The following is a 72089-nucleotide window of genomic DNA, read 5'->3' on the forward strand; positions in this document are numbered from 1 at the left end:
TCCACATATGAAGAACAGGGCCCTGATCTAATCATATGGAGTGAACAACATGGCGTACTGTGGAGAAAGGTTATGTTTACAAGGTTAGATTTTTATTTATTTGCGTTATTACAAATGTCAGTCAGATTTTAAATGACGTTTTCTTATTTTTTTAAAAGAACTTGGAAATTCAGGTTTCACTGCGGCTCCCAGATACTATGAAGATTTGAGTAATGTGACCTTATTTGATAACTCCAATGGTGTTGTGGTGTTCAAAACCTTAAGGAATTCTAATTCCATTCATACTGCACCAGACCTTTCTTCAATGATTTTCAGTCTAATGGTGTAGTCACCTGGCCAGTTTTGGCACTCCCTCTGCAGAAATGTATTTCCCCTTTATCCTTGGGAAGTGAAAAGTGGTGCTTTGGCAGTACTCCGTGTTAGTGCTTAGAGAGGTGAGCCTTGACATGGATCCCCAGCTGCTTTCTGTCCAGATCCACTTTGCAAACTCTCATCAAACAAGCTAAATTGATACTGAGGGTGGAGAGAGAAGGTCAGAGGAGGAAAGAGAGGGGAAGCGGGGGGAGGTGGGGGGAGGCAGCGACAAATGAGATGGGGAGGAGAGAGAAAACCAGAGAGGAGTGCAGTCTTAAGAATGGAGTAAAAAAAATGAAAGGCGCAGGGAAAGAGCGAGAAAAATTCTAAAGACTGACAGATAGAAAAGAGTGCGGTTCTCCATTAAGTCCTGTCCTGGAGCGCTGCAGAGAACAGAGTGCGACAGCTCATTAACTTCCATCATGCCTCGCTGTTTCCTGCTTATAAGAAGAGACCGTGAACCCGTAACTGCTTTCAAGACGCTGCACTTTCTTTTGCTAGTTGTTGCTGTTATTTTCTGATATGAGTGCTGTGGCTTTAGAGAATCTGACTGATGTAATAACACAGACAGAAAGACAGAGAGAGAAGGATGAAGAGAGAGATGCATCATTATCTGAACTCCAAACTATGGACTCTGTAATTTCTACACTCTTCTACTGAGTCCTCAGAATGAACAGTCATATTTGCCTTGCAAGGAAGACATCAGCACTGACACCTGCTCTGTTGGTTTCTGGCGTGAAAGAGAGGCAGGGGGGAGTTTCTAACAAACTAACGCCAGACTGGACTGGACAATCTGTACAGAAGGAGGGAACAAAATGCTCTGTTTCCATTGCCACCACATGCTGCTGATAGACGTTCAGTTAGACTGCGAGTGAACAGTTGTAGGACTTAACAGAGAGCCAGCTTGGTAGATCAGGACTGTGACAGCTGGTCATTCATACTCAGTGCTGGAGGGGTTTGGGAGTGCAGGGAGTAAAAAAAAGGCCTGTTTAGAATAAATGCCTGTTTAGGTTTTTTTTTTTGCATAAAATTATATCTGTGTACTGTTTGTATAAAAGTTGTATGATACAAGTTACTATGGAGAGCTTCCTTCTCACAATCTTGAAATCAGGTGATGATGATTCTCCTTGTGTTTGTGAGAGAGTGATACAAAACACTTTCCATCAAATTTTGACAGGTCCAAGTCAGATCGTGCCACCTCACTGTTAGTCCTGCTTTACTGTTAAACTCTAGTAACCTCAACGTCATCAAACCAGATCCTTCTATGTCACCGTGTCTCGTCCCTGCCCTCCAACAATGAGGGTCGAACAGGGCTACACCTTTGTTCTTCAGTGAACATTCAAAATGTGATGCAAGGTAGCTCAATGAATCCTTGACAATGAATGCAAAGTATATGGTGGGACAAAAAACCTAAAATAGACAAAAGGTGAAAGGTAAAAGTAAAAGTATGCAGTTATATGGGAGGAAAAGATTTTAAAAAATGTGAATGAACACTATCTACATGTGTAAAAGTACAAGTGAAGACATTTAATTTAGGAAACCTGGTAAAAAAATAAAAAGTTTAAAAACATGAATGAACACTATTTATAAGTGTAAAAGCACATGAGAATGCATTTAAGTTTGGAAACATGGGGGGAAGAAATAAAAAGTTCAGTAAACCCAATCTATAACTGTAAACTAGAAACACAGAAGAGAGAAAACACTAGTGAAGTTGTTTAATTTAAGAAACCTGGTAAAGAATAAAAAGTTGAGTGAAAAAATTGTAAAAATATCCCCAACAAAGTTTAAAAACATGAATGCACACTACCTACAAATGTGAAAGCACAAGAGAAGGTGTTAAATTGTGGAAATATGGGAAGAAAAATTTAAAGTTAGATAATAGATAACAAATGTTTAAAAATATGTACGAAGTGAATTAATCAAGATTAATGATGTGTGTGATGTGATGTGCAAACATTTTTAATGAAGAATATGGAGAAGAAGAAAAAAAGAAAGATTAGAAGTTTTATCTGTAAGAATAAGTAACAATAAAAATGAAATCAAGAATAAACCTATACAACAAACTCATTAAAAAATTCTCATAAACAACACAAATTAAATATTACATGTTTGAAAAGGAGTAGGAAGAAGTATACACAGTGCAGTGCCTGTTCAAAACGTGCCTGGTTGGAACAGGCTGATTACTTGGCCTCCAGCCACTACTTCAGTGCATAGAGAAGTTAATGCAATTGATGTAAGGTGTGAATGAGTATATACACCAACAAGATGAAAGAACCTAACATTCTATTATACAAGTACTCTAATAGTAAATGTTTTTTGCTCATTTCAAGTAAAATAAGGACTTTATTTAAAAATAAAATAATGTGCATCCTAAAATAAAGTGGATCAATCATATTGGGCTCTTAGATCGTTCCTATTTTCTGTTCCTTCAGTTTGGATTTGAGTGGGTATGTTTGCTACAAAGAATTGTGCTTTGTCTGTAGTGGCGCTTCACAATCGCTGCCGTCTCAGAGTGTATGAGACAAACTGGTTTTGTACTGCCTCTGGGAAGTATTTCCTTTGTTTTATGCATGTAACTACAGTCATTGTGTATTGGGCTCTGAGTGCTTGTACCTGAACACCTCCTGTGTAGTGCTGATCTGCTAAGCGTGCTGCTAACGCTCCACTTTCTGTCTAGACATGGGGTAAGGGTGTCCATTCTTGATTAAAAGCTCTGTTTTAGCTGTCTAATTTCTCTTTTCAGAGCACTGTTCTCTGACTCTAACACGCCTCGTCTCTGCTCTCTCTGACATACTGCAGTCTGTCTGCAGAGCCCTGAAGTTCCGCCCTTCCCCTGCACAGAGCGGAGCGACTCATTGAGTGCTGGTCTATTCAAAGTTTATCAATATTAAATGTATCACGTGGCCTCTGTTAGAGCCTTCAGGTAAACGGAGCGATGATGTCCTTGTCCTGGCTGGAGTTGATGTTCATCAGTCCAAAAGTGACTCCAGTATACGTCTGCGTCTGTAGGGACTGAATAATAGCTGGACAGCCCATCACACCCATCTGTCTCCAGATCCTCATCCCGATGTTCCATCCTGGCACAGAGCTGGAACGCGGGGACACTGTACGTCTGGATGAAGAAGAGTTTGCGTCTGCCAGCCAGCATGGGGCATGCATCTGCAGTGAAAAGATGTCTGACCATGTCAAGACGTAGACCTGCAGTGTATGAGTCTGTAGCCAGGAGATGACTGGCTGTGCCGCGGATAATTATGCAACAGATGAAGCCATCGCTTCCATGGTTCTCTCTCTGTCTAAAAATCCCTCTAAGAGTTGAAAGAGTGTCATCCACACTCAGCGATTTGCGGAGGACCACACTGAAGTGAAGAGTCTTAAATGTATGTTCCAACATCTCTGAGTGAGTAAGGAAAGATGAAACCATGCATTCAAGTTTTACATTGGTGATAAGTCACTAAAAAAGCACATCAGACTAGGGCTGTCTGTTTAACAATTTCTTGAAATTGCTTTTTGCCCAACCAACAGTCCAAACCCCCAATATTCAGTTTACTATCATATGACACAAAGAACAGCTTCAAATCCTTACAAATGAGAAGCTGGAACCAGGGAAAGTTTATCATTTTTTCTTTGATAAATGACTAAAATGATAAATAAACTGTCAAAATAGCTGCAGATTAATTTTATATCAGTAAACTCATTGATTCATGGACTGGTTGTTTCAGCTCTAATTCATATCAAACATAATTTTTTAGTGGTATAGTCTGACTGTGGCTCTTACTTCCATCATTACCCCACACAGTCTATGATAACACATACTCCTCTGAGATCAGTGTTAAATTTGTACCAATCTAATGGACTTGGCAACACAAAAGAGCAAGAAGAGATGTTTCATTAATGCACTTAAATAATTATACATGTTGAAAAATACAACAAAGAACAAAGTTATCGGCACAAACCTTACCTGACAGTTCTGCTCTCTGTATGCAGGCGCTTGGATGTTTTCTGTGGCTGAAATGAAAGTAATAATATGAAGGTGAATATCAAAGTGAATATCACAGTGAAATACAATGACTGAACTGGGGCTTTCCAACTCTACTGTGGCTGTGGCTCAGGAGGTAGAGCAGGTCGTCCACTAAACAGAAGGTTGGAGGTTCGATTCCCGGCTCCTCCAGTCCATATGCTGATGTGTCCTTGGGCAAGATACTTAACTGAAAATTGCTCCTGATAGCTGTACTGTCAGTGTATGAATGGTTAGTTTTCTCTGATGGGCAGGTTGGGACCTTGAATGGTAGCCGCTGTACCCATTCAGCATATGAATGTGTGTGAATGGGTTAATGTGATTCATAGTGTAAAAGCGCTTTGAGTGGTTGGAAGACTAGAAAGGCGCTATACAAGTACAGTCCATTTACCATTTACTGGGTAGATATTAAATAATAGTTGCCAACAGGATTTGTATTGTATTTTGACTTACATCTCTGGTAAGAACATTGGTTGTTATAATTTGCTAATATCATGCCTGTCTTGCCAATGTGGAGGGACTGTCCCAGTCTTGTTTGCTGTGGAGAACGGGAGCTATTTGGGGTGGGGGATGGAAACTAAAGAGCAGATGTTTTTCAGAAGTATTAAATTTATGAGAGAAAAAAATAACAAGCATGAACTGTTATATACTGTCTCACTCACAGGAACTCTGCACCTTTGCTGTTGACACGAACGTTGTTCAGATGTTACAACTAGGAAAGGAGTAAATGGAGAGACATACAAGTAAATATAAGTAATAAAGTATAATTTCAAGTACTTGGTTAATTGTTCTACTTTTATTTGTTCGTATCAATCACTTTTGTTGCAAATAGAAGTATAGGTTGGTTAATGAGTTGACTTTCATATAAGCTTTTGGGATGCTTTAGGATCACTGTACATGTGAAGTTACAGTGTTTGGTTGGGATCAGATCATATGTTTCCTGTGCCAAGTATTCTACTTTATTCTTCTTTATCAGTTTCCTTCTCTGCATTTTTCCTGTCTAAATAATATGTAAAAATGTTATACTTCACATTCGCTTTACTCAGTAGGTGATTTGTTCATTTTTAACAGAGGGGGGAGCTCAGTGGGAGGGTTAAAGTTAATTGTGATTATAATTTCAATATAATAGAACTGCTATTAGGCTAAATACATATTTTGTGTAGGCCTATTCTTTTACTGGATGTGGACACTGAACATTTGAATAATGCTAATTTTCAAAACACACCATAGTCTTCATGTTATGAACTTCACCTTGAATTATGTAACTGTAGCAGCTGAGTGTGGTGTGGTCAGTGCAGGTTAATTTCTTCAATCACATTACCTGCTCCACTCCTAGGTTACATCTATAGTTAAAACTATATCTGTAGTCATGTCTTCCCTAAAATATTTAGTTACAGAGGTGGCTTGGTTTGGGGGTGTGTTTTCAGCACCACAGACGCTACTGAATGATCATAGAAATATCACAGGAATATTATAGGAATACTACAGGCAGCAGTATGTCTCTATGATCCTCTCTCTCTCTTCCATTGCTACGTTGCAACTTGTCACTTTGATCATGAAGGTGACACTACTCTATAGACTATATAGGCTACAATATAGTATAGAATTAAGTCTTTGTACAATATAGTTTAGAGAATATTACAGATCCAACTCAAAATTGATAGAAGGGTGGGAATGAGAGAAAAAGGCGCAATTACAAGTCTGTCTGCTACTTCAGCACCAAAGACAGCATCGTAGATTTATCAATACACAGCACAGTTAGGCTACTGATATTTCAGAACCATGGTCTGGGCCATAGATTCTAACTTGCGCAAACCTCAGTCAGATGAAGGATCAATGAGTCAGGCAGACTAGACAAAAATATTCAACTAAACTACTTGCACTCTCTCTGCAGGTTAACAAGGAGGATGCATTTTGGTCATTTTGCTAACAAGGGGATGGCATCCCTCCTCATCTCCCCTCACATTGCCTACTGACTTTACTGTATGTATAAATGTTACAAACAGCTCACCACCCTCAAACATTACTTTCATTTCACATTTTGTCAAGGAGCATTTTATTGCTTAACTCTATAAATAAAATATTAAAAGGCAAAAGTAAAATACACTACCTGATGTCTTGTACATATTCACTTTTTTGGCTAGATCAACCCTGCCAGTGTTTCTTAAGCATTCCTCTACTAAGTGCAGCCTTTTAGATGAAATTTTATCCAGCTTCTCTGGCTCAGTAATTACATCCAAAAAATTCTGTCACAGCATGTCAAAGAAGCAAAGTAAAATTGCTGTGCAAAATTAATGTAGTTTGTTAAAATAATTACATGCAAAAAGGAAAAAAGGTTTTGACATTTTTTTGTGTCAAGTGACAACACCAAAACTCCCCACCCACACAGTAACCAGTATACACTCATTCTTTCACCATTGAATGGTCCATCTTTTCACAAGGTAACGTGCTACCTAACAAGGATTTCACACTGTTCAGATCTTTATTTCTTTTATTTATATTATCACTTATATTAGCCATAAGTACTCTGCAGTGAGGGAAACAATGATCATTCAAAAGAACTACATGTATGTTAACTTGGATTGTTGAAATATGTATGATTCATCAGATATCTCAAAGCAGGGGTTCTCAACCATTTGTAACCCAAGGCCCATTTCTGATTGTTAAAAAATTTCCAAGGACCACCTTCCCAAATAAAAGAGAAAAAAACGTAACATGACAAAAAAAAAAGGAGAAACAGTAAACTGTGCTGCAAATATGTGTTTTGCCACTGTCAGCTGTAATGACCAAAATAAATATTCTGCTTACCCTCAGTGAGACACTCGGGCTTGCTTTTGGGAAATAATTAGATCAAGTCATCAAGTGAGAGGCTGACATGCAGAGTAGCACATATGCACAGCGCTAGGCAAAATCAGCTCCTCTGTAACCGTAAAGGGTTTCTTGCTATGAGCTACATGAGCAGCAACCATATAGCTAGCTTTCAAAGTGGCTTTTGACTGAGTTGTTGATGTTGTGATGACTTTCTGTTGTGCCTGAAGCCCGTTCCTTTTCCTTAAGAAATATTAGTTTGGCTTCCCAACACATCCTAGGTGCTTTGTGTTTAAGTGTCACTGGAGCTTCGATGGTTTTAGCGCCTGATTGGACAGGATTTCACCATTCATTATGGATCCGAATTTAATGTATTCAGGATCATATTTCCTCACCACCATTTTGGAACTTTTATGGGTGCAGGTTCTCTCCCACATCACTTTTTCGTTTCAAAAACCGATCCATTTTGTGTCACTGCGTACGATGGAACGTTAGCTAGCTAAAAGGGGCGACACACGTTTGTCTCTACCTGATGATGTGGTGATATTCAAACATAACTGGTCAATGAAATTATGCATTTTAATTTGATGTTTTTTATTTATTTGAGTTTTTGAGCACATTTAGATACAAAAATAACTAGCTTTGTAAATGATCAAAAAAATAATAATAATAATTTTAATCTAACCATTTGGCAGTACCACTGCCTCCGAGGCCAACTAGATGGTGCTCAGAGGCAGAGAATGGATGTCTTAAAGCATATCTCTCCTCAATCTTGGCAGAAACTCCCTGTGCTTCAGAATCCTCTCCACCTCATCTCAGCTGGTTCTGACCACCTTCCTCAGGATATCATAATGCCTCAATTGCAGCACGAGCTCTGCCAGAAACAGACAAGCCACATTATTGTTATAAGTTTCACACAAGTGGAAGAGCCTCTTGTGTTCACCACTGCTGAGAGACTCAGCTATTAGATTAATAACCTGAAGTAGATGTTTGTCGGGAAGAGCCATTGATGCAGGAAGATGATGACTGATGATGTTTAACAGCAATGAAGACAGATATGATGATTAACAAATAGGAACTTTCACGTTGGATCGATATGCCTAGAAACCGGATCAGATTAAATACAAACACTGCACAATGCTGGTGCAGCACCAGAAAATACGAATGCAGGTTTTTTTTTTTAACTTTTCAATTGAAGACTAATTTATATCAGACTTAGGCTACAGTGTGTGTGAGTGCATGCATACAGCAACACACACACTGAGAAATAAAGGTGGGGCTAGAGAGGGAGTGAGAGTGAAAGAGAAAGAGAGAGAGAGAGAGAGAGAAGGTAAATCAGAGAAGTTTCTGTGTGTGTGTGTGTGTGTTTGTGTGTGTTCTTTTTAGTATTTTTTTTTTCTCAATTTAGACATGCACCTGCAAAGATATAGAAATAATTTTTTCCCATTGTTTTTATAATTAAAAAATCCTTGTCATGTATACTTCATTAAAACAAAATAAACAAACAAAATAAACCATCAGGATATTATATAATAATAATTATAATACTACTACTACTAGTAGTAGTAGTAATAATAATAATAATAATAATAATACAGATTTTTTTTTCAAGATAACACAAATTATTAAAGACATATTTTAATGTTTGTCTTGAGGACATGCAGACCCAAGATGAACAGTGAAATGATGACTCCCTGAAAGTTCTCAGATAGGGTGTTAGCATAACAAAGAGTCTGAGCCTACCCACAGATCACCCCCATAGTTAGCCTGATCCTGTTCACCTTCCACTACCTTTCATCTTTCACCACCTTAAGTCTATGGTTTTCACACTTCCCATCCTATATTGTACGGTTTTCCCAATTACCTTTTACTCCCATTATGAAGTCATCCTCTTGTCTGTGTGCGTGTGTGTGTGCATACAGCAACAGAAACTGAGAAAAAAAAAGCCAGAGCTAGAGAAGGAGAGAGAAGATCATTATAATCAGGCAATTATGCAGGCAGAATTAGAAACCCTATTTTCTCTTGTGGCAGGCTGAGTGTGAAGTAGACTAATCCAAGGATGTGACTGACTATCCTTTGTTAATATGGAGCATCTGTAGACATGTATGACAACTAAGATTTGGAAGTGAAAGCCTGTGATTTTGGCCTCTGGAGAACTCGTGAGTCAAGCAAGGCTCCTCAGGTTCTAATTTGCATTGATGAGGATTTTTTTTCTCTTTCTTTCCTTCTCTTTTCACTCAGTGGTAGTGAGTAAGAGATCAGGGCAGTTGTACACTCCAACAACCCAAGACTATGGCTGCACACAATCAGTGTCTTCCAGTTAGTGGTGTATAATTGTACTGCATGTTTTGAGACATTTAATTCAATTTCATATAGTCTGAGCATTGCTGCCGGTTTTTGATATTGTTGTTAATGTCACGGACTGTGAGTGTGTGTGAAAGAGGGCATGAATGTATAGTATGTGTATGCTTTATCCCTGAAAAAAAGTATACATTTGTAAACTTTATTATAAAATAGAATATCTTAAAAACATTGAAATAATCTAAAAATGTTTTGTGGTTAAAAATAATAGGTGGACAGTCTCTGGACCTTCCCACATAGCACCCCATGGCTAGCCTGCTTCCAATTAATTCTGGTTAACCTTTCACCTTTCACTACCTTTGTCTATTGTTTTTGTTTTTTTTCCATCCTATGATTGGAAGTTTTCCCCATTATATTTTGTTAACCTCTCAGTACATTAAGTCTACTGAATTCAGTATTTTGCCCACATATACTCTGCAATAGCTGTCAAGGATTCAATGAACTACCTTGCATTACATCATGAATGTTCAATGTTGGGCATCCTTGTCCCCCAAACGTCATTGAAATGGTTCAGGTTAATCCAGCCATTCATACGTACTGTGTTATTGGTAACACCACCCTCTCCTCTCTCATTGGTTAGGGTTAGTACCACCCACATCCTCTCATTGGTCAGAGGCAAGAGCCACTGATGTAAAACGATCTAATTGGATGACGTTGGGGTTACTATAGTTCAATAGGAAGGTTACTATAGTTGGCACAATCTTATTGGGACCTGTCAAATTTTGATGGAAAGTGTTTTATATCACTCTTTTTTGTGCACAGAAGTGGGTTGTTCATCAAGGTATGTATACCTTTAATTCCGTGACGAACTGTAATCATTGGTCTAGGTGTCTGTATGCTTCAACCACCAATCAACCACGTCTAAAGGCAAAAGTATTTATACCTGTTGGAACAGTCACGCTGAAAGGCAGGATGAAAAACCTGCCGACACAGCGTGAGATGTGATGAATCGGATAAAAGTGCTGGAAAGTTTGTGCTGTTATCCAGTCTTCCCTTAAGGGATTCATGGTGTCTCAGTGTATAGAAGACAAGTTTGGGAGCAGTTGTGTGAGAAATGAAAGAAGTTCAAACCCAGCATCCTTTCACACCTCTGCACACCTGGCCAGTTGCTGTATAAAATGGCAACTTCACCGTTGAAAAGGTGTTTTAAGCATTTTGTTTGAAGCATACTGAGACCTTAGTCAGCTGTTCTGATCCAATAAACTTTTTTTTCAAATTCAGCAAATATCTCCTCACAGTCCGCTAGCTGGCCCTTCTGTGTGTGCGCTGAAAAAAAATCGACTGTCCATACACAGCACTGGCTCTGTAAATTGGCACGTAAACACAGTGGCTTGGAGCAAGCCACACAACAATACTCCAGCCAATCAGCAGCAGGAGGCGTTCCTGCTCACGCACAGGACAGGAGGAAGTCATCAGAGCAGCAGTCTGTGTGAGGAGATGACAGTCTCCAGTCTCCAGCACCCATTGAATGGTGGGAGGACTGGCGAACTGGAGAAAGAGAGGCTGTGACCTATTCACATGACTATGAATATATGACTAGTTGGCAAATCAAGTAAAACCAAATATAACACGTATGATGCAAGTAATTCAATTGTATTTATAGAACCCAAAATCACAAATCACAGTTTTGCCTCAAAGGATTTTAGCAATCTGTACAGCATAGTGAAAGCAGCACAGCATCAGAGCAGCAGCAGCAACTTCAGTCCTCCATCTGGGTTCACAAGGGATGTGTTTAGGCATTGTATTAAGTGTAGGTCACCTGCATTTTGCAGCACTTTTAGCCCAACACACAACACTGTAGTTGAGCAATGTAAACAGATGAAAATTGAGTTGAAGCGCAAAAAAGCAGCAACAGAAATCAACACGCACATAATGACAGATTACAGTGGGTATGTCACTCCTTACTGTGCTAAGTAGCAAGGATTCTCAGCAATAGAGCAATTGCTCTTGCAGTTATCTTATTGTCCACTGTTGTCCTTCATTATCATTTTGATGGAAATGTCTTTGAGATCTTAATTATCTGCACCAAATAAGGCAGTTTAGGCATTGGTCTTCAATTGTTTGATCAAAATTCAACATGCTAGCAACAACATTCCCTCTTTCCTCACTGGTAGCAGCATAAGGTCTTCTGGTTTAAGGAAATCATTGCTATTTTGTCAACAAAAAAGCACTCCAGAATGTTGCTTTGCTTAGTTGTATCAGCGAGGCCAATCACACAGCTCATTTTCCTCAGTTCAGTGGTGGAATGCAACAAACTACATTTACTCTCAAGTATTGTGCTTAAGTACAATTTTAAGGTACTTGTACTTTAAGTATTTCCATTTTATGCTACTTTGGAGGCACTACATTTCAGTGGAAATATTGTACTTTTTACTACACTACATATATTTGATAGCTTTAGTTACTAGTTACTTTTCTGAACAGTATTTTATATGTAAAACATATGGTCAGTTTATAAAATAAGCATTCTTATTAATTTAGTACCCAACAGTGTTGTTAACATTAGATTTACCTTGACAGTATTACAACATTAAAATGCTTACTACATTTACAGTATATGTCAATGAATGAATATTAAAATTCCAAAAATATATATGATAAATATAACACTAAACAGGGCCATTTTGCATAAAGAATACATTTACTTTTGATATTGTAAGTACATTTTGCTGTTAATACTTCTGTAATTTTACTTAAGTAAGATTTTAAATGCTTTTACTTGTAATGGAGTAATTGCTAATACATTTCAGTTCTTCCACCACTTATAACTCTTTCCCGATAGAATGGGACAGTGGTATTTCCTTCTTTTCTGTGCTTGATTTTTCCAAAACAGACATACTGCAGTGGTGTAAAAAGGTTTGATTTATTAGAATTTAATGACAAATATTTGCAAATATAAATAGATACAAAATGAGAAGTAATATTATTCAGAAATTGTGTTTTTGACTGAGAGAGTCCTGATGCTTCCCCAGATTTTCATGGTGAGAGCATTTTATTTTTGTTAAAGAGCTCGTCATGTGCTGCAACCAGCTTGGTGTTTGAGAAGAAACCAGCAGCCAGGACATTTGGTGGAGAGATTATGTGTGTGTGTGTGTGTGTGTGTGTGTATGCGCGTGTGTTTATGTAAGACGCTAAGTTTCAGTTCTCGCCAGCATGCATACTTGATTTTTGGCAAGGGGATTTTTTGGCAAACATTCATACATACAATTTCTCATTGTCTCTATTTCTCTTTTATTTACACAGACGCTCTAATTCTATTTCACTGCTAAGGTCAGATTTATAAACCGGCGTAGCTTATTCAACAGCTGGCACAACGTCAAGCCTTCATGTGTTGAATTTCAATGCAGGAAAATATAGCAGTGTTCTGGAAATGTCTTATTTCTCCTAAACTATCTACAAAATGAGTTTCTTAATACATTTAAGGTAAAGTATAGAGCAGGCAGAGAAAAACATGGCACTGTATGATAACTCATACCTGCAGAGCATCATGCTAGTGGGTTTAATTTATCGCTAACATGTTGTCAGCATGCTGGTTAGCTTAACATAATATGGTGATGTGGTCAAGCATGTTAATTTGGTTGTTTCTTTGGTTGGGACTTTTTTTTTATTGGACAGCTGTGTATGTGCACCTGCTCTCTATCTCTCTTTTCTCTTTCATACGCATCCGTTAGAGCTGGACTGCAAAAATGTGACTTTAAATATGTATTTGCTGATAAAACTTAACCGAAACAGGCAAGAGATATTTTACATTTTATTAATTGATGTAAATCTGAGAACATTAATATTAAAAAATGACATGATAGATTTTCACGATAACTGTTAATAAACATATAGTATAATATTCTGTAGTTAATGTGCTCTGTTTAAAGCAACTATCTGCTGTAAACCATTTGCAAACCTCACATGAGATTCTGTAGCCTTGTGCTTCATTCAGTTTGTTGTTCGATATCTTTAAAAACCTGTTCTTGTATTATTTTTCATTCAGCTCCTGAACTTATGGCCAGATCTTATAAAATGACATAAAAGCTCACCTGAGAGGCTGCAGCACACCTGTCTGTGTGTCTCTGTGTTGCAGGCTGCTGCTGAAAGGATTTTCATAATGAAATGATGCAACATCTTCACAAACAAATCAGTAGGACAAGCTGTGGCTTATTTACCATACCATATCAAGTATTCCCCCCCCCCCCCCCCCCCCCCCCCCCCCCACACACACACACACACACACACACACACACTTTTCACACAAACCTGGTAGATAAAATGGCAAAGATTGTTTGAGATCAATAAAAATCTGTGTTGGGACAATTCAGCAACACCGTGACAATGGTGCCAATTTAGGTCTGCTGCCAAAGTCAGTGAACATCTCTTTGGACACCAACTGAACCATTGGGCCATGACTCTGTTCCTCACCTTGCAGAAGCTGACTATTACTGAGTCATCTGCAAACTTCAGAACATACCTGTCTTTATAAAAAAAGTCTGACAGTTGTTTGTGTACAAGACAAATAAAAGAGGAGGAAGGATGCAGCCCTGAGGAGACCCTGTGGAAGATGAGCACTAGACAGAGATCCATTCACTCCAACTCTCTGGTCTCTGTCAAAAAATCAATCAAACAGCAAATACTCTATGTTAAAATTTGACTGCAACCTATGTGCAAGGACATCGGGCTGAATAAAATTAAACCTTGAGGAGAAATCAATGAAAAGCAGTCTTGCACGTTTTTTGCTCCCTTCCGCATGCCTCAAAACAGCATCCTCCACCCTCCTCCTGCCCTTGAATGCAAACTGGAGGGGTCCATTCTGTCCAGAATCATGGCTAAAACCTTGTTTTCAAAGGTTTTCATTACAAGGGAGGTATGCCTGCAGGGAGACAATTATTTAATGATTTTGGTGATGTGAGTTTAGCTTCTGCAACCACAACAAAGTCCTTCCAAAGTCTACTTTCTGGTGTTCCAAAGAAGACTGAAAGATATATGAAAAAATGTCAGTTGTCAGGCACAGCTTTTCAGGAGTTTATCCACAATTTGGACCAAGACCAGGACTTTTCCTTTCCTAAATAAGAATGAAAGATTTACACACTCTGACTTCATCTATCTGTATCTTAAAGCCTCAACCATGTCTTGGAACTCAGAGAGTGATTAATGATTAAATTTGTGTGTGTCAAACCTCAGAGACAACTTATTTAACTAATTAGCAAATTCACTGTCATACATAATAGAACACACCACACTTTTATTTTTATTCTGCAGTCCAATCATAGATTTGACTGTATCTTTATATTTTAAGTGTAGCTTGTTAACACACTTCTGGACCTCACCTTTTTGAGTGCTGTCTGCCTAATGAAACATTCATTTTTTTCTGGTTCAGCAGCTGTTTAAGGTATTTACTAATCCAAGACTTATTATTAGAAACGATTGGACACATTCTGTGAGGAATGACCAGAGAGTTAATTTAAATCTTCACAGGTTTCTTTAAAAATGTCCCAATTTGAACATTCAAAACATTGATATGGTTCCTGAATAGAGTCTTCATTCCACATCCTTCCTCTTTGTTTCTTCTCTCTGCAGACTGGAACTACATGAACAGTATTATGATCCAAGGTGCCTAGAGGAGCTTTGCAATATGATTTGTACGCTCCCCTGACAGTCCCATAACAAATATCCAGCACCTTACCATGTCTCATAGGGCAGGTAAGGTACTGAAAAAAATCACTAAGGGACTTATTCATGGATTTACAATTAAAATCACCCTTAATAATATCAGGTGCATCAGGGGATATGCTCTGAAAACACTGCATCACTCCCATGATGATTGTGCATTGTCCATGTTTGCCACAGGGTGGATATAAACAACTGTAATAAATAATTGTGGGAATTCTCTTAGCAGATAAAAAGGGGGCAGAGACACAGTTACAAACTCAGTATTGGGGCAGCACACTGTTTCACAAACAACCAGTCTTACACCAGCAAGCGTTGTCCCAATTCAATCTTGGGAGCTGTCCAAAACTGTTGATTTCAAGGTCAGAGGTCGAGGCAGCTGGATGCAGGTGTTCCTGTACTCCGACAGAAACTGTACACTTGTTGTCAAGTCCTCCGTCACATTCCTTAAAGATGGCACATTAGCGAGCATACAGTAATAGAGGACAGAGGTATGCGGCACAGATTTTGTCTCTGTAGTCTCTGGCACAATCCTCCCTTCCTTCCCATCTTCTTCACCCGAACAGTCCTGGTGCTAGTTTGGTACATTCCAAGGTCTTCCTTCCAAAATCTCTAGTATAACAGTGCCTGGCTCCATTGCTGCAAAACTGGAATTACAGCATTGAGTGACATTTTGGGCTGTACTTGAGTCTTTCAGGCTGGTCATACTCTTGTAGACAAAACAACCTCTAAAAAAAAAAAAGACCCAAATCAGAATAAGAAAGCTCACAACCTCCATGATGGTTAGTTGACAATGGATTGGACAACAGGATGAACAATTCAAGAGAAGTTTCTCATGAAAGAGGGCTAATGGCTATTGATAAGGGTGACGGCGCCAGCGCCTGTTGCCTTTGGTCCTGTGGTTTATGTCTGTATGTTGCAGGTCGATAGAGCCGATGTGTCACTAGAGTACTAACTGGGAACACCTGGCCAGTGCCCCAGAACGTATTTAAGCCCGCCTGCCCTGATTCCAGACCCTCTCTGATCCCTTCCCCATTTACCAAGCTGTGGTTGTTTTTTTGCGTTTCCTTTTTGGTTTTGTTCTGCACTGACAACACATCCATACGCTTTCAAACACCACTGATACTGACTTCCACGTCACATTGCAATTATTGTTATTTACTTTCATAAATTTCAGTTTATTATCGCTGAGTTTGGGCGTGCGTCTCCCTCCTTTGTTGCGGCCTGCAAGCCAGTCATTACAATCAGGTTAGTGGAACCAGTTATACAGTGATGCTGGTTGGACAACTGAGTGGGCCATGGCATTCAGATGAAAATGGCTATCAAGCCAGTTGGGCCAGCCACTGTAGTTTAGATACAATGTAGATATAAGACAGAGTCATGCCACAGAACAACTGCTCTTTTCTTGAACTAGAGTAGGATTTAAAAAAAGCTTAAAGGTACATTCGGTCAGGGTAGAGAATGGTGTCACCTGTCAGAGGACAGTACAGCCTGATACCCACTGTGGGGCCTGTTGATGGGTCAAAAGGGAGTTTGAATGTGGACTATAGTTATGTTTACACCATAAGCATGCTGGAATCCCACTTTTAGCAAACACTGTATTCTAAATATCATCAATTATTTCACATTCATTCAAATTCCTAGTTATTTTTCTTTACTTCAATTGTTTCTGTGTTATTTGATTAATAATTCAAAAATTGAAACATTACATAAAGTTTTCAAACATTTATTTTCATATTTCAATTTTAATGTTTAATTCTTCTCCAGCATTGATTCCACATTATGTTTACATTTCTAGCAAAGGTCTTCCACAACTTTTGGTAAATGTTATTTTCCAGTTTTCAAATAATTTATGAGGTTATTACTAATTTAGTTCATGTTGGATGTTTTTCACCATCTAGCAAATATACAAAAAGGGGTATTTTCCATATTTAATAAATCTTACATTGTTTCATCTATAAACATAAGGGAAGTTTCAGTTATTTAAGTATTTTATTCTGTTTTACCATTCTGAAGAAGAGCAGTTAGCCAGTGGATTCATGTATTAACTAAGCACCATCTACACAACTTAAAGATGAGACAGAAAGCGTTTGAATGCATAATTAGTAACAGGTAACCCTCTCAACCCTATCAAGTATAATTTCCAAATGAAAGTGTGTATATTCTGTATATACACTTGTCTAATTATAATCCACTATTTCATATGAATGTATTTATTTATTTAATTCTTCAGTGTTGTTTCTTAACTGGACTTTGCTGTATGTTATTTTAATAATTAATGGACCATTTCATTCTTTTAATGTTTGATTTTAACTGTATTTAGCATTATTTTAAATATGCATTAATTTAATGTTGGATATTTTTTGACATCTAACAAATATATAAAATTTGTCTTTTCTATAATTAATAAATGTTAGATATTTAATGTCTTTTTCAAGTTTCCTGATCATGATCATGTTACAATCAATTCAAGATTGATTGACTGATCGATTGACTGATTGAGTCATTAAGATCTCTTTTTAAAGAGAGACCTATATACAAGGATAAACATATACAGACAGATGGACAGATTAGTCACAAACACATGATAGATATCATTTCACATTAAGAAAATAAATCACAAGTGGAATTGAAAATACATGAGTCAAGCCTTTTAAAATGTTGAAGTGAAATTAGAGGTGTAACTTCACATGTAGCATAGTATTTGAACTCACTTTTTCCAAATTCATCATGAACAAAGGTACAGCTAATGTTAAAGTGTCCCGTGACCTGCCATTGTAAGTATTGAATTTGAATGTAACCAGAGAGCAGAGGTAATGAGGCAGTTTTTGCAGTAGAGCCTTATAAATAAACTTCTGTTTGTTAAGGAGGACCATCCCACCTTTTCATATAAGATGCAATGGTGCGTGAGGAATTTATCACCTGTGATGACGTACAATCATGCAGACATAATTGTAGATTGTACAATCGTCTTCTGACTAGCAGAAGAGAAACATGATTTGTTTTGATACAAAAATCCAATTTTGACCTTCAGTTTGCTTGATAGGTGTCCCACATGTGTTCCACATGTTCCACATGGATCTTAAAAGTGAGATTAAAGACATACATCTAGGCACTGTATAGTTGGACATTGCATTTGTAACGTTTGCAGTTTGAGCTGATGCGGTGTAGACACAGCTCTTTCCTCCATTTCTTTACCTCTTATCATTTTGATTTTCTCCTCTCTCCTTCCATCTTTAATCTCCCCTCTCATCCTCTTCATATAGCCCTCACTCTTCCTAACCTTTGTTCTTTCTCTCTGTCTCTTCTTCTTATCTACACCCCCTTTCTCTACACATCCCTCCCCTCCTTCTCTCTCCTCCCTCATCATCTTCTTTTTTTTTTAACTACATCATGTCTTTGATCTCCATGAGCTCCTGTGCGGTATTGGAAGTTCTGCAGCAGCTGAAGAAGAGCACTGTACCGCCCACAATGAGAGTGTGTGTGTGTGTGTGTGTGTGTGTGTGTGTGTGTGTGTGTGTGTGTGTGTGTGTGTGTGTGTGTGGAATGGGGTGTGAGAGCAAGGGAGAAGAGAAACGGAGAGATAAAGCAATAACAGTGAAGTAGAAAAGCACAGTGCTGGTTTCATGTAATGGAATTTAAGGGTCATGAATGAAGTTGTCACGCATGGTAGGTATGTTTTATCAAGTGGAGAGCGGCTGATTGAGTGCAACCTGTGTAATGTGAAGTGCAAGTCTATGACAGACTTTGTGGTGTACATTTTCTATTTTCTTCCAATGAGACGATACTCATAATTTAATAACAGCAGTTGTGATCATATGAAGGGATTCAGAAAAAGTGTGAAGGAGTGCACAAACTCTGCTCTCTGCTGCTGACTGAAGCTGCCTGAGAGAGTCTTGAACAGCACAAATTCACTGCTTCTAGTTAAAATGAATAACTGGTCTCTGAAGTTTGTGTGATACTGTGTGACTCAGTTGAATTCTCCATCTGAAAATAAACTCAATTCGAGAAAATTGGGAAATTTAATTTAATTTTCAAAAACTGCAGTTTTCCTTTGTGAGATCAATGCAATATTATTTTCTTCATATTTTGAAATTGAAAATAGCATAAAAAAATTCTACTCATGCAGTGGGTTTACTGAGAAGGGAGGAGACTGCTGCTCCACTGGATTGGCTGATCTGGCCATCGTTACGTTTCCCCTTTGTGTGTGTTACTCCTGTTGAGTTAAACAGACCTTTAGCCACACTACCAGCATGGTTGTGTTGGTTAGTTGAGTTTTTGATCCGTGAAGGTTTTATATTTGTAAAACTTTACTCGGGCTGAGAAAAGCATTTTAAAAATCTGTGATGTCACCACAGTGTAAAGTGTATAGGGGCGGAGCAGGAACTCTTGGGCGGGGCCAATTCATATTCAGTGCGCTGCACAACACGCGAGCAAACATGGAAGCTAGAGACTTTTTTTGGTGTATGCACCAGCCGACCAGTAGTGTGGTCACAGTTTTTCCAATAGTAATTTGGTATAAAATAAAAATAGTTCTGGAAGGCACAGACAAATGATGTCAGCCTACTGATAGAGGCAACAGATCAGAAAATGCTTCTATTTGTTGTTCTGGAGGACTTGTTGATTATTTTTGTGCATGAAACCAAAATCAGCTGTGTGTTTAAAACCATCATTTACTGATAGCCTGGCTAGAGAGTGTGTGGCACATAGCTGTTCATCTCTCTCTGTGTCTCAGATCAGTGGGCTTTAGATATTTCCTGACACCATTAACTCATGCTCTGATATTTGGGGTGTGATCTTTGGCTCAGCTGCCTAGAGGAAACAGAGGGTGATAATGGGTGTGTTATCCCCTGATCCAATCATTGCTAGTCCAGATGTTTTGGTCATCCTGCTCCTGTGCTGTGCCCTACAGATCCTCCCATCTCAGCACTCCTCTGCAACACAGGCATATCTGGGGTTCTTTGCTTTTAATTCACTCACACAGCCAGTCAAAACCATCTGATACAATCATTGTGGACATAGCTGTGTAGCTGCTATGCCACTAAACGCTGAGATATTGCTGACATGTCCTTCAATTAAATATGTTTTGAACAGGCTTTCATTTAGTGCTCCTAGCTAATGTATCTTGATTGCTTTTGCATTTGTATCCAATTTAACACATGCCCTCTTTATCTCTGAATCCCATATGCAGCTGCACATCGAACCAGACTTTGTTGACAAGACCCTCAGGTGTGTTTGGATTCAGTGCCTGAGAGTGCTTGATTTTCTAAAAGTCTGCCTCTATTAACACTTGGTGGTGGGATATTTTGTTGCGTCCTTCTCGGCAAAGGTTTTTACTACTCCAACAAAGTTATTGCTAGTGATAAACTAGGTACATCAGTGCATCACCTCTAGGTTAAGCCCCACATGTTGGCCAAGATAACAGCTGAAACCATAGGGTTCACCTTTCCTGTTTTTCACAGTGGCATAAAACTGATAGAGAGTCTAGTTTAGCTCCATTTTGGTGATTGTTTTAAAATTAATAGCCAAATCTTTCTCGGCACACCAAATCTGAAAACAGCAAAAGGACCACATAGTCTGCTTAATGGTCCTCGCTTTGTTTCTTGACTTTTTCCGCTCTTCAGTTTTTCTCTCATTAATTTCCTCCTTTCTTTTTTATCTTTTTCGTCTATCCTGTCCACGTCTGTCCACCATTCATCCACGCTTAGCCCACCCAGTAAATCAAAACTCACAACAAAATCTGACATTTTTAAACAATTTGTATACATGACTAATTGGCACAGTAATTTGTAATGCAGTCACAGGTGTGTGTCTATAGAGTACTAGTGCAGTACCCTTTCAAAACGTGCCTGTTCGGAACGGGCCGATTGCTTATTATTCCTCAAGAATCATAAATCTATGTATCAACTGACAAACATATCAATTGAAACGATAGGGATTTAACAAGTTAAATGGTTTAAATGCAGACAGAGACTTCACCAATGAGACTAAACTGAGGTTGAACTGTAGAAGCAATTCATGGCCTTCCATAGGTTGATTCTGCTGCCAATCAACCATATCTGGGCTCCTATTGAATAGTTTTACTGCCTCTGCCTCTGTTTTTTTTAACCTGTGTATGCTTGTTCTTCTCTCTTGGGCAGTTTAACTGAGAGGAGCGTGCCTTTGTCCCGCTCAGCAAGTCAAAGCCCAGGAGCTCCACTCCACTGTGATGTGACAGTGTTCATATCAAACAGTCCCCACTGCACTCAGACACAGAGCAGCTCACTGTTCACTTGTTTATCCAAAGCTTATTAATATTAAACATGTCTCATGTCCAAATTAAATCAAAAGAGCATCTGTCTCCTCAGTTAATCACCTGTTGAGTGTTTGATGGTTCTTTATTTGTGCTATAGAACGTAACTGCCATGAAACAATCAGAAGATAGCATTGTATGAATGAGAACACTCTCCAGTACTGTCTCTCTGTCAATCGCTCATGCACTCATTTCACTCACCCTCTCTGAAAACAAACAAAGCCTGACTTTTAACGTTATCAAATGAAGAGAGATGTCGTCCCCTCGTATCTCTCATGGCAGAGTCGTACCGCTTTGATCATGACATGCAGTTGCAGAGCCAGTTGCCCTGCCCATGAACGGTTCAACAGAACAGGACAGGACAGACAGATTCCTTCTTTTAGTAGATAGATTTTACAACAGCGTTGGATGCAGCTCAGTCAGTCATAATCAAGGATTGGAACTATTCATTTATAAATGGAGATTTGGGCTGTATTTAAAACTTCAGGACTAAAGACAAAAACATTAAAAAAGTAAATTTACATTTTTAATTTGTTTATCCCAAAAAATCTCCTAGAGCATTTATAGTGCTGCTCACATGCAAAATGGTGGTGTTTCTGAATATTCTGACATGTCTTGAAACAATATATGGCATGCCAGAGTGACATATAAAATTAGATTAAATTTAAAATAATAGAATTAACAACACATTAGTTTGACTTATGTTGGTTATCCTCCATTAATTTGTCAAAAATGTAAAAATAATAAGAAAAATAATTTTCTGGCTAGCTATCTGCACAGGCTAAAAAGCTTATTTTGCTCTTACTGGAACTGAGATATTACATATTACAATGATCAATTTGTTTTTGTTTTAATATACAGTTTTACTTTTGATGGCAATGGGTAAACTCAAGCCGAGGATTAAATTTAAGCACAATTTATTGCTAAGTAACACTAAACAAACACATTTTATTGCAAAAAATGTATTCTTTTCTATATAAAAAAACATGTTGTACAACATGATACAGTCCAGGGGTACTATAATTACTATAATTATTATAAATGTAGATGAATGCATTAATATATCCATCCATCCATCTTTTTTATAAAGTGCTTATCCTATTTAGGGTCATATCAAGTGATAAGTCATGTTATTTTTAAAACCTTTGACTGCCAACATCAGTAACCCAAGCAGTAAATTCACAATAACAACTATGTGTGATAATGATGATAATGATGATGATGATGTGTGATACCAGGTGGCAGATAAAGAGACGATGATCTCATATACGGTAAAATAATATATATCAGTCCCGCTGTGTAGACAAGTTTGAGACAATAGCTAATTGGATGTTGGAAGGGACAATCACAGTATGAGTGATTTGTTGTTAGAATGTGTTTTTGTCACCTGAAGATGGGTCTATTTTTCTGTTAAGGAGCAGCATTCTCTCTGAGTGATTTTATGTATTTGGATGCCTGTATTACAATACTAGTTTAATTTTAGCTCCCATTCAAATTATCCCATTTTTTTCTAGCTGTGGAACACAGCATAGAATGCAGGGAGTCGTGTGTCCTTTGTGTGGTGATGTGGAAAGCTAGGTCATAGAGGTCAGGCCGGTGGGTGAGTGTGTAGCACATCAGACTTTCATGCAGGAGACTGGGTTCATGTGCCTTCACAGACCTCCAATTATTGTTGGCTTATCTGTAAGCTTGACCAAGCCTTTGTGTTGCCTAATCATACCCATACCATAAACATAGTTCATTTGCCATAACCACAATCTATCCCTCTTCTTAACCTACTGGAGTTGACATGCGTAGGTATTGTAAAAGGTATAGTACAGTGTTACCATAATATTGACTTGGTAAGTATGTTGTATCAGACACCATCTGCATGTTCATACTGTGATATTTCTTTCCAGTAAAAGAATAAATCTTCATTGTTTCATGAGGAAATTTTACATACAGCACCGATTTTACAAAGTGGTGTCAGAAGACTGCGTTTTTGGTTTAATGATTGCTTCTCTCAGACAGCTTAGTGTTTTTCCTGAGTCCAAGTAATGGTGAGTTGTGCCAGTCATCATGCCTGGTGTTACTGGATTGTTTTGAACTGTTGGGCTGAAATCAAAATATGCTTTTGAAAGTTTGTGTGTTTATATGCCAGCTGTGTGGCTCTAGGGATGGGAATGTCAGTCTGTTGATCCACATCTTCGGTCCAAACTGAAATATCTCAACAACTATAGGATGCATTGCCGTAATATTGTGTATAGATGTCTATGGTCCATTGAGAATGAAGCCTACTGACTTTGGTGACTGACTCTCTGACTCTCCTTCTAGCACCACACTCGCAATAGAAGATAATCTCCTGTCATGTTCATTTTGAAACTTTGAACTCATCAAAATAAACTTGGGACCCATGCATGAGCATGTGAGAGGACTGTACAACTTGCAGTTTGTGAGTGACAATCATTTGTGAAACAGTGCACTGGCACAATTTACAGTGCTTGCAAATGGATTTTGTGAAACATGCCCCAGGTTGACATTTTTGTTCATTAGTGAAATGTCTTGACAGCTATTCGATGGATATCCATGAAATGCATTACAGATATCTATGGTGCCCAGAGGATGTAATGACTTTGGTGATACTCTGACTTTTTCTGCCACAAGCAGATCAAAACTTTCACTTATCCAGTGATATATCTCCACATGTATTGGATGGATTGGCACTAACTTTGGTTCACTACCCTGAGGTTCACACCAGTGTGAGTGACTGAATTCTGATGCCTGGTTGGCAAAATACACAGATTCACTAAAATCAAACTCTCTCTTTCTCATTGACAAGGACTGGTAGTGTACCAAGCATTGAATCACTGTAACTGTCACCAGTTAAAATGACAAACATCAATGGCTGCAGATCATACAAGCTGTGATTAATTCATTTGAATTACGTGAATAACTTGATGGCAGTCTATAATGAAACTTGGCTATTATCAGTTTGTGTGTTTGTACTCAGCCAAAGATCATTTGTGAGAGAAGAACCTCCACTCTGTAACACTGCTGTTCAATTACGAGTGTTTCTGTAGTTCCAGCAACTCCAACAGAGTGAGACATCTTCTCTCTAGTGGATTGTGTCATGTCTATTTCACGAGTCACATTCTCCAGTTAAACTTTTATTCATATCATATTAATAATTTTAGCTGATAAATTTAAAGCGACATGTGATTCTTTTTATAAACATGTTATTCTAATATAGAGTGTTACTCACCAAAATGCATTGTATACTGATATATCCTTGAGGTCTAACAAAAGTGTTGAATGCATTTCTGTCCTCATAAAATGCTTGCAGACCTGATTTTTTAAAAGTATTTTAAATCATGTACTGTTTACATCTTTACCAGCTTACAGTCTTCCTCTTCCTGCTGCCTTTGTGGGCACATTGCTGCATTTCTCTGTGCATTACAGCCTCCTGTACATTAGATTAAATCAGTGTTGCATATCCTCTGCTGCTATGTAAATATAAGTACCAGATCAGACTTGATATCAGCAATATTAAATGGACTCGGATCAGGGCGAGAAAAACTTGACTGGGACATCCCTACTTATTAGTAAATGTTAACATGCTAACAAGCAAGACAGACTCTACATGAGTCTTGTAGAGTCTCCTATCTTGGCCAGTTAGGAGTTACTTTTAGCATTAGGGTGTCTTGTGAATACAGCCCCAGGTTCCCACATACTGTACATGTAGTGTATGTCAGAGTTTTACACCGTGACTGAGGTTTTGATTTTGTGTGACTTTTTATCCTCTAATACTATAAATCATGTTTTATGCAGCTCTGTTTTTATTCTAGTGATTGCAGTATTTTTGTCCCTGTCGGGGCCCTGTAGGAGCACTGGCTCCATTTGTCCAGAGAGCTGATTGGTCAGTAGGTGGGCTGTTTACACATTTTGATCCTGTCCTATGAATTGAATCAGCTGTGGAGCAGGTTAGCTGCACAGCATTGGTTACCATGGTGATCTGCATCGGCTAAAAATGAGCCAGCTTTGTGGGTTTAGCCACTGGGGGAAGTAAGAAACTCTGAAAACAATCAAGACTCATAGGGGCAAAAACAGGGATAATAATGTCCAGTTTGAAAAGAGTGATCATTTGTGTGAGTGAAATGTAAATGAATAGACTCTTGGTTTTTGGAAACCATTTACTAAAAGCTCTCCTGTTAGGCACAAGAAGAAGTCTGTGTCATTCTCTGCTCCACCATATGAGGACAGTGTTGAGCTGAAGGCTTTCACAGTAAATTCATTTCATCACCTCTCTGTCTCCCTCCACTCTGACCTGCACACACCCAACACCCACACAGGCTGCTGGTGCCGACGTGTCCAGCCTTTGGTCATCAGAGAAGTGCCTGTTAATGTGTGTGGCATGTGTGTGTGTTATCAAAAATCCTCATCTTTGGCCTTCTACACTATCTTCCTACCCTCCCCCTCTTCCTCAACATCACCCCATCCATCTCCACGCCAGAAAACAGGCTAGTCTTATCCTTTGACAAAACCTCTTTGTGGTTCATAAAACATAGGGTTGTGTCTGTCTGATGGCTTAATAGGCTTTTTGTCCTACATCTTATACAGATTCAGCACCACAGACACGACATGTTCAACACATTATAATCATGTATGATAGCAGGGACAGACTGGGCATATACCACTACCCATAAAGCCCCATGTTACACTGTGCAAGACTAGTAAAAGGGATTTTATTTAAATTAGCTATCACAAGTTGCACAAAAATGCATTTTCACTATTATATACTGATAATGACGATAGTAAAGTAATTATGTAATCTTTTAAATACTGTGTCAGATCAGATTACATTGTAATTTTATATCTGTAAATTTGTGAGGTGGATGATTTAATAGAAACTCATTTTCATATCATACAGTCCACCATAACACTACCACAACAAGTTACATTCTCAGAAATTACCAAATAACTACCCACCAGTGGTGGAATGTATCAAAGTACATTTACTCAAGTACTATACTTGAGTGCAGTTTTTAGGTACTTGTTCTTAACTTGATTATTTTCATTTTATGCTACTTTGTACTTCCACCCCTTTACATCTCAGAGGGAAATATTGTACTTTCTACTCCACTACATTTATTTGACAGCTGTGGTTACATTTCAGATTAAAAGCTTATACAATACAAGAAGTTGTTAAAGGTTAAACCAGCTGTTCCCAAACATTTTGACCTGTAACTCCTTTTTGTATTTCCTTGTCATGTTACAGATGTTTGAGTTGTTTGCCGTTCCACCAAATACATAATTAATTGAGGCCCAAAGAAGTAAAACTTTCCAATAATTCACAAAAAAGCAAAGTTTAGAGAAAAGTCTGAAAAATTACTCAAACTCTGTGTGGCAGAACTTTTTTCCCATACCCGGTTAATTTAATATATGTGTCTCAGGGGCTGACTTTCTGCAAATAGAGTACTTTTACTTTTAATTCTTAAAAAAATAAGTTAATTTAGCTGACTGTACTTTTACATAAGTAGGATCTTAAATTCAGGGCTTTTACTTGTCATGGCATAATTTTACATTGAGGTATTGCTACTTTTACTTAAGAAAGGATCAGAATATTTCTTCAACCACTGCTACACACACCACACACAGAACTAAAGTTGGAGTTTTTATACAAACTGAACATTAAAGGAATAGTTTGACATTTTGGTTTGGACACTATCAGTGTATCATCATCTTATATATATTTTATCAGTATTAGAATGCTGGAGAGTAAGCTTAAAACACAGCACAAGCACAATTTATTACAATAAAGTTCTTGTGTAAGAAAGATGCTCTGCGAGATAAATCTAAGCTAATCACTCAGATATGTGGTTTAATTAGCATATTAGAATTTATGATGAAACCACAGCAGAAGGTGGAGCTAAATAACATAATCCTGTCAACCAAACCTACATTATCTAGTCGCTGTTCCCTCTTGGCTACCACTTAAGCTGCAAAACCTTCCCATTGTATATCTCTCTTTTATAGAGGCTTTAACTTTTTTTTCCTATTCTTTGCACCCCCGCCATGTTGTTTCTAGCCACACTAGCAGCATGATGCTAGGGATAACAATGTCTGGGTCATTCTGTTAAGCCAATACTTTGGTCTAACAGACAGAAATATCTCAACTTCTAATGGATGGGTTGCCACATGGTCCTGAGATGATAAAACCTACTTACTTTTGTGATCCCCTTACCTTTTCTCTCGTTCTACCACAAGGTAAAGATTTTTGTTTTTTTGTGAAGTGTCTGAACAACAAAATCAAGTCAAAACTTCAAATTGTGCAATACTTCGGTTTATTACCATACACTAGCAAAAGTAGACATTCTCATCATCCTCAGCTTTGCATTTAATATTTATTGGCAAATTTTAGCATGCTAAAAAGCTAAAACAATGATGATGAACATGGTGAACATTATTCCTTCTAATCATGTTGGCATACTGATGTTGTTGAATGTTGAAGTTTTACTACAGACCCTCAGTCTTCTTACATTGTGCAGCCTAGATAATGACCCACCAAGAAATCCACAGATGACCAATCCGCCAGTTATGTCTTTATGGTGTCTATGTTCATGAAAAAAAATATATCAGTCAACTTCCCTGGATAAATACAATGAAATGTTTAGTACAATCAACCACACCATTTTCTATATTTCCATTTATAAAAACGAGTGTCCTGTTTTGCATTCTCCTGTGTCCCATTTCCTGTTTAATTCTACACCTCTGGACTTTTTTCTATCAGGTCAGGAAACAGACAGTTTCCTGGGAGCCTCAGTGTCCAAATCGTCCTTGAGGCCGATGGCGTGACAGTTAGAACAGGAAGCGAAGAGGCAGTGATGTCACATGTGGGACAGGAAGGGGTGAAATATGAGCAAGGCCAGCTTTTTGGTTTGCAGGTGCAGCTTCTATCTAAATCCATTATCACCATGAGCTGATGCCTCGAATGGCTGACTTTGATCGCGGCAGCTCTTCCTGTGGGATGTATCACATCCTGTTTATCAGGGAGGCAGGTGATGAGGTGATCTTTTCTTTTGTGAACAGACAATTAAAATAATTATTTGCCATTAACCAAACATAAAAGAGGGTAATATCTCTAAAAAAGTAGAATGAAGCAACACAGGAAGAATAATTTAAACCATGAAGAAGGCTGAAGTGATTTTTTACTTTTTTTACCATCTTATTTTCAGGGTTTATTTGTTTTCTGTTCAGTTTGAAGTGGAGAACAATCTAAACAGATCACCAGTTTATGACAGGGTTAACTCATATAGACAGACAAGCACATTATTATGTCATTTGTTCAGATACCTAAAACTAACTGTGTTTCCCTGACAAAGACTTCTAGCTGCAAGGTAAATGATAACTCTTGTCTGTCAGGAACACAAGTGGAACTAGAGTGCCATTATAGTGCTGCAAAACCTCTAAGAGAGGAGGTCAGAGTGGATGGATCCAAGTGAACGATAGTCAATGTTGGTTTCTTTAAAGAGCAACTTAACACTGTTTTTTGGACGTTCCCTTTTCACATTTACAAAAAACAAAACAAAACCAAAAAGAACATTGCACTGCTTCTACTACTTTCAGCTACCACTCTTAATTAATTAATTATAGGGAACACTGCACATAATCAACATTGACACAGCTAATTTGCACCCATAGCCCCCACACGATTAAGAAATGGATGAAACACTTCATTCATACATAATGTTTCAATGTCATTGCATATTAATTAACCTTATAACGCTATTTGTATCATATTTGATAAATTGATTTGATAGTGTCTGAAAGCTCTACGTCATCAACAACATCAGTCATTACACGAAAAACCTACTGTATACAATCTGGCACATGTTAGGTGCCCTCTAGTGTATTACCACTGCAATGCAAGAAGTAGAGGTCCTTTATTCAATTTTGAGAAAGGTATGATTAGATTAAAATTGCTATTTTTATTTTTTATTTTTTTTTTACAAATATTTTAAGATGAGAATTTTGTTATGAGCCAAGCAAGCAAGCCAGGCACAATAGACACAGTGCAATTTAAAAGTTTTACTCACTCAAATTTCAATGCCCATCAAGAACTAGTAACTTTATATTGAATATGAACACATTTAACAGGGCAAAATAAGGTGCGGAAAGCCAAGCTCCAACTGCAGTCATAACCATAGGCTGTGACTGCAGCACGAGTAGGCGCACCCCTTGCTGTGGCTATTGCTATTTCTGTTTTTGTGGTTATGGCTGTAGCTGTGGGTGTGGTTATGATTATTACTGTAGCTGTGGCTATGGTTGTGGCTTTAGCTTTGGATGTGGTTATTGTAGCTGTGGCTGTAGCTATGTAGCTGTGGTTGTAGCTGTAGCTGTGGTTATTACTTTAGCTGTGGCTGTGGTTGTGACTGTGGCTGTGGCTACGGTTATGGTTGAAGCTGTAGCTGTGGTTATTACTGTAGCTGTGGTTGTGGCTGTAGCCATGGCTGTGGTTATTGTAGCTGTGGCTGTAGCTGTGTAGTTGTGGTTGTAGCTGTGGCTGTGGTTGTTACTGTAGCTGTGGCTGTGGTTACAGCTGTAGCTTTGGCTGTGGTTATGGCTATAGCTGTGGCTGTGGCTATTGCAGTGGCTATTGCTGTAGCTATATGGCTATTGCTATGGCCACATTAGCTATGGCTGTGATTGTGACTGGCTGGACAAGATATTCGCCAGCAAGACAGCGGCTGTGTCCGAAATCACTCCCTTATTCACTACTCCCTATATAACAGTCAGTCGTTTACTCAATAGTGAGCAACAAATTGAGATTTCAGACACTCTAATTATTTTCATTTTGTGTCATCACAAAATGAGCCAGAGGTAAAGCTCTTAATTTACCAGTTGGTCTACGTCCCAATCCTCACCTATGGTCACGACCTTTGGGTAGTGTCTGGGCTCAGCCTTAGAGATAAAGTGAGGAGCTTGGACATCCAGGGGGAGGCTCAGAGTAGAGCTGCTGCTCCTTCGCACTGAAAGAAGCCACCTGAGGTGGTTTGGGCACCTGGTTGGGATGCTTTCTGGAGGCCTCCCTCTTGAGGTGTTGCAGGCATGTCCAACTGGTAAGGGACCCTGAGGCAGACCCAGAACATGCTGGAAGGACTACATATCTCTTCTGGCCTGGGAATGCCTTGGGATCCCCCAGGATGCCCCAGGATGCCCCCAGGAGCTGGAGGGCATTGCAGGCATGAAGGATGGGTTTCCTTACTCAGTCTGATGCCACCGTAACCCGGTCTCAGAAATGCAGCGGAAAATGGATGGATGGAAATTATAAATAAATAAATGCAATAGAAAATGTGTGTTTTTGTTTTTAACAAAAACCCCACTGAAATAAATAAATTGGCATACAAGCCTGATCTATCACAAATACAATCAAACAACCAAAAAATCATTAATACAATTAAAATAGCAAAATACATAGTTATTGATTGTGTCAAAAGGTTCAATAAACACCTCAATTAAAATAATAGAGTTTTCTGATAATGATTTCATGTGTCAAGCTTTACAGGGCTACAACTAAGCCTCCACACAATTAAAAAATTGATTGCTCTCCTTACATGTCAGGGGTGGGGGTTGGTGGGTGACTGTGACATTGCTTTGTAATTCAGAAAAATAATGGAGTCAGAGTCAACTGTAGTACCAGTCAGTATGAGGGTGGCTGGAGTAAAGCACTGTAAATGCAGTAATATAGACCTCACATCTTTTCTTAATTTTTTACTTGGTTCTTTGCATTTTTTTCAGAAAGAGTCTTCTTCCTGTGCTAATCACTGAGCCAAGCACTGTGCCACCCTCATTTCCGAGAGGGACTGGGGGGAAAAAAACCTTCTCTACCAATTTACAAATACAAAATGCCCAGCGATTACAGAATTCAGCATGAAGAGTACACACACACACACACACACACACACATACACACTACACATAGTCCCAAAGTACAGGTTAAATTTAAAGTGTGAAAGTTGATGTCAGCAGGTCTTGTCTAGGCCCCAAAACAATTATTATGCACCATTTTTCTTTTATGGATAACGAGAACTGTTTGACCTTCTCTCTTTTACTTTCCTTTCTCCTCTCCCTCTGTGTGTCTGTTTCCCCCCTCCCCCTTCAGTTGAATCCCAGTTCCATCCCATTATGCTTATTTTTGCAAGGCTCTGCTCTGCTCCCTGTCACAGTTTTAATACCAACAACTAGTCAGGATTTGAGAACATGACACAGGTTACCAGGTTACATTGTTTGTTTTGCTGTCATTCTTCTCACACAAAGCAACATCATCTAAAGGGAAACGATCTCCATTTGCAATTGGCCTAAGAATGTGAGCATGTCACCCATATTTAAGTGAATATTGATATATTCACCCCATCTGCTGAGCTAAACCCAAATCAAACTTTCAGTTGAACTAGTTAATAATTTATCACTACTGAACAACAGAGTTCATCATGCTGTGGTTTTGGTTTGTAGGTCAAATATTTTCTAGTGTTCTTGTTTTTCATATATATATATCTGAAACTGAAACATCAGGGCTCATTGTCTTCATCTTCTGGTTTAAAATCCTTGAATTTTTATCAATGATTATAATTATAACATGCAGTTATGTAGAACTTTATTTATACTCCAATGGTGCAGAGTTGGGTAGGAACATATTTTGTAAAACAACAGAGATTTATGTCATGGAGAATTTTGAGGAAGTAAAAACAACATTTTCGTAATGCCTGAACTGGTAGGAAGTCAGATTTTCTTTGACTTTGAAAGTGAGAAACATTCAGACAATACCCCATATCACACCGACATGAGCACAGAAACAAGTTGTGACATTGCGGTAAACAAAGCTGGTGAGCAGGTAGCTGAGATTTGCAAAGGCTCAGCTCATCAGAGGAGATTGACTGTGCAGTGCGCCATGCCAGGTAGGAAGTGTTGATAAAGACATTACTGATATAGACCATGTGAAGACATTTGAAGTAACGCCAACAGCCCCTATCAGACCAAATTCAAAACCTGGAGAGAACTGTGTCCAAAACTGCAGCACAAGGCCACTCCAGTCATTTCCACTGTTATTCTGATGGGGAAACATATATTTGGCCACACATCACTTGAGCTTTATTCCTTGAATTTGAGAAACTTGAGGCTGGCTCCAAAAGCAAGTCAATCCCCATAGACCCCCATGTTAAAATGCCCAACTTTACAGCAGAAATAAACATGTTTACAGCATGGTACAAAAAAATGGTTATGGTCTCTATAGCTAATTTCCCTGTTCATGACAACTGTATGGGGGTGAATTTTTATATAACTCACCTGTTTGAATTTGATTAAGGCTTAAAGTTATGCATAATTAAGGGCGTGGCTGCTTTGAGTGACAGGTGGGTGGCGTCACAGGCAAGTTGCTACCATGGCGACAAAATTGTATAGCCATAGCCATCACTATTTCAGTTCATGAAAGTTAATTGTAACATTTTGGTCACCTAAAAGTCTTGTTCAGCATTTGGTTGTACTAAAAGACCCTCTAAGGAGATGGATGTTCATTTTTTTCCGGTAAGTACCTATTGTTTTAATAGTTTTAAGTGGTTTTTTTGCTAGCGAAAATTAACATTAGCATGATCACAGTTAACCATAGACTGTAAGGCACCGTTCTAACCAAGCTAGAAGCTAGCTATAGGATCAGCTCCACCCTCTTGTCCAAATATGGTCACTCCTGGCTCCAAAAATCCAAGATGGCGACAGTCAAAATGTGAACTGCGTTTCAAATGGGAGTCCAATGGGTGACATCACTGAAAACCGGTAACACTGAAAAAATACTGATATCGTAAAAAAAACCTGTCTCTGAAAAAAGACAGACATGAAGAAAAAATCTTAAGATTGACATTGAAAAATCATCATGCAAAAAATATCAAAATAAAATACGATAATAAGATTGAAAGACTGTAATTTTTTAAAATGCCTTTGTTTTATTTTTCAGTGGAACTTTTATCAATGCCAATACATGTTTCTTTTTTCAGTGCATATTTGATTTCAATGCCAAATTTTATTTTCGATGCCAAAATGCAAATGTCACTGTTCTGGCCCCATACAAAACCACATATATTTATGCTCAAATGCACCATATTGACACGGTGGCCATATTCCTCTGACATCACACTCAGGGTGGGAAGCTTGAACACTGTCAGGTAAAGCCTGTGTGAGAATGGCGAGATGGTTGACTTTTTTTACCATCACTTTCCTTTGACCAAATTGATAAACGGGAGGATGAAAAAAAAAAAGGATACAGCAACTGGATTGAAGCTTACATCCACAGTGTTGAAGGTAAGACCCGGTATGTATGAGAATAAAAACATGAGGGACAGGCAGAGCGCTCCACTGTGTTATTATTAACATTATATCTCCAGCAGTTATGTTCTTATTAAACGTTATATCTTCAGCAGTTATGTTATCATTAACGTTATCTCTCCAACAGTTGTGTTGTTAGTATGAAGCCTAGTGATTCCTAGAACTACTATTAGGAGGGGAAAGGAAGTTTTGAAAAATAAATGAGAAACATACTGATAACTTTTTCTTTTTAAATATAACAGAGTCACCAGATAGGCCAGACTCCGTGGAAGCAGATGGCTCATTGGAAGCAGATGGTGACAGATGTTCTTCACCAAATGACACATCTCAGTTTAAGAGGTCAGTATCATCAAGACGCCAAAGATTCTGGACATATTCCACTGCAAATAAAAGACAGTTTTATATATGTTGCTTGCACTATCCAAGGTCACTGGAGTAGCACAATGTGAAATCATTTTCAGTTGCACTTTTTTTAAAGAATGCATGTTATAAGGTTTGTGAATTGCATTTGGGAGGGTTCTCTTTTTTGGCCCACCTTTGAGACTTAAGATTGCTACAGAAGCAATATGTTTTTATACAGTTGTAATGGTTAACTGTACTACTGCACAATGTGTGACTGTGTATTAAAGTTATTAAAATAAACTTGTTTGTTTTATTTGAGAGTAAATTCTTTTCTGCTTTATATGTATAGAGTAATTGAACTCTTAAGATGAAGAACCATATAACTCAGTTTTGAAAATTCTTTTAGGTGGCCCATGTATTATCAGTTGTAAAGTCAATCCAAATAACTTTAAATACAAATGAACACAACGCTAACTTACCATGTTCAGATAATAATTTGAAAACATTGTCCCTCTGAAAACTTGAAACAGAGTTCTATGGTTCTTCATCTGAGGTATCTGAGGCATTAAATATTATCTCACAAAGCATGTTTCAAATCTATGCAAATGTTTTCTTCATAATCCTTTCCACATGTTTTATTTATTTCACACAAAAAAGTATTTGAGCTCATTAATATTAACACCAACACCCGTAGCAGCCGAGCTGCTCCTTAGATGAGATTTAAGAACCACAGGTACCAACTGGCTGCACTTATACACAGGTGTTATGGGGTCTGTTTTCCTTGATTAAGTTTCTCGGCAGCCCACGTACAGGTTTCTTCTGATTGGGAAATACTGGCCTTCTATATATACAGTTGGAAGCATTTTAAGCCCACATTTCAATTATTTTTCAGAACACTCAAATAGGCCTGTCATAACTGGGAATACACAATGAAATTAGATTTAAATGCACATCTCCATTGCTTAATATGGGCTTTTTATGAGTTCCAGTGGCCTCATAGGCCTACTTGCAGCTAAATTAAGGGATCTAAGAAATAAACTCAAGTTCAGGCAATACTCAGTTCAAGTGATGTGTAGATAATGGTTTTAACTATGTACCTTTCCCTGAGATGAATGGCTGCATCTGTCCATGAGAGAGGCTATCTGTCCTTGTCCTCTTGGCTTTAAGAAGCTGCCAGGTGTTTGCCACATGACAGATAAGGGCATCCCTGATTGTATGGACCTCTCTGTTTCCTGGGTGTGAAGTGTATGTGAGTGAGTGAGTAGAGGAACAACATGCACACACACACAGAGCATATGTAGATGTACAGTCCTGTTAAGTAAAAGAGAGGATGTGTTTTTGAAGTTCAGTGTGTTTGAGCAGGTGTGCGCATCTGTATGGGGGGCACATGCATATATTTTGTACTGCAAATACTTATACAATATACAAGGACTAGTGTCCTCATAATCTATGATGTCCTAACATAATGTCCTCATAATTCAGAGAGTGTAACTGCATTTTTCAGTGTCTAAATAACACAGTTTCTCTTTTTATTTGAAAGTCCTTTTTTACCACTTGACCTGATTTTGTGTGTATCCCAGTGTATGGAACAGCGCACCCTTCAGGCGGTGGCTGCATGACTGAACATAATGATTTTAAAGAAACCAAAGCTGTAAGTGAAAAAATAAACCTTTTCAAAAACCAAACAAAAATACATTCACAACAAATTAATGAACAGGATCATAACCTGGTGGTCTGGGGTCACGAGAGGGTGACACTCTGATTGGTTTATTGCGCCTAAAATACACCCATGATTAATTAGGAGACTATGGACAACCCCCTGAACTGCGCCTGGTGCATCGACCATTTTTTCTGCCGTTAAAATAGCAAAAGTGGATTTGGACACACCCTAAATACATTTGCGCCATGCACTTCAGACCATGCGCTTTAGATCGCTAAAATAGGGCCCGCAATGTTAAAGCAGCATGAGGAAGGATGAAGTCAAATCGAATGTGGTCCAGCACAGCTATACATTGCATATGTTGTTCATATGCTGACTCGCACAAGCATATTTCAAAGGTGTTGCTACACTTTCGGGGCAGGGAATCTTGCAAAATACAGACATAATTGTTTCAGTCTTATTGTAATGTAAACTTCACCTACCATTTGGCAAAATTTTATTAGGAGGGGAGAGAAGGTCATGTATATCTTTTTGCATATGTGCATAAATGAACTTACTGTAGGTGATAAAACATTAATTTGTTTAGCAGTGTTAATATGAATGGTACAGTGATGAGCACATCATCTGGCTTCTATCCAAATATTAGCTTTTGACCATAATCCTGGCAGTCATCTTCTTTGGTATTCCAGGCTTTGACAGTAAAAAATGCAAAGAAGACGCCTTAATCCAAAAGATGTTACATTTTATGTTGCTACTGAAAGGAACAAAGTGGGACTTGATATCAAATATATCACTGCCTTTAAAGGTACGTTGAATCTTCTGATTGTTTAAGTGTTGTTAAATTTTGAATATGTCACTTTTCTCCTTGTCACTAGGTTGTGGCATCTTCACTTCTGTTCCGTTTGAAAGAGTAGACTTTGTTCTGGAATATAGAAGTGAGCTAATAAGCAAGGAAGAGTGTGAGAGGAGACAGATAATTTACCGCGACTGCCTCAAGGTGTTCATGTTTGAGTTCCATTTTAATGGAAAACTGTGGTGGTGAGTATTATATTTTGATGCGTAGTGTTAACAGAATTAAACAATATGTTGCTTTTATTTTGTTGAACATACAGACATTTTTAATAGAAGGCCCCTTAGACAGGCTAATTTATACTCAAATGAATAGAATCATTTGAAATGAATTGTACTTGTGTTTTTCTAGTGTTGATGCAGCAAAGGAGGATGGTCACTTGGAAGACTTGTAAATGTTGACCATAAAAACCTTTATGCCAAGATGAAGTAATTAACTGTGCAAAGGAGGCCCATCTGTGTTTGTTTGCAGTACGAGGCATAAGTCCAGTAGAGGAGATCATCTATAATTATAGTGATTCAGACTGGCCATAGAGATGCAAGTTGGTCATTTCTTTACTTGACTGTTCTCATAAAGAAAATGCTCAAACTATAGAGAATTTCACACACATAAATATTGTATATTGTCCATCAAGCTTCAGTTTGAGACAGTTATTCACATTATTAATTGATATAGTGAAAAAGATTTACACTGGCACATACACATGTCAAAGATACTGATTAGATTTTGAGCTCATTGGTCTGATATTTTTTGTTAAACTCTTTTTAGAAAGTTGCAGGGAAGTCTTTGGAAGGGCAACATGATGAGGGACCATCCACATTACAGCACTCTACGAGTACTCAAATGATATCTAAAAGTCTATGGAAAAAAAAGGTGTCTGCAGGTGCATCAACTGGTCTGCTCAAAAAATTTTGACAAGTGAAATGTGTTGAATAATGAATGATATTAAAGTTGTGAAGCTACTTATAAATAGTAGCTGTCAGCATATTTAACCTTTTACTTCTACTTCCTCTCTCTTGTATGTTAAATATTTTGATGATCCTGATTTGAATAATTACACAGTATTGACAGTTGGCTAGTTATTTGTTCCAAGTAAAAACCCAACCTTTTCAGTCAGTTCCATTGTTTCAATTGTCGTAATATGCCTGCATTGAGGTCAAGGTGGATTTTTCCCTTGAAGCACTCAGAAAAAATGTCATGATAGCCTTTGCATACCTTTTCCACTCTGAAAAGCGTGTTAGGAGAAAGTCCTTACACACCATTGTCCATATAAATCATATCACACACTGGCGACAGAACACCCACACACACACACACAGAGTACCAATGAAACACGTTGGTTGATTTGACATTTTGCTGTAATGTCATTCAGCATGACATTGGATTTAATTTACCTTTCCATCCTTGTTGAGAGGACAGACATAATTCTGGAAGATTCTAGTTTTCATAGTCAACAGACTGTAATCATTTGGCTTGTAAAGTAACTAAAAAACATTTTCCGAGTGGATTTCTTTCCCTCAAAGCACTCACAGAGAAACAGCCATGTTACCTTTTGCATAATGTTACACGGGGAAAATCCTGTTGTCATAAGATATTTATGATAATATCTTTTTTTTTTTTCATTTTGCAGGGTCTTGATGAGGAAATGCCTCTGAGAGATTCTGGGGACACATATTCTCCATCCACAGTCAAAGAGTTTGAAGAGGTATATCCTGATAAAAGAGAGATTTTAATTAAAATCTTGCAGTATTTGTCTATATCTCACAAAATAATCTGGTGGGGTTTAAAGCAAAGTATTCTCCTCATGCTTTTGTCCAGATTAAGATGGTTTTCTTTATTCAAATCCTAAATATCCTCTTGATTGGTGCATTCCCAGTACCTGTCTCTTTCTTTTCCCTTTCCTCCATACTTTATCTGTTACAGATGACGACTGACACCATTGGACTCAGATGGCTGCGAGCAACCTGAAGTACAGTGCTTGGTCCTTTCAATAAGGATGGAAAGGTAAATTAAATCCATTCCATCCCATTACTTATGGGAAAACGTCATATTGACCAACATGTTTCATTACTGCTGTTTGTGTGTGTGTGTGTGTTCTGTTGCCTGAATGTGATATGCTTTATATGGACAATGGTATTTAAGGGCTTTCTTGTAACATGCTTTTCAGAATGTAAGTCAGTATAGTGTCTTTGGGTGTGTAAAGCAGTGTATGACAGAAATATGACTTGTGAGGCCCATACAGTTTATAGGGTCCTGCCTCCAGTTGGGGTTGATTGTGGCGTCGCTTGTTTTTAAGAGTATCTGTACAACCTGCATTTGATTTATATGTTAATCCAATGTGTATGGTAAGTTGTTTAGTTACATCTGATGGATGACGACCCAAACACTGGTAATATGTGGAATGCAAAATAACATCCTGTTAAACAATAATCATGGCAAATCTAATAACTATAAAGGCACAAAGTCACTCAACAAAAAACCTTCCAGCCACTGCAACCCAGTAGTGTCACCATCCCAGCAAGTCGGTTGGAAATAGATAACCAATACCAACCAATAGATAACCAATGAAGAAATTAAGTGAAGATTATTTTGGAAGATTCTAGTTTTCACAGTCAACAGACTGTAATCATTTGACCTGTCCAGTAACTAAAAAAGATTTTTAGAGTGGATTTCTTTCCCTCAAAGTGCTCACAGGAAAATAGTCATGATACTTTTTCATATTGTTACACAGGGAACATTCCGTCCTCAAGATATTATGATAATACCTACTTGTTCTATTTCTTAAGTTCAATTGTACTTTTTTGATTGGTTATGTAATTACATTTTACAGAACATTTTAAACACCAGATTTTATTGTGCCCTTTTATAAAGTTTTATGCTTTGTTTGCTTTTTCTCCCCCTAATGTGTATGGTTAGCTGGCTCTGGATAACAACATATTTATTTTAAATACAAACAACAATGACACTTTTGCAAGAGTCTCAGCCGCCCTTTATTATTCTTGCTCAGGTATTTTACACTCACATTTACAAAACTAGATGTTTCAATCAATGTTTTTAGCCTTTTGGATATTGTAGGAAAAAAGGTCTTTGATTTTTTTGGCCATATCACCCAGTCACACCTCAGTTCTTTGGAAATGAAAATTCATTTGCACACTTTATTGGATTGCATTGTTGAACCTTTTTTTCTGTTTTTTTATCTTTACCTTCTGACGTAGCTTATTGTGTCATTGTGTCAGTTAAGTATTAAAAGTTAAGTATTAAACTTATGAATGGCATATCACTTAAAAAAAAGTACTTTCGGTGTGCATATGGAAAATGCATGTTAATGTGTTATGTTAATCCTTTCAGACTTTCTTATTGGTGCTATTATTGGAATTATTATTTTTATCTCTAAATCTCCAAAATCCTGCAAGACATTCTTGACAGAACTTCTAAAGCTGTATTTCCACACTTATTTTTATCCTCTCTCTTAAAGGAAAAGGACAAATTAACACAGACAGACCACTGTGTTCATTTTTAACCCATCTGCTCTTGTTCTCTATTGTAGATAGCCACTGAGAATCAGTTCTGCAGTCCAAGTGAAATGGATACAGTTGTCAACAGTGCGAAGGTAAGTTGAATGATGAATGCCAGTTTCATTACTGGCAAGCTAACAGGCAGACCGGGAGTTCTGATCAATCAATATAGATACCATTAATAAGTTCAAAACAGATATATAGCGGGATATTTGTGTGATTTTGAACTGCTGTCTGTGCAGATTACACTTCACTAAATGTAACAGAGGAGAAAAAAATAGACTAGTCAGTGTGGATTGATATGTTTGAAAAAATGGAAGCGTATCTGTCAAGTGCATGAATATTAAGAGAGACGCACAAGTGACAGATGTCAAAAACATTTCTAAAAACACCTTCTATGAGGATTGGCCGTTCTGTTGTTGCGCCCCCCTGTTGTAACTCTGGGCCCCCCTTGGGGACACAAACCCCAGTTTGGGAACCACTGAGTGAAGCGAACACCAAAGGCCAAAGAACTGGCAGGAAAGTTTATTCACTGTATGTACTGTCAAGGCATGTACATATTCTTAATGTCCGCAGATGCTCCTATAAGCCAGGAAATACAGTTGTGAATAAAGAACCTGGGAGAGCCAAAGTACTGGGTTTGGCTGTAGTTTGGAGTCTGTATTCTGTCAGCAGATCTCAAGTGGAGTGTGAAAGCTCCCAAATGTGATGAAATAGGATGAGATCGCCTCAGTTGTGTGAAAATATGACCTCTCTATTATTCAGTTTGCCCTCTCTACAACAAACACAGATAAGACCTTACAAAGTATGAATACATGCAACAGAAGCTCTGTGAAGTGGGACGTTTGTTGTTATGTCTATGTATGGAGTTCTCTGTACATAACCTGGAAGAGACCGTCAAACCCTCCAACTTCCAGAGAGTTGTGCAAGCAGTTGAGAAAGTTTCAGGTTTTGATGAAGACAAACACTCATACCAAACACCAAGTCTTGCTCTGAAACTGAGACATACATCCTGGAAAACCTGTGACATCATTCATTGTAGGGCCCCCATGGCTGAAGATGCAGAACTGATGAAGTCCACTGACATGTTCAAAAAATTGTATATATCCAAGTCGTCTGAGTTGGTGTCTCACAGTGCCCTGAATACACTGAGTGATGCAAGGTATAACAAGCCATCAACATTACCCTTCACTGAAGATATTCAGATACTTCACCAGTACTTCACCAATCGCAGATGTGCTGGGGAAAGAGACAACACAACACTCCATGAAGATGTTGCCGTGGGGTTATCAAAGGCCGAACACAGGCTCTGAAATTGAAGTCATGGGGAGAAGGGGCAGAAAGGTTGCAGTCATGCTTACGCCAAGCATGATTAATGTTATATCACTGCTGGTCAGTAAAAGAACAGAATGTGATGTTTGTGCCACAAATGTCTTCCTGTTTGTGAGACACAAATCAATGAGCCACTACAGAGGACAGGTCTGTTTGCATATTCATGCACGCCAGTGTGGAGCAAAGACCCATGCACCTCAGACTGACACAACTCAGGAAACATGTTGCCACACTCTCAATGACCTTATTTTAAAAAACAATAAACTTGATCAAGTTGCAGATTTCCTGGGTCATCTGTGTCCACCGAGATATCTGTTCCCACAACACAATTGGCCAAGATTTCCAAGTTGCTGATATCAATGGAGAAAGGACATCTTTCCATATCAACTTGCCATATCCAGTGGTCAACAAAACTTTCCAAGCTAAGGCTGGGAAATAATTCAACATTCTAATTTATCAACTTTCAGTGGATTAGGATTGTGGTAACGTTGTCATATTGTGGAATCATTTTACAAAATTCTATTGTCCAAATTAAAATTTGTTTGTAAAGTTGTTATCCAAAACTACAGAGCCCCTGATGTATCTGTGAACACAACATAATGACTACTAATAAATATACAAATAAAATACATATTAGAATAGAATAAAAATAAAAATACAGACGTATGAAGCTAGCAAAGCGTTTCTGATTCTGATTGATAAAAATTAACAAAATTAACCATTCAAATAAAATATGGTGCATTCCTTATAGGTCAGTCACAATTGACAAATGGCAACCCCTGCTCTAGATTCTTGAAGTTCCTCATCCAATAGGCTTCTTCATTTTACACTAATTACAGAATTAGGCCCTTAAATGATAGTACTATATGTTAGGCTAAAAATTTTCTATTTTTCTCTATTTCTAATATGAAGTTAAGTGTTTTTTCTGTCCAGCTATTTGTGTGAGTTTTATTAATACTATTTACTAGATGACATTGCGTTGAGTGACGATGAGGCTGAGGACAGTGGGAGCCAATCTGATGACAGTGGCACAGCAGTGACAATGTCAGTGTGTGGAATGAGGCGGTGGATGCTGCATTAAACTTGACAATCATAGAGCAGGTCCATGACATTGAAGATTTTGGTTGGTTACCTCACATCATGGTTGGTTTTTCTGTGAGTAAAATGCATTTTTTACTGTGAAAAATTTTACTTAACCAAATCAAATTACGTGTTTAGCAGGAGCAGTATCATCCACAGTAAATGAGACTGTCCCTCCCTCTGAAGATAAGGCGAGTTTGATTGATAGCACAAAAAGGCATTGAGACAAGGTGTAAAAGAAACAAAGGCAATGTGAAAAGACAAATAAGATTTAAGAAGAATGACTAATCGTCAGTAACATTAAATCTATGTCCATTTCTGACTGCCAGTTCACCAAAGCTGGGCTGCCTCAGGGTCTGTTTATGGTCAATCAGAACTGGTGTGTAGGACTTGTAATCCAACCACATCGAAAATCAAGTGTTCATAGTCGTTCAGATTGGTCACATTCAAAGGTGGAGAAAGAGCTTTCTGTCATATAAGAAATGAGGGGGACAGGGGAAATGTGATATTGTGCAAATACAGGGATAATAGCGCATATTTTTATACAGTCTCTCCTGGAAAACAGAGTGCTGCACTCTGTTGTTCACATAGTAAGTAACGGAAATAGTTATGTCAAAAATGTTGAATACCTGACTCCTTTCTCACCTTCACACAGCTGGCCAATCACAATTAATGATAATGTGATCTGAGCCCTGAATGGGGGGTACAGAATTTAAAGTATTGCACTTACTTCAGGAAGATATGAATTATAGATCTGGGAGTTTTAAAGGTTCTATATGTAGGAATCAGAAATTCCTTCTCATTAGTGACATCTGTGGCCATTACAGCTGTAGTCAACATCCTGGTGCTTGTGACCCAACCTGCAAACCACTGACTTTCTTTTTTTTACCAACTATGTTTACTAAAGACCAGTAGGCTCAGTGAGCTGTGGGCGGGGAGTAGTGAACTGTGGCCGGGGAGCAACGGGCTGTGGCTGGGGAGCTACCCACTGTGGCTGGGCAGCAACGAGCTGTGGTCCAGGAACAACAAGCTGTGGTCCAGGAGCAACAAACTGTGGTCCAGGAACAACAAGCTGTGGTCCAGGAACAACAAGCTGTGGTCAGGGAGCAATGAGCTGTGGTTGGGGAGCAACGAGCTGTGGCTGGGCAGCAATGAGGTGTAGCCAGGAAGCAACGAGCTGTGGCCAGAGAGCAACGAGCTATGGTCGAGGGGCAACACGCCGTGACTGGGCAGCAACGAGCTGTGGTCCAGGAGCAACGAGATGTGGTCGTGGAGTAACATGTTGTGGCCAGGCAGCAACAAGTTTTGTTGTGAAATGTGTGCTTATTACAGTCTTTGGACTACGTACAGGAGAAACAAAAGGGGTAAGCTATGTTCTGCTATCACTCTGGAGCTTGTTTTCTGCTCCTTTGTTGATGACATAATTTTGTTTTAGCTGTGTGTGCTAAGGAATGTGTGACTTGTCATTGCAAGGGTGTTTTGTTTTGAAATGTGTAGTGGTTGATGGAGACAGCTAGCTGTTTCATTAGCTGGAAAGCTAATATCTGCAGGGTATTTAGAGTCGGATAGCACTGTTTTTGTTGTGTTATTGTGTTGTTGTGTCATTATGCCGGTTGTTTGTTGATGTTAGCGGGAGAGAGGCAAGGCACTTAGGAGCATGCAAGAACGTCACCTCTGTTGGAAGTTCATGGAAAATCCTTCAGAGGGAGCACCATGGCTCAGTGCAACTGTTGCTGTGGTAATAGCAGGACCGGAGGTGGCTGAGGGAAGAAACATAAAAGAAGGAGCTGCTGGAGCGGGTGGAGTCGAAAGCGTAGAGGTAGCTGCAGCTGAAGGAAGGGAAGAGGAAAGGATGGGGGGATGTATGTGCGGACACAAGGATGAGAGAAAAGACGAAAAACACAAGACAGATCAGACAGGGGGGGAGCAGGCACAGGGGAAGATACGACCTGGCCCTGTGAGAGGGCTGAAGCAGTTGGCTGCGTCGTGACGTCATCGACGTGCGGCGTACAGGAGGAGCTGGGCGGGGAACCAGGAAGTGAGCAGCCGTCTGGAGCAGAGGTGGAGGTGGAGGCAGAGAGGAGCAGGAAGAACCTGGCTTTGGGTGCATCCCAAGTCTCTTAAATTGCATCCATGTTTCCCTCACTTGTGTCTTTTCCTTGCGTCTTAGTCCCTCCCACCGTGGATGCAAGGAGAGACGCAAGGAAACCAAGTGAGGAGAGAGGAAAAGAGGAAATTTGTATTAAGAACCATTTCTACTTTCTACTATTTATTGATTATTTGCACCTGTATTTTTTGATAACCCTGATGAACCCTGTGAATTCATCATTCAGAAACTTGGGACGCCTGTCAAAATGGCGCATCAGGAACAACTTCCAGTTCAGGCGAGTAGCAAGGAGACATAAATTAAGAGACTTGAGATGTACCCTTTGTTGTCCGTTCGGCAAAACGGCATGGTATCTGGAGTTCAGCCTGGCCTCCAGCCGGGGCTGAACAAGTCTGGGCTCTGTTGTAGTAGGCGGCGTTGTGACATCATCAGTGTGTGTTGGCCCGGCGGCGGACAATGAACCCAGAAGAGCAGGAGGATTTGAGCTGCTGGCGAGAGAGTTGATGGAAGTAGAGTCTGCATAGAGTTGGAAAGTTTGTCTTTATCATCGTTTCATAGGAGTGGGATGACCGTCTCCTTGAGAGCTCGCCGGAGGTGAGCAAACATCCGGTTGAAGATGTTAATCGCTTGGAAAAGAGCTGCGTCCGAGTGGGCCATTGCATGGGTGCGTGTGGAGTGTCTGGATCCCAGCTGATCAGAAGCGTGGCATCTGGAGGAGAAGGGTTCCATGTGGATGTGGTGGTGAAGGAGATATCACTTTGATACTGCTGGATCTAGTCGTGGGGGGTATGTTGCCGAGGAACGTGGATCATGGAGCATGGGTGGAAGGTAAGCGTCTGCGATGCAAGCATGTCGTAACTGTTAGTTCGTGTGAGAACTGAGACAAAAGGGGTTAGACACGCTTATATAGGTATGCACGGAAGTTTGAATTAGTGAGGCGTAGTCTTGCTCATGAACCTTTGTTATAATAATAACTCAATTTAAAGACATGAAAGTGTTTGTTTTGACCTCATAAGTCACATACTTGTCAAAAAGAGAAGTGCCTGCATAAACCAGTAGTGTGAGGGTGGTCTGTATGAAGTTTTATAGGATGTATCTGAAGTCTAAAGTGAGCTTTTTTGGAGTCAGATTTTTGAGAGTGTTGTAACCTAACTCCCATAGCTCTAGGACCTCAGGAAAGGTTAGTCCATCTAAACCATCACTGGGCATGTTTGGAGAAAAAGTCCCTCTAGTAGTACTTGTGTGTGTGTGTGTGTGTGTGTGTGTGCGCGCGCGCATCTGGCCTGTCTCCCCTCCTTATATTGTTTCTGTCTGGACGAAATCACCCAGAGAAATTCATCTGACATCAGGCTTTGCCATGCCTAATTTCTGTTAATCCACAGAGACACACACACAGTCTCTTTTTCCCACTCACACACATACACACACTCACAATCATAGCCACAAACACACAAATAGCACCCAAATGGAGTTGTATCAAGGAGCAGCATGCATCGCAGAGAGACGGAGCAGAACGAGTTAATTTGTACAGTGCTAGGAAACACTAATTCCTTGTAGCGTTTGTTAATTCCCATCATCGGGGCAGAGGCAGCTCCTCTGTGAATAACAGCTCAGAGCTCTGACAGGCTGCCAGCCGTGCATGTGCATGCCCCTGTTTATATTTGTGCACTTACTACTGCTGCACTGGGGATCAGCTTTGGAGTTTGAAAGATAATGAATAAATGCAATGAAAACTACTCAACTACGCCATATGAAGTTTAGAGGAGCATTGTGTGTGTGTGTGTGTGTGTGTGTGTGAGAGAGAGAGAGAGAGAGAGAGAGAGAGAGAGAGATCAAAATATTACTGTCACATTTGAAGTAATGCCTCTAATTAGGCAATTAAGTTGCTGTTGCCAATTATAAACAGACAGACAAAAAATGATGAAAAAATAAACAGATTGGAGCATGTCACTGATGTTAGTTTTGTTTTTATATTTGTCATTCTTAATTTTACTACTAGAGTAGGAATCACCTAAAAACTCCTACAGCACTTTTCACTGTTGCTAATGAAAAACTAAATGTTACAAACTGCAACTTACTGACACTGTATAATTTAAGGATAAATCCAGTTTATTACAACTTTTGTCTTAACCCTTTGCATCAAAATTCATACCCCTTAATCTTCAAATCATCATGTTAAACTAGAACACACAGACATCATACACACACTGTACACACAACTTTGACTATTTTAGCAATGTCCCATTCCTAGCACTCAGCTTTTATTTTGGAAACTGTCCTCCAAAGAAAAAGGACAGGGTTAGTCATTAATGCAAGTGCTCCAAAAGCATATACTGTATATATGACCTGCTGCATCATTTTGAGTCACTTTTACCCATAAACACATTTTGAGTTTTCTATATGTAAGAAAGAGGAAAGTCTCAGCTTTATGGCAATATTATCTCTCTACACCAAATATTCTATGAGACATGCTCTTCCAAAGTTTGACTGTCATCTAACATTATTTTTGAGAAAAAGGGCATTAAAGATAATAATTCATTTTCAGCCATTTTTCACATGGATTAAAACAAAATTATGAAGACTCAAGTCAAAATGAACACAATAGTTATAGGTCTAAAGTGATACACATACCTTCACATATCTGTGCACGTGGTCACATACACGAGCACATACAAGGTACAGGCCTAGAAGCCCATGTAGACAAGAATCCAAAACATATGGAATACAACTGATTGAATATTAACAAATATACTGTACATATGATGTAATATATAATTGTATATTTAAATATAATCATATAAAAATATATAACATAAAATATTAAATATGGAGCCACGTGCACACAGGTACATGCACAAACTTAACCAAATAATAAAAAAACTGTATTAGAAAATAGAATGTGAACAAATATTATGTACATATAATGTATATAATAATATTGTATTTAAATAATGTAATGTATAATGTATTTAAATCATTATAATGAAAATGTTAAATATACCCCCCCACCACCACCACCGCCACACACACACACACACAGGTAAATGCACAAACACACAAGCCTATATCCAAACAAAAAAAATATGAATAAATATTATGTACATATAATGCTATATAATATATAGTATTTTTAGATATAACAGGAAGACTAATGTGGGATACTTATATATATATATAATTAAATATAGCCACTTGCACAAAATTGAGCTAAATTATGTTCATATAATGTAATATAATCTAAGTTCATGTAATTTAATGTAATAATACAGAATATGTTTAATATTAATATACAGTACTGTGCAAAAGTTTCAGGCACTAAAAGTAAAGTGAGAATGCTTACAAAAATATTGCCATAAATTGTTTTAATTTATCAATTAACTTCTTTCAAATGAAATCAATATTTGCTGTGAGCAGCTTTGCCTTTAAAACAGCAGCAGTTCTCCTCGGTTCACTTTAATACAGTTTGGATTTATTATTTAGGCCATCTCAGGTGCTTCTTCATGTAATCCCAGACTGACTCCATGATGTTGAGATCAGGGCTCTGTGGGGGCCAAACCATCTGTTGCAGGACTCATCATTCTTCCTGATGCTGAAAATAGTTCTTTATGACTCTAGCTGTATGCTCGGGGTCATTGTCATGTCATTAATAAATTTGGGACCGGTCAGACACCTCCCTGATGGTATTGCATAATGGATAAGAATCTAAACATCTAGGGTGCCTAAAACTTTTGAACAGTTGTTCTTGTTCTGTCCAGAACAGTTATCACAGTGCAGCAGCCCTTGCTGATACAGTGACCCTCATTGATCAAGTAGTTGACCTGCTGAGAAACACACTCACAACAGACACCAAATACACCACACTTGCAGGGAACCAAAAAGTACACTGGCCCAGGCTGGAGACAGACCTTTAAAAACAAGACAAAGCAAGACAAGAAAGGAAAGAATGAGTAAAGAGTGATTCGCTAATTATACAATTATTTATTAATCATATGTGTATAAATTATGCATATATCTTGGTCAGTACCTTTTGTCACATGCACACACACATTGACATGGACTTATGTATCATTCTTGCATTTTTTATTCTTGCAATATTTATTTTGTGTTATATTTCCTCACAATCTGAGGAGGTGACACTAACAACAATTCACCCTATATGTTCATTGAAACATTATAGTTGTAATAAAGCTGTAGTGGATGGTGAGGTCTCGGCTACAGGGTGGATTTGGCCCAAGCTTGACACCCAGCATACCAACTGCTGCCCTGCAGCTTGTAACCATGTCCTGGTGTGCCTGACACTCCATGCCGACAATGCAGAGGTGTTGCTCCTGCTTCCTCAACTTTGCTGACTTCACACAGTCCTGTAGGTTGGAGCTGTGGTAGATGGCATTGTTATTTTTTTGGCAGACCCAGCACAAGTCTGTCATTGGTTTCCCAATGACAATTTTGGGGGTCAGCTGCCTCCACAGCACACAGGAGCGCACAGACAGTGGGTGTCTCTATGCGCACCTGCTATTTTGGTTCATGTACGTGCTGTAGCGCAAAGTGCAAAAGGGCTGAGTGAAGGTGAATATAGATCAGCGGGTGTGGTGATTATTAAATACTCTCTCAGCCAGTCACATCACTGCTCTCATAGCACGTGAGTAACCACCTTTTGGGAAATTGATATACCGTGCTGTACAGTATTGTGTATCTGCATTAAAGGGTGATGAAACACCAAGGGCTTTGTGGTCACTAGACAACAGTCAGTTCTGCAGGTCATGTGAATGGCTGGGGTCCAAAAAGACAGGGCCCCCAAGTATCATTCCTTTTTCCGTAGTGATCAAGAAAACTACTAGTGATTGGAACAGAGAAAAAGCAGCCAATTGTAAATTAGTTATCTGATTAAGGTTTGTTTTTTTTTTGTAGCTGTTTTTTTAAGATAATTTTAGTATTTTGCCTTAATTTGATAATGACAGCTGAGATACATACTGAGAGAGGGGTATGATGTGTTTTTCAGCTGGAGTTGAACCAGGGTTATGTGGCATACAACTTAACTAGCTGGTCACCAAGATGCCCCCCATTGGCTGACACTGTGGCACACTGTAACACTCTGTCAGGTTAAGCGATTGTGCATGTGAACTTCTTTCCAATATAATAACTTCTCTATACAATGTGATTTTGTGTGTGCAAAAAAAAAAAAAAAATCCTGCACAAAATGTCCCATCATGCACTCCAAATTGAGTCATTAATATGATGCCATATGAGAGCGGCACAGGTAAGTTATTGTTGTGCCATTCATGCAAGGAGTCAGCCAGCTCTGCCAGAGAAAGACTCTAATGCACATACTCTATGGTCCCAGAAACATGAAGGAACTTTCTTTTTATGTTTCACAATAGCCTTGGAACATGGTATCCAGTTATTTTAATACATACACCCATGGGACTCACTTGGATGGTGCAGTACAGCAGTGTGGCTGGAAGGATGATATCTGGTAGTGCTGCGGCTGATAGTCTTGTAACATTTTCTGTAACCTATGAGTTACCATAAAGGTCTTCCCTTTAGGCCGAAAATAATAATAATAATAATAAAAAACCCCTAAAAAGTCTTCTTGTAATTCTCTTCCATGAAGATAAGCCTTTCTGATTAATGTAACAATAATGTCTTTCCTCTGGCACCAGCCTCACTCCAAACTTTTTGCTCACCTATTTTTAAGGATCCATCACTAGAATCTAGTGTTATTTTTGATGTATAATATTTTGTGTTTAGCAGAGCTTCTTTAGTGGCGCTAAAAACTGGTTGAAACAACAACATATGCACATATTTGGAGCTCTTTGTTGAGTGGATCAGTTAGAAATAATGCAGGGAGTACAAGCAACCTGACTGTGTTTTCAAGGGCGGATGATGTCCCGTTTGAAATTTTCGGAAACATCAAATCCATGTTTAAAGCATATTTTAGAAGACGAATGGTATAATTTACCAATACTCTTACCTCAATTTGTTCTTATGCTATGAACAAGTTTAGAACTGCTTTAAACCATGCATTCACACAAATCATAAAGGTCCCACAGTCTTAAAAAATTATGTAGTCAATATTTATTCAATGTTAACACTATATTAGAAACACTATTTAAAAAATGATTGGGCCTAAATATACAACATTTAAAAGCGTGACAACTTATTTACTAATTATAAGATTAATAGTTAAAATGTAATCCAGAAATCATCATCACACATTTACCAACTTTTTCTTTTGTTACTGACATGCTGTGTGGTAGTGGCGTTACAGGTATGCAGGCTGTATACAGGATTCACCATCAGGCTCCAAATGGTGGTGCCAATGACATGTTTACCAGCCAAATCTGCCTTTTCTGGCTCCTACGTCTGAAACTATTATTTGTATTTCACTAACAGTTTCTACAGTTTTACCATCATGGCCCTCTTTTCAATGAGTGACAGATCTCTCCACTGCTGCACTGCTCCAACAGAGCTTTTCTTGTATAGAGAAATGGGGGTGTGGTAGTATGCTAATTACCTATAGTGGGCACGCACTTGTCAATTTAGAATGATTCTGATTCACTAACATATGCATGGTAGTAAGACCAAAGTTTGCTGGTGCGCACTTGTCACGAATCCATATCAAGTAATTATAATTTATTTGGATAATACAGAAACATGTGTTTGACAGAAGTTTACTTGAGCTAATCAGTTGCAAGCTAACGTTAAGCTTGAGAAGCTAGGTTTCCATTAGCCTAGCTAGCACATTGTACTCCAGCAGTGGAGTTAAACTGGATTTCTTAGGCTCCAGCTGGGTTTGTAGTGTGAAGTTGGTCTGTTTAAATGGAGCAAAGACAGACAGACGGGCAGGCTGTGCATCTTGTTTGTGGCTCCATTTTTAAAAGGCACTGGCGGGCTTGCACCATCCGACCCTTTTTGTTTGCCAACTCAGGAAGGTCTGCAGCAGCTGCTTATTCAGCCTCCGTTTACCGGAGAGACAGTCTCTCACAGTGAGCCGTGGCTTCCACTTTTTCTTCAGTATTTTTGGAGCATGTTTGCAGGGTGTGTCTACATCTCAGGGGAAAAGCTTTTCTTTCTTTTTTTGTAATGCAGACTTCTCTCTCCGTGTGTGTGTGTGTGTGGCCGGGCTGTGGAGGTGTGATGTGACAGTGCTAGTTATCCTCCCTTTGTGATCTGTCACCGGCTGGGCTTTCTTCTCCTAACTGGACCATCTTTGTGCTTTCTGAAATGTTAATTTCCGTCCAGTTGGATTTTGGATTAGATCTGGTAAAACTTTAATAGCACCCATGGGAGGAGTCGGTCTCTGCAGCAGCAGCAGCAGCAGCAGCAGGGAAGAATAGGATCCAGCCTTTAGATAATAACAGCAGCGAGCCACAGAGGTGCCGACCTCCAAAAGTTGTAATTATCAGTATTATTATCAGTTATATTTACCCATTTCATTTGTAATATTGCAGGTTTGCGTAGACATTACATGTTTGAGTTCTGATGCCACTGTTGACAGATATTAAAACTGACAGGTAAAATCTCACCTCCAGTTCTTGCTGAAGAACAGACGACCCGTGTTGACCATGTCTCCTCAGCCATTTTTTCATCCAGACTTGTTTGGCTTTTGTTTTTTTCTCACTGCAAAGCATTACTAAAGCAAGTTGTTGCACCATGTCACTTGTCATTTTGTTTACATCTGCTTTCCCATTAGATCACGTGAGGTGTTGCATTACTCCTTCTGGCACAAGAATCTTAATAAAATCCTGTAGTGTGTGATGCGCCATTTTTAAATATTTTTATATTTTTAAAATCATGTAGTGTATACATGTTTGAGATTAGAGAGAAGAACATCTGTGAAGTTTCTCCTTATGTGCACTAGGGGTGTGCCCGAATACAAATACATTATTCAGCAAAGCACAAATAGTGGGGGTTTTTTTTACGAATATTTGTTTCATACAAATATTTCAAAAATTATTTGTTTTCAGGAAGAAAAATAAACCATGTCAAATACCAGCGTGCAGGTCGGTTACATCGCTGTCTCAGTGTCTCTCCTCTGCTCCGCTGTGACGTCTATCAGCAGGTCTCAGTGAGGGGAGTCACATCCACCTGCTACATGATGCATATTTCTTAATTTGGACATCACTTCCAGAGTTGGGAATGTTCCCCAGAGATAAAGCTGAGCTACTGACACACGCTTCATGAACAAGCTTCATGAACACTTATTGTAACACTTTAATTTTCTAAAATTAAAAGCGTAATAAAAACAAAAACAGGATTTTTAAGCCTCTGTCCACTTTTATTCGAATACAAATACAAATATTTTTGCTGCCTCAATAAATACAGATACAAATACAAATACTGGGCTCTCTGCACATCCCTAATGTGCATGATGTAACTCGATTTCAAAATGGGTTAAGATTTTAAAACTCCTGTAGTCTGAGCCCAGCTTTAAGGCATGAGTTATAAGCTAAAAAGTATTTAGTTTATTATAGTGAGAGGAAATATTTTGAGGAAGCAATTGTAGTGTTTGGCCAACTTTGTGGCCACGGGGAGCTACACACAACATGTGGTCTTTGAACAATAAATGTAAAAGCCGATAGTTAGTTCAATGGATGAAGTTAGTTCACTGTGATAACATTTTTGCAAAGTGACTGAACAAGTCTGGCATTCAAGGGCTAGAAATGTCTGTTACAAATACTGTTTAGTGATACAATAGTGGAGATATTTACTCTTGTCACTTTGACAGTTCAGTAAAGTTAGAGTCAAGAACATCAGGGACTGCTCAACAAAGACCCCTCCCCAACCTCACCTCTTCTCCTCCCTCCTCATCTCTTTAAAAGCATGAGGAGTCATCTCTGATTAACTGCAGACACCTTGTAAGATAACCTCATGTGCTCATCTTTCAGGCTGATGACCAAAAGCCTCATGTCACAGTTCAACATGAAGGGCAACGGCTCAAAAAGGGCGTTTCAGCTAACAGTGCTGTACACAATGTTGATTGGTATATATCACTATAACTTAATGTGCATTTTTATGGAGGCCAAAGGGATACAAACAGACTTTTCACAATAGGCGGTGATTAGGAAATCATATTTAGACCTTAATACTTACTTGCGTGGGAAAACTGAACAGAATAGAATATAGTAATATTTCATAGTTGATCTGGCAACTTGGGTAACGTCAGACAAACATAAAAAAACGTATGGATCCACATGTATGATGATTATTCATAATAAAGGTTGAGAGCCATGTATTGTTAATAAACATTGTACATTATCTGACTATTAAATACTAGTTTTTGAATGATTAGCAGCGAGGGGAAAAAAAGATTATGGTAGGTTGTGATGCACTTGCACATTGTGCTCATAAATTATTTTTCCAGTTCACACATATCTATTTTAGGGGCAAATTCGAGTGAAATATTCACACTGTAGATCCCTGTGGAGGCTATACCTGCAACCCAAAATAATCAAGGAACACCCTATAATATTTATACAATTTAACTGTTTTGTTTTTTGTCTATTTTAAATATATTATGGAATATTGAGTTCTGAGAATAGATAGAAAAAGCAAAGTAGTTCCCACAGGTTCCATCTGACTCACCTCTTGTCTTCACAGACACGTTTTTTCGAATGTCTTATTTTGAGAGTAATTATGAATATATTAGGATATAATTATAATTAGGTTGAATTCAAGTCATTCAAACAGCCTGAAAAAAAAAAAAAACGTCTTTTCAATTTTGACTTTGCAACCAAATTTAGACGTAGAGGGACGTCTGGATACTTTACTCTGAAAATCAAAAGATGGCTCTCCTTAATTCAGATTTAACCAAAGCACTCACAGTGGACTCTGCACTACAAAGTAGTTATTAGTCCTCTCTGTTAAATTGAATTGCTGTACAGTGACTACAGTGTTCTGTCCTGACGTTATCTGTGATTCAGGCCTGCCTTCACAGTCCAAGATAAGCACATCAAAAGCTGTGTCCAAAGCAGCATAGATTCTGTAGAAATATCCAGAAGATTGGGTATCTCCTCTCTTTTGCCAACATAGAAAAAGTGATTCATCCTTCTGTCTTTCTCTGAACTGATTGCTGCAGTGAATTTCTCTCTGCCCAAACTCACCTTTTTCAAAACCCAGCAGCCTGAGTACAAGTGAGAGGAAGGAAGTCACTTTACTGGGAATTGCTCATACTGCACTTTTTTACTTGTCTTGTGGGATTGTTATTTAGAAAGAGGATTCTAATTTTGTAGTTTACCTTTACGTTACTATTTTAATGTACTGTAACCCAACAGACAAAACACATATAACACATACACTAAAGCACCTAAAGAGCATGTCTGCATTTTGCCTTGTGATTTCCACAGCTAATGCACTGACTATACAGATGTTAGCTTAAGCTAGCTACTGCAGAAACATACAAACTGTGTGTGTGGAGTGGGGAGACTCATTTGTTGTGACCTGCTAGGGGGTCAGTTGACAGGCGGAGGCATCCAAAGGTGTCAATAGGCTACTTTTTTGGTAGCTTTGCTAGTTTTGCTCACTTTTGAGGGTAATCAGTGAAGAAGCAAAGGCTATAGCACAACTGTCCTTTAAAGAATTAGTAAAAGGGCTAAAAACCTTTAAAAACTGCTATGTTTCTTTATTCATTCACCTCTATTTAGTTTAGAAAAGCTAGCTAAGCTACCTCCTTCATTAATATTCATTCAAACATAATTTCTAATTAATTACATTAAGGATCCCTCAATATAATTTACCTTTCAATTTCCGTATTACAGCTTTATTATCGCCTCAGATGATTAAATGTGTGGGTGTTCTGCCTAGCAAAAGGCTGTCAGATAATGAAGAGGACACTGCTCACTGTACTATAGAGATGGCAAACATCATTTTCATTAAACAGTTCGTACTGCGATGGATCAAATGTTTTTTAATAAAAACTCATAAAACAACATAGTGAAGCCCACAGTCAGACATCATGATATTAACTTGCACAGCCAGTAGTGGTCATCTGGCAGCAGGCTACACATGCAGGTCGTAGTGTGTGTCTGTAGCTGAGCTTGTGTGATGTGGTGGTCATGGTGAGAGGAGGCACAGGTCCTGTCTCTGTTTGGCAGCACTGGGAATTTGCTCAACGCCCTCCTGATCTCTTCATAGGTGTTTACAGTCTCTCAACAGTATAATTCTGTTGTCCTGTTTTTCTATACTGTCATTTTGTTATTGTGATCTATTCTGTTACACACATCTACTGCATGTTTGTCTGTCCTAGGAGAGGGATCCCTCCTCTGTTACTCTGCTTGATGTTTCTTCCATTTTTTCCCTGTTAAGGGGTTTTTTGGGGAGGTTTTCCTTATTGGAAGGTCTAAGGTTAGAGGGTGTCGTATGTTGTACAGATTGTAAAGCTTCTTGAGGCATATTTGTGACATGATGGCTTGATACCTCAGTTGACTGATCTGTTTCTGTTACTCTCTTCCTGCTTCCCTTTTTTTCCTCTATTCGCTGCACTTTTTTAAATTGTGGTATGTTTTAAAATTATATTACATTAAATCATAATTTTAATACCTGCACCCGCACCCACTTGTGCTTTATGAAGTTGTGCAACCTCTACACATGCACATTGCTTCGTGTTTAGTATGAATACACACATTCTCCAGCATGTTCTTTCATATTTGCATTTCTTGATTCAGACTTTGCCAGTTTTATGCTTGTGTATGTGTCTTGTCCTTGGGAGTCAGTATAGACTCATATTATTTTGTGCAAACACCAGTATGTGTCGTGAACCAATGCCATTTTCACAAATTAATTCAGTCACTTGAGAATTACAGACACATCAAGTAATTAAGCATTTATAGCAAATGGTTATACAGTTAGATTTGGTGGGAAAGGCTTTGCTGTTTGAAGGAGCTCTCAAAGAATCCAAGCAGAATGCTTGTCTGGGATTTAATGGACCCCTCTTAACAGACACATACTGTACATTCATTGAACATTAATCTTCAGTCAACACTATACGATACCACACAGATGGAGGTTGAGGTGCAGGAGAGAGCTGTGTTGGTATGAGCGTGAACATCAGAATAAACAGTGTTGATACTGTCAGCTAATAATATCTGTGCTGTACACCTGTGTGAGTGTGATTGGATGTTACTGATGTATTTGTGAAGCAGCTGCTGCTATGCAGCGTGTTTCTTGTTATGATTATCTCTCAGAGAATATGGTTTGCCTCTATTTTAAGATACAGGACTCATTTTATGGATCTTTTGGGAGACCAGGTAAAAAACCATCATGAGTCGGAGGTTATTGAGAATCTATACACTTCATCTGAATCACAGGGATTAAACCAGGGGAAAATCTGCATCTAATGTGATTTAAACCTGATCTGCATTGGATGATGGTAATGAGAGGTCAAGAGGTCATGGACAGTAATCATCTATGAGTACAATTTGCATCTGTGATGACTGGACAGAACTGTGCTGATGTCTGATGTGCACTGTCTGTGCTGCATGCACTCTCTCCTGTCCTTTTTCTGCTTTCATCATTTCTCTTCTCTGGTTTTGTAACATTCTTTTGTTCCTTCTTTGCCCTTTTCTGTCTTTGATTTTATCGCCTCTGTTTTCTGCTTGTCTCTGTTATTCTGTTCTGTTGCATTTTTCTAGGAAATGTCTTGTTCTGCTGTTTTGCCGTCTGCTCTACTGAGTAGTTTTCTAGTCCCATTGCTAAAGATGCAATAATAAGATTTCTCTGCTCAGTAGCACAAAATGACATTGATATTTTAGCTGAGGGGGCTGAAAGGCTTGATTATCAGCACTGTCAGAGGCCCCGTATATAAAATTGTATAGACTGTAAACCAGAGGTTTACTGACGGAGAGTTGTGAGCAACAATTTGCGTCAAAACTCGTAATTGTTCTTTGAGTCATAACTCAATCAAATCTGAATATACAGAAATAATACACATATTAAGTTTCTCCCCGAAGTTTCACAAATACACATCCATAAATCTGCTTAGAAATCAACAAAACAAAAAGCTTTTTTTTGCAACAAAAGCCTTTGGTAATAACTAACATTTGTCTTTGTTTTCGATCCCTAATCATTAGTTTATGTCACTTTAAAAGTAATCTGGCGCTCACAGTAACTGTATACGCTCAAAAAACTGCAGCCATTTATTTATTGTGACAGGAGCTGTACCTACAGTGCTTCTTTCCCCTAACCCTAACCCTGACCCTAACCCTGACCCTAAACCTAACCCTGACCCTAACCCTGACCCTAACCCTAAACCTAACCCTGACCCTAAACCTAACCCTGACCCTAACCCTGACCCTAACCCTGACCCTAAACCTAAACCTAACCCTGACCCTAAACCTAACCCTGACCCTGACCCTAACCCTAAACCTAACCCTGACCCTAACCCTGACCCTAACCCTAAACCTAACCCTGACCCTAACCCTAACCCTAACCCTAAACCTAACCCTGACCCTAACCCTAACCCTAACCCTAAACCTAACCCTGACCCTAAACCTAACCCTGACCCTAACCCTAAACCTAACCCTGACCCTGAACCTAACCTTAACCCTAACACTGACCCTTATCTTTTAGATTTTTCCCTTTTACAAAAGCATGTTTACCTGTTCTGCAAGGGAATGTGCATTAATGTTCCCATCTGAGAGTATATGTCCATAATTTATTTATGTCACATCCATAATGTACCCTCAGTGTACAAAATACTTCATTAAGGACATCCTGGAGATGTGTAATAGCTCCTTTTATACAACCTACATCTCAATTATCTCAGAGCACAAAATCTCTTTCCTGCTTTGAGTGCTTCCTCTTTATCTGCATCCCTGCCTTTGTGTTGGCTTTATATTTAGTAAATTTTAAAGGAGAAATGGCTTTTTACCTGGATTCACCTCTCACTGTACTTCATGAAAAGAGCATCATTAATATTTGTCTTTATACAGTGTATCTTCAGGTCACCACTACAGTGATGTCATGCCTAATTTAAATCACAAGGCCTCCTGAAGAATCTCAGAATGTGATGTATGGTTAACTCCACTAACAGTCCTAGGGAATCCTGTTTTTGTGTCACAAGAACACACCATTCATCTGTCACATAAAAGAGAGATTCCATCAATAAGTGACATGTATTACAGACAGACAGATAGATCTCCTCTTTACATTCTGCGCTGTCTTGGTCCTGCTTTTGAATTTGCCAGGCCAGTGTAAGCTTTTAAATGCCAAGAACAGACAGATGATCTGACTTATTCTCACATCAATCCAAAGATCTTAGCAGGTCCAGCTGATTGAGGCTGATACATAACACGTAATAGTTAAGGGACTGATAGGAGTTAAGGGACTACAGCTTTAGTCACATCTCAGAAACTCATTCATGAAAGGTGACGTAATTTTTAACTAGATACCTACATCTATAGGCCAATTTCAGTCAGCACAGCTTATTACAGATAAACTGTGCCGACTGACAGATCAGAAGAGATTTGGTGTTTGGGGGGTCTGTGTCTTCATGGTGAGGTGCTCATTTGCGAGTGAAATATATGACTTGAATAATAAACCATGCCGCTTAATTTCTCCTCTTTGTATAACCTAAATAGAGAGCCAAAGTCATCACATCACTTCCTGTCTGGCCACTGTTCCACTAGCTTCTGCAAATTGGTGAAATCTCTCGATCGACATGTATTGGACCTCAATCAACAAATGAAAAAATGAAGCGTGTTTACTTTTATTATTTGAAGAAGAACTGCTATCCACTGCAGCACTGGAAATTAGAAATTATTGTAACCTTTGTGATTTTTAGTTAAACAGCGGTTATTTGGTAAGCAAAGCAACTACAGCTCCTATAAAAATGTACATATGCAGCGGCGCTGATACTTGCGTCATAGTAACTTAGTTTCATTCGGATCCATAGCATTTGCCAACACAAGGCTGTAGTTTTAGTTAGCATTGTTATAAATGTCAGTGGAATTTTGAATGCAGACCTGCCAACCCAGGACAAATTTTCTGAGTACCACTTTGGTGACCTAGATGCGTCAGAGACAAATCACGGCTGTTTGCACAATGAATTATTGTACATAATTTGCATACATATGCATTACGATACATCATTTGCATACATGCAGCAGCCAAACAGACAAAAAAGTGGTTCTTGATAGCAATAACAGATTGCTTAAAAATCTGCAGATGCCAATACTGTTAGTTGGTCATTTATGACTGTTTGTCCATTTGTCTTTCACCTGCCTAAACACAGCTTACCAAGGAACACAGTTTCACTTATGCTACACATTAACCTCCCACTACTGCTGCATATTTGATTGGCTGAACTTTTGTAAACACCCCTGCAGGATGAGTCATCAAACATTTGAAACAGTTTTACAGGAAGAGAAAAGACAGGGATTCTGATGTAAAAATACTGATATTTTTTTACTTAAATTTGGCATATAACAAGAGATAAATGAACAATTAACACAGGGGCACAGAATTAAAAGCTAGGAAAATGAAATGTTTCATTTTATGGGGCCTTTAAGCTACTTACTATGGTCAGTCACCTCCTCTCATGCACTCAGTGGCACAGTAGTTGAGTGGCATATAGCCCATTGAAAAAAAAAATAGTTAAACAGTTATGAACGACTGCCCTAAAATTTTCTCTTTGTCAGTAAAACACTGACAGAAAATGAAACACATGCTTACAGTTTATCTGTTGCTAAATTAGTTCCCTAGTTAGCTACAATGCTAATGTCTTAGCTTGTCAGTAGTGTGGATAACTAATGAGTTGTTAACATATAGCGTGACTCTCATTCTGCCAAACCAATATAATGGTAAGTTAGGACTCCTCTTTTGTTTTATTTCTTTCTTTGATTTACCAACACCTGCAGTGTAGAAATATATCTGTCTGACTTGTAATCTGATATTGAACACAGTCCACCTCTGTGAAAGACATGTGTGCCCACTATGGTCTCATTCAGAAAAAAAATGATAGGTATATGTATTTAATTCACTTTTGGAGTGTCAGTGTAAGTGTCCGTACAAATATAATGATGTGCTCGCTCTGTATGCAGACAGGAAGCTGTGTGTGCGTGCGTGCACTGATTCAGTGCACGTGTCTGAGTGTGCGTAAGAACAGTCTGTCTCATTCACATTCGGACCATCAAGCTTGTGTGTGTGTGTGGATGTTTATCTGATTTCATTAACTTGAATTATACTGTGACTTCATTCAAATTAACTTAACAGGAAGCACACTGCCAGACGAACAAATTGTACAGAATGCCCGCTCATTGAATCTCATTGTACGTGGCGCAAGCATTTAGATAACACTTTTAATGTCTTGCATTACATTTGATTTGTTAATATAAACTAAGTAATAATAAGAGAATATCATAGAGGGCTATCATATCAGAGTTTTCTGTTTCCATGGAGTTCTGCAGAATTATTTTCTGGACCAGCACACACTTGAAATTTTAATCACTGTGTCATGGTTATGCATAAGCTCAGTATGTGACTGCACACCACAGACCAGACAGCCCAAGCATTTACATCAGTTTGCATCAGACGTGGCGTGTTCTTCATCCCTACTGGCTTCTGTCATTGTGGAACACAGGGTACTTTCATGGAATCTCCTTTCGAAAACTCAATTAACTCACCACTATAGACAGAACACATTTGTGGTTGCAACATTGACCCCAGCCAAGATACATTGTTGAATCTTAAAGGACGGGTTCCCAGTTTTTCAAGTCTGTCTTTAAAACAACAGTCAGGAGCCCAAATGAACATTGAAAGAGGTTTTTCTTACTGAAATCATTCCTCCTGTTCATACTGACCATTAGAAGATCCCTTCATGACGCACTTACAATGTAAATGATGGGGGACAAAATCCACAGTCCTCCTACTGTGCAAAAATGTATTTAAAAGTTTATCTGAAGCTAATATGAAGCTTCAGTTGTCCAAATGAGTCAAATCAAGTAGATATCTTTCAATGTTAGTCTTTTTAGTGCCAAATTCCCTCTTTTTGTTACTATACTTCCACCGCAGCTCAACAGGGAAACACTGTCCGAGGAAACACAAAGAGGGAATCTGATGCTAAAAAGTAAATGTGGCAGATATCCACTTGATATGACTGCTGAAATCTCATATAAGCTTCAGATCAACTTTTACATGCATTTTTACACTAAATGACCTTGGACACACTGTGTAGTTTTGCCTCCATTACTTACATTGAAAGTGCATTTGAAGGGAATCTTCTGATACCAGTATGAACCTCTTTCAGTGGTCATATGGACACCTGACTGTTGTTTTAAGACAAACTTGATAAATTGTGAACCTGTCCTTTATGCCCCATTGGAACTAGATTTATTTCTCTAGAGGAGGTAGGCTGGTCAGTGATTTTACGTCCCCAGTCTCCAGTCCGAAGGACATACATGGATACTTTTTCACGCCCACCCAGATAATAATTACAGCTGCAATGACCTACTGTTTATCATGTAATTTAAATCCCATACAAGCGCCATTCTTCAAAACATACATTTTACATGCTGTACCACTTTAAGAACCATGTTTGCCACCGGATGCATGATGTAGACAGAAGAAGTAGTCAAGGTGCAGTAACAACTGTGCAACGTCTGATAAATTGCCTCAAGTGATGTGACTTGAGTAAGTGTCAGTTGGGGCTGAAGACTACAAGTTTGAAAATTAAACAAATCTGTGGGTGTGAGGTTAGAAAGAAATGATGTTACCAGACCTGTGTAGCTGCTCCTCACCTCTGCTAGAGGCTAGCAGCTCCAGGCTACATTAGCCATTACTAGCATAACATACCTGAATCTATACAGTTGAGTGATAGTGGGTAATAATTTTTCTAAAATGTTTAAAACTTTTTTCAAACTGTTCAAGGTGAATCCGACAATGTTATAGGAGTGTGATGCTCTATTTAGTGAAGAAGGCCCTGCCTATGAACAGAGATGTTTTCAATCACTCCGGCTGATTACCAGCGGAGGAAAGTAACTAAGTACAGTTACTTAGGTATTGTACATAAGTACAGTTTACTTGAGTATTTCCATGTGATACTACTTTATACTTCCACTCCACTAAATTTCAGAGGGAAATATTGTACTTTCTACTCCACTACATTTATTTGACAGCTTTAGTTACTTTTCAGATCAATATTTTACATGCAAAACAGATGACATATTCTATATATTTTATATTTGTAATTATAGCACTTTGTAGAGATCTGTTTTCACCTTGACATTAAAGGGTCTCTTTCTGTTGGCAAAAAATCTACATTAAATCCTCTTTGATTAAATGTTTTAAGACAACAAAACATGACAAATTCCAAAAATGCTGAATACATTTTCCAGGCTCTGCATATCTGTATCCCGTATATATAATAATAAATATAATGCTGAGTAATATTTGTTATATATATTGGGCAGACACAAACATAAAATATATATGTACAGTACATTTTGCATAATGAGTACTTTTACTTTCAATACTTGAAGTAAATTTTGCAAATACTTAATACTTGTTTAATTAATGTTTTAATTAATGTTTTAATGCAGGACATTTACTTGTATCGGAGTACTTTTACGTTGTGGTATTGCTACTTCTACTTCATTAAAAGATCTAAATATTTTCACCTCTGCTGATTAGACTTAGGCCACATTCAGACAAAATCCAGCATTGCGGCACTAACATACAGGGTTCTGCGGAGGTGTGGGCATGTCACTACATGGCCCATTTGTTTGACGTATTTGATCGTAGTACAAGTAGAAATACTAACCAGAAATTATGGCTTGCAGCCTGATACACCAAGCAAGTGTACAGCGATTTACACCTTTGTACACTCTCATGGAAGGGTTGTACAGCTTTGGAAAGGTCATCACGGTGGCAATGAGTCTGTCTTCCACCTTCACAGTCCTGCGGTAAAAAGTGGAATGCTATAATGCTATATGGTAAACAAGATTCTCGGTCTGGAAAACATGTTAAGTCATTAAACTTTACTAATAAGAATAGTAATAAGAATGATAACCTCGTAAGTTGTTCCACTCTAACAGGAGAAACATAACAGGGGAGTGAAAGAGATGTCAGGCAGAGTGAGTGAAAGCAGTCTGCAAGATTGGAACTGCTGCATGATGATTTTTGCTGCTACATAAAATGACTTGTTTGACAGCAGACATTAGTGTACTTTAAGCATCATTTGACAGACAATTATTCCTTGAATAGCACCTTCTCAAATAGATGCACATCTTCATAATTTTCCACTTGCCAGTCACAGAGCAGCTCATGAAACAAAATCACACTTGTAGGGAAACAAGAAAGCATGGAAATCTGTTTAGCTTTTGATGTTTGACTACAATTAAAGTTTAGCAGAGGCTGTATGAGGCTTTTTTCCTGTCTTAATTTCACTTTTTTTAATTCTTTCCCTCAAAACCCTGTCCTCGCACTCACATAGCCCCTGCTTGTGCTTAGATTTGCTCTGCTTCTGCTCTAACTCAATGCTTGCACTCAATATATTGTTTGCGTGCACAGATTTCCTGCTCCAGCTTCAGCCCTTCTCCTCGCACTCAGGCAGCTTCTGTGTGCTCTTACAACATCTGCTCTCAGATTTCTGCTCTGCTCTCAGATTCTTTGTGCAATAACCCTGTCAAAATTCCCCAACCAATAGACTGTCAGATGTAGTGCTGACCAATGTAATGATCCCTGCCTTCTTGTGGGTGCGTTTGCTTTACTTTTTAGAGCGTCCTGTACAGGCGGTTATTCTTTAACCAGGTTCATCCACTCCTGTCCTCCAGGGCTTTATTAAATGTACTTCCCTTGCTTTCTTGTACGACTTTTGGAACAAAAGGACAGTCAGAGAGTCTGTACTTTTTACTAATAGCTACATAAAGTATAATAGTAGTTGTGCGTTACGTGAACACTGTTGCGAGGCAACTAACAACAAAATTGATGCCACAGTGTTTCGTTTTTAAATCTGTATTTCACTGTTTAGGAATGGGAAAAGTACCAACAGTACCAAAAATACCAACAGCAAAAGCTTACACATTAAGACAGTAGAAAACAAACTTCAATGAGCTACTACATTTTTAAAATGGGTGAGTTTATGTTTTCACAATTATCTCAAAAACAGCTTGGCCTAGCGTCAAAATTCTTTCATCATTTTAATCTCTCAAGTCATCTACATCTGGTCTTCTGCTCTAAAAATGTCAAATTTTGTGATTTTTCCCAATCTGCTTGTACCTGATTATTGCCTCTTGAGGCTATGTTTGAAAGTTACTTTTGTTTTCTACTGTCTTAATGTGTTAGCTAGTGTTAGTTACTTTTGCTGTTGGTACTTTTCTAATTCCTTAAAAATGAAATACAGGTAAAAAACTAGAAATACCACCTTGTGGTTGCATGCCTCTGCCAACCAGTCATGTTGCCATTTACATCCATGTCTGTCAAGACTCATATAATATTTGTAATGACTTGAAGGAATTTAATAAAAGGCATTAAGTGTATTTTTCTTGTATGTGTTCATATGCTAGGCCAATAAAGTTGATTTTGACAGAACTCAAAGTTGTAGCCATGACAGTATACAATGCTTCAGATATGGATGTTGCTGCAAAGAAGCTACAAATTCTTCAGCAGCACAGATGATCTATACAATCACCACAGTTTCAAAGTGGGCTAGCACAAGGGGGTTTATCCCCCCACTCACAGTCTCACCTTGAGTATGAATTGCATTAAGACCATACAATCAGCTCCCATTTTTCATCAGTTAACCTGCAAGCACCTAAGAGAAATCAATCCCACTACGACTTCCAAGAAAGTGGCGGACAGTGACCAGATCTGCCCAGCCTGCCTGTCCACTTGCATCAGGAGCTTCGACCTACACCGCCGCTGTGAGAACTGCCTGGGACCAGAGCATGCCGACCTGGCTCTCACTCCATTGTTGTCATGCCCTTACTGTGCTCTCCTACCCAAGGCTGAGAGGCAGTGAAGAGCAGACACTGTGGACACTGAGGATGTGTGGCCGCTGCAAGACTCATATGTGGTCGATGAAGCCTTGGAGATCCTGGACCCGTTTGATGGGCCGGATTCGGGCGACTCCAACCCCTCCGTCCATGAATCATGCGGCTCACCCCTTGCATTCCTTCCCCTGGCAGGTAAGCCGGAGCTCAGTGGTGGCACACCCAGGGGACCCTGGGGTCTCCTTTTCTGTTTCGACCTCCCTGGCGGCGGTAGGCGGCCTCCTCTGGGAACTCCTGGAGATTATTAAGAAGGCAGCCGCCTAAAAAGATCTTACCGCCAGCACAGGAAGCCACTCCCCGGATGAGATGTGTGGGGATTTTCCGCTAGTCTAGACGGCCAGATGAGAACCTGTGTGGCGGCATCAGGGAGTATCACGAAGGGGCGGCCACGGAACCAAAAAGCCTGGAAGCAAATGTTTCCATCTATGTTCCCATTACAAAGGTGGAGGGTCTTACTGACTGTGGCTTCCCTTCTGTTCCCCCTCTGGAGTCTTACCTCACAGCTTATTTCGGCATGGGATGAGCCAATACAGTGGCAGGACGACGGCCGGTACTACCGTCCTCCAAAGACCAGCTGACTGCCCATCTGGATGACCTGGCTCATCAGTGCATCTTCCAAACATCAGTGGCAGCCAACAATATCTCACTGCTGGCTTTCTCCATGACAAAGCTGGCCGCTCAGCCCACAGAGCTGCCCCCTGATGTGGCTGCCAGCGCCATCCTCACCTTGTGCTCTTTCATTGCTGTCTCCCAGGCTTGGATTGCAGCTTGGTAGACTATGATCCACAGAAAGCTCTGGCCTCAACAATCCTCCATTCCTGCAGCATCAAGGAGAGACCCCCTCGATGTACCCATCAGTCTGGACGGGCTGTTTGGCATTTCCACACCATGGTAAACGCTATGAAATCAGCATTGGAAAAGGCTGAAAATATCTGACGGCATGTTGCTAAAGGTGATGACTCAGAACAACTTTGTATTGATTTGCAGTGACTCTTCCCTCTAAGGGTAGAAGTCGACCCAAACCATGCCAGCAAAATGCCCCCCACAGCATAACAGAGCCACCAGATCCCCTCACTGTAGGGGTCAAGTATCTGTATATGTTCCACAACATTACTGAGTAAAACATGACATTCACTAAGTAAGCTGAAACTGTACTGTAAAAGGAAGCCATGTTCGTTTCCATGGCATTACCAAGCCCTTACCATATCCTTTGTAACTGGTTATTTCCTTTTCCATGCAATAAACACACTCAAACACTCAAAACTCAATTTCACAACCCTGTTGTCTAGGGATTTTTCTCATAATTTTATAGTATTTCACCAAAAATTAACTTCATCTGGTATCAGTAAAGTAAGGCATTACTCATATAAATGAAATACATTTCCCACATCTCTTCATATAACATAAAATTATAATCCTTTTAATATTTATTGTTATTTTCTCAGGCTCTCATTACACATTTATCATTTAGTCCATTATTCCTTGTATTGCCTCTATTATGAAAATGTCTGTTCCATTTGTATTCCATTATTTCTATTATGGTTATTTCTATTTCATAAAAAAAAATATGTAAAGATGTATAAAAACAACTATTAATTAGTCCAGACACATCCGCATATAAAACAAAGCTGATTGTGTAGCTGTGCCTATGACTCTCCTGGCATCCTTGATGGACATTACCATTGACCTGTTATCTCCATGTATTATGCTGCTTATGCGCTCTGCCTGTTTACCTGTTCATTCAGGTTTTCTCCCCCAGGATTTCACCACAAGGTGGTGCTGAGGCACCATTAACAGTATCAAATGATAGTCTTGACTGATGTGATCAATTGTAAGACTGAGTGGTTGGAAATTTGCAGGATGAAGGGGGCAGGCCTACAGCGTCACTGTTACACATGTTATTCATGTTTTATACCTTAACATTTCTATCTACTGTATCGTATCGTTTATTTTCCATTATTATTACAGTTGTGCTGCTTTAGGGAAACTTTATAAGATAACTTACATAGCCAGAGACAAACGCTAAGATAGCACAACACTTTTTCCTTTCTATCCTCCTCCTCTTCATCCTAGTTGTTCTCACTTGCAGTTGCCTCCTCAGCTCAGCAGCCTCCTCTTGTGCTTCTCTGTAAAGTATACTGACGGTAGTTGCTAACATTTCCTGGTCCATCTTTGATCTTAATAGTTATTTCACCTTAATTCTTTATTCTTGTTTAAATCAAACGTGAACCACAAGCAATAGCCTTTCCCGCCGTTGGCTCATCATGTACAGAAAATTTGTGGCTCGTGAAACTTAGAAGCCCTTTGGAAAAATGAATAAATAAATAAAACAAACAACAGAAGCAGTATGAAAGGGGACTGTCATTGCTTTATTACTATAAATAGACATTACATTGTTAGTGTACAGTTGTAGAGTAATCAGCTGAGCTTAGGGTATAGCGAAACACTAATTGTTTGTGGGTGAACGCAAGTCTGTTCTTTGCATTTGTGAGTTTAAGAAAGGCCTCTTTTTTATGGAAAAATGTGTGTCTTGCATTTAATATACAGTGAGTTATAGCATGTATTGTTTATTAACAGTGGTGAACCATAGCCCTGGACCCAAGACCTATAGGACCACATGTGGCAATAAAAAAATCAAACATAGCAATAAAAATAATAACCAGAGCTTGATCACAAGGAAGTTCGGCATATTAAAGGTTTATTTGTCCTAAGTGGCTTCACAACACACAAAAGTGATTCCTGAAAATTGGTCAAACCCTACCTGCCAATATTTAGATTTCCAAACACGGGAGGTTTTTTTGGCAGGTTGGTTGGTGGGTTATAAAGTGCAGTGAATGGATGGTACATGCCATTGAAAGCCATGTGTTCAGTGTTGACAATCTGCTGAATCTCTCATCTTATCTACTGACTGGTGGTAGAGGGCCACTGATAAACACCTCAGCTGAAAGAGCTGAATGTGTTCAACAGATCAATAAAGTCTCGTATTTCAGCTATTTTTTGACAACATCATGGGTCCCTATGTGCACCATGAAGTTTTTCACAGTTGGGTGTGCAGCCATCATATGCATGATTCTTTCTGTCATGTCAGAGACACACAGGACATACACCATTTTGTTGTTCTTACTGCACATGCTTTTTACATCTTTTACAGCAAAGTCACCCACAATCAGAGTAGAGGCCCAGTTGTTAGCCTTCTCTGTAACCTTTTACTTTCTGAGTTACTCTAAGTCCTTACCCTGCTTTGTGAAGATAAGAGGTTATCCAGGTCATCAGACGGAGATCCAGGGTCCTGCAACAGGTGGAGCAAATCTGTTCTCCAACTGGACAATTTGGGAGGTTTGTTGCTAGCTCTCCCTTTCGCAGCTGTCTATAATAATGTAGTCCAGCCGGTAGCATCACAAATCTCAGGGTGCTGGGCTCTGCCTGCTACTCCTCTTCCCATTTCCCAAGTAAATGATTTACTCTTAGGCTTTGCCCCAAAAGAGTTCCAAATAGGACTACCACTTTAGCCACTACCACAGATTTATTACCCAGTACACAGCCCTCCTGTTTCTTGGAAGCCTTGTTGGTCTTCATTAGCCAAGTGTTAGCATGATCTTGTCCACTGTTTTGAGGCCATGTTAAAGTGGTGTCATTCCCACACAGTCCATTCACCTCCATGTTCACTTCTGATGAGTTTTAGTTCACAGCACTGCAATTTTCTGTAGAAGTTTGTGGAAATTATCTGAGGAATAGGGGCTATTTTGCTGCTAATTAGCTTTAGCTAAGTACCACGTTTCCAGTCAGTTGCAGCACAAGCTTGTTCTGTTGGGCGGCCGCACTCATGAGGAGGTCATAAAAATGTTGAAATATGGCAATAACCTACTACATGTACAAAAACATTCAGTCTCAGTGATTTTTAAGTATCCAGGAGCTGCTGCTCATAGTTTGTCACAGAAGAAAAACAAGAATATCAGCAGAAAAATGCAAGTAGAGGCAAGAGCAAGCAGCAAAGCATCGGCACTGTAAGAAAGCAGGAAGCAAAGCCAGACACTGAGCTGAGCAAAGAAAGACACTACCTCCATTGTCTACATTTTCAATACACTACAAACTACTGCCAACTGTACAAGCACCACTGTAAAAGCAGTATTTCCGCACATTTGTAGAAAAATACGTTGAAAGAATCGAAAGCCTGTCATTACCTGCTATCATCCTTTTGTTGCGTGTAAAAATCATGCGCTGCCTACCTAATTATCATGAATTAACATAATGGCAGGGAGGATGTGAAGTGTCACATATTCACTGAAGAGGGAGGGGAACCTGTGTGTGTGTGTGTGATTTTTCAAATAGGCAAACTGTGAACATAACACAGTCATTAAAAAAGAAACACAGATAAACATGGAATTTTCTGTATTGTTAATAAATATACTGTAATTTGTATATTGAATGTATGTGAAAGAAAATGAAAAGACTGCATTAAATTAGGATTCAGCCTTTAGTTTCACTTTCACTAAACAATGTGAATTACAAGCTTAATTGTTGAATGTGCACGTTTTTCACATGTGGAATCAATAATTTCCTATGGCATCATGATAGCATGCAGGTGTTTAAATAGAAAAAGAGAAAACACATACCTCCCCCCCACGCTTTGTCTTAGATTGGCATATTTTTCACTTTTTTCCCCATGAGATTTACATCAACATGTCTGAGTATATAAAAATCCCCATTGATAATAATCTTATGATGTAATGACTAATAAACTGAGCACTAATTGACATACAAAAAAATTTCATCACTGCCATACCTTTAAATTAAATTAATTTCAGTTGCCAACATTGTAAAGTAAGAGCATTAAATCAAGGTGCTGTACTATGAAAGCAGACATCTCAAGGGATTAGGTGCCACATACACAGCTCTCTTGCATGTATGCCAACATATGAAGCAAATAAGATCGATCAACTGCTGTAAAAGCGATGTTACAGAATATTATTCTGTCTGAACTAAGAAAAAAGCATAGTAGAACGTGTTTCATGTTCTGACCATCAAGATCATAACCACTTATATTCAAGCAGACTGGAAATTAAAAAATATCACATTATAATGTATAGTGCATTGAGATATGTTTTAATATATAAATCTGTGGTGGAAACAATTGCAAAACTATTCCAGTGACACTGACTAAAGAAAGGTTCCAGTTTATTATACCTTGGGTCTTATTCACATAGTGTTGGCCAACATTCACATCACTTAAAATAATGTTGTACTCACCAAGTTACAGTAATCAGGGAACATTGTGACATCACTGTATGGGAGATGGGACACGGGAAACATGAGCAGTCAGACAATTAGACAGAGGTTAAAGAGCAGTTCTAAACAAACCCCATAGGATATCCATACTTATAGAAAACAAACTCCAAACATTAAAATTGCATAAGTTTACTGACCAACTTCATGGTTCAGATTTGACCCACCATTCTTGCAATAGTTATGCCCATACAGTTTCCTGTATTTCAGGTGCACTCACTTTCAGTTTTCCTCCAAATCAAGTGGTTTCGATAGTAATGTGTACCCCTGGTTTGAGCAGGTATAAATGGACTATCTGAAAGACTGTTATCATTATAAATATATTATAGATTATAAGCCTTTTAAAATTCAGCACCAATGTTTTTTAGGTGGTTATTCCAGCAATATCCTTCAAAGGCACCAAAGTATAGGAAAGGGTTATGGTGATCCAAGGACATTGGTGATGAAGCCAAATGCACTCACCGAGCACTTTCTTAAGAACACCTGTGAAATCTAATGCAATCCAATACATAAGCTATGCTATAAATTCTACTTTTATGAAACGTATACATTTTCATTACATTATATTGAAAAGTCTGCTTTCATGATCAGTGAGTGTATACAGTATACTGTATTCTTATCCACCAATAAACATTACAATAAAACTAGAAAACAAAGTAGATAGAAACAAAACAAAAAAAATCAGAGAGGCTCCAAAACCACAATAACTAAAAATAACATCTATGTAGGATTCATCAGATGTTGTTTTAGCGACTGTGTGAAAGAATCTCTACTTTTGATGTGTTGTATGTCTGTGGGGAGCAGATTCCAGACAGCAGAAGCTCTATAGAGAACAGTTCTCATCATACCGTTTGTGCACATAACACTGACAGATTCTCAGTGCTGATTGACATGTATTATATTAATGACAGAAACCAGTATATACCATTTTTTTGCAAAAGAAGTGTGGTATATTATTCCAAATGACATTTTGCAAGGATAACAGAAGACTGGGTTTTAATTTAGCCTCCACGGCCATGATAATCTCAATTATGTGATGGATATCCATGCAGTTTTGTACAGACATTCATGTTCCCCACAAGATGAATCCTACAGACTTCAGT

The 72089-nt window shown here is 38.7% G+C and overlaps 1 long non-coding RNA gene and 1 pseudogene across 1 annotated transcript; one reads left to right on the plus strand and one right to left on the minus strand.

Annotated features, from left to right (window-relative positions):
• Positions 1–3059: 3059 nt before the first annotated feature.
• On the minus strand, positions 3060–19379 carry LOC137193491 (CASP8 and FADD-like apoptosis regulator; annotated as a pseudogene).
• Positions 19380–38303: 18924 nt separating this feature from the next.
• Positions 38304–40298, plus strand: LOC137193473 (uncharacterized). Its single transcript, XR_010930837.1, has 3 exons — positions 38304–38390; positions 38609–38689; positions 40233–40298. It is a non-coding gene; the product is annotated as an uncharacterized lncRNA (long non-coding RNA).
• Positions 40299–72089: the final 31791 nt, after the last annotated feature.

Source organism: Thunnus thynnus, chromosome 12 (genome assembly GCF_963924715.1).
Source record: "Thunnus thynnus chromosome 12, fThuThy2.1, whole genome shotgun sequence".
Taxonomy (NCBI): Eukaryota; Metazoa; Chordata; class Actinopteri; order Scombriformes; family Scombridae; genus Thunnus; species Thunnus thynnus.